Genomic DNA, 72,089 nt, shown 5'->3' on the forward strand with positions numbered 1-72,089 from the left:
CTATTACAGATACCCTTCTGCCATCTTCTTGGTTTTTTTTTTTTTTTTTTTTTTGGTACTAGGGATTGAACCCTGGGGCATTCTACCTCTGACCTACACCTGAACTCCTTTTTATTTTTTGTTTTTGAAACAATTTCTCTAAGTTGCAGAAGGGCTTGCTAAATTGCTGAGGTTAACTTTGAACCTGCGACCCTCCTGTGTCAGCCTCCCAGATACTGGGATTCCAGGCATGCCTCATCACACCCGATTACTTCGGTCACTTTCTAATTAATGAGATGGATGGCTGCATGAGAACCCCAAGTCCCAGAGCACAAGGGCCAGGGGCAGCTGAGCCTGAGATTCTTAACCACTCTAGTCTTGCCCTCAGATTCACAGGCTTACAGCGATGGTGACTCATTTTGCTTGTCTGTGTGCTCCTGCGGGCTCCCGCCTGCCTCTCTCCACTCTGCTGCCCACTAAAAAGAGACTGACCATCCTGTTCTACTCCAGGGGAGCCCTTGACTTGGCTTCCCATTGGGCCAGTCCAGTGCGAGGCCCTAGCCCTTTCTTGCAGTGACAGCCCCAGGATTCTTCCACATCCCTTATTCAATTCCCTCAACACCATCCTCACCATTGACAACAGACCCTTTTACACTCTCCGCACTTACCCTGATCGAGTGCGTCGTCTGGCCCCGCCAGGATCCTGACCAGTCCTTCGTGTTTTGGAAAGTAACCTCGAGTTCTGTTGTGTGAAGGAGAGGCAGACAGGCGCATGGCCGAGGGAGTGGGGTCTGCCTCGACACTTGGTGCATCTCAGAAGGCCCCGCTTTAGGCTCTGGTCTTTCATGTTCCAATTAAGGGGCTCTAGATAGAGCCACGGGGATCATCTGACAGGATTAAACCCCAAATACACTGCAGGAGATTTCATCCTGCCCCGCACTAGTTAATTTGATGTATCATTGTGTGTGTGGTAGCTTCACAAATTGAAGATGGAAGTGACTGGTGGCTGGAACCCTCCTCAGCCCCAGGACCAGGCAGTTTCTGTGGTTTAGGGGTCACGAGGACTTGGCCACAGCACACAAGTGGGAAAGTCGAAGTACTTTGGGCCAGGAAACCTTGTTAGGTGACCCACAAAGGATGCAGGGAGAGGAGAGCCAGAGATTATTCCAAACTTTATAGACCAGGAGACACGTTTCATGGGACAGTCACACCAGAGGGAGGGGTAGAGGAGAATACATTGGGGTCTATTTGGTGCATAGCATTTTCATCCAGAGATGGAAGACTGTCGTAGCTTTGGGCACCTATGGCATCACCATGTTCTTCCCGTGAGTCTCAACGCGGAGCGTAATCTCTCTGCTCTTGTTTGTACCTTGTGTCTGTCTGTCTGTGGGGCGAGCAGAAGCCCTGAGCCACCTGCACGGGCCACTTTGCAGAAAAGTAGCAAGAAAGGGGTGAAATTTGAGTGCCTCGTGCAGGTCAGCATCCCAGCAGAGAGGGGCCGGGGGCGGCGTGGCTGGAGTGGTTGTGGTGAGGACCTGGGCTCTGGTCTTAGTGCTGGGCTGTGTGTCCTTGGACAAGCCACCTACTGTTTCTGGGCCTCTGTGACCTACTCTATATCTGAGTCGTTCTATTTCATACTTGAAAAAGAACAAAAATGTAAAGTTTCTGGTTGTCCAGTGGGTGTCCTTAGCAGGATCTGAGCTTCCGTGTTGTTATCCATAAAATGAGAATAAAAATGCTCTGCAAGGTTGCCATGGAGATTTAAAGATGATGGTCATGGTCGCAGATAAAACCGGCCACTGAATTCCATCATCCAGCAGCTTGTCATCCCCGCTTACAGCTGTAGACAGAGGGACAGAGGCGGAGCTAGTCCACGCCACACACCAGTGGGAGCCCGCTGGCGGCCCTGCTCCCGATCCCGGCTCTCCCAGGACTCCTTGGCTGTGAGGCGAGGGCCGTGGGGAGCCCTGTGGTGTCTGGCGCAAGGCAGGTGCGCAGAAGCCTGAGCTCCTCACGTTCTTTCATTTTTATCTTTGGGTTGCCTTCAGCCTGTGTTGTGCTTCTGCTCAGGTGGTTTTTCCAGTTCTGGAGGTTCTTTCCCCTCCTCTCTGCCTGTCTGAATCACATTTCAAGACTTTTTATTTTTCAACAACTCTTTCTTTTTCTCCGGGAAGCTTCCTTTCCCTGGCTGAGTTTGATTATAGGTTCACCATCATTATATATGTATATATATTTTAAGTTGAGCCTGGCACAGTGGTGCATGCCTCTAATCTCTGTTGCTTGGGAGACTGAGACAGGAGGATCGTAGTGTTGAAAGCCAGCCTCAGCAACTTAGTGCGACCCTGTTTCAAAATAAAAAATTAAACAGGGCTAGGGGAGCTGGGCATGGTGGTGCACTTTGTATTTTACCACTAGAGTGGTAAAATAAAGCTGGGTGTGGTGGCGCACACTTGAAATCCCAGTACTTGGGAGGCTGAGACAGGAGGATTGTGCACATTTGCCGCCAGCACCAGCTACTTAGCGAGGCCCTCCGCAACTTAGTGAGACCCTGTTTTAAAATAAAGGATAAAAAATAGGGCTGGGAATGTAGCTCAGAGGTAGAATGCTCTGGGTTCTGTCCCCAGTACCACAAAAGCAAACAGAAAAAAACCAAAAAACCCCCCAAAACCAGGGCTGGTAGTATAGCTCAGAAGTGGAATGTCCTGAGTTCCAAACCCAGTAACCCCTCCCACCAAAAAATGGAGGTGGAATTTGCATAACACAAAATCATCCATTTGAATTCAGCTGCATTTAGTCCATTCACAGTGCCCCAAAACCCTCATTTTAGTTCCAAATACTTATATTACTCAAGGAAACTCCAAACTTATTAGAAGGAGGAAAGAAGGTTCTTTTCTTCCCCCGCTTCCTAGCCCCTGGCAGCCACCGGTCTGTTTTCTGTTTCTGCAGAGTTCTCTATTCTGGACATTTTATATAAGTTAAATCATCCAACACATGGCCTTCTGCGGTGGCTCTTTCCAGGTAGCGCTCTGTCTTCAGGATTCATCTGCATCATGGCATTCCTTCATTCTTCCTTGTGGTCGACGACGACTGCATTGTAGGGACAGACCGCAGTTTATCCTGTCATCTCTTGATGTGTGTGGGGTTGCTTCTACCTGTGGGCTGTTGTGACCTGCTCTCCTTTGCGGCGGGGATGGCTTCTGGTGCACTGCAGCCCTAGCCGTGGGGTGGGCTCGCCCAGATCCCTCTGGCTCTGGTGTCTGCCAGGTCACGGGAAAAGCCTGGGAGGTCAGAGGGAACAGGGGGCAGACCTTGGGCGAGCCTGTGCGTGCTTGATCTGTTTTAATTTCTACCCGGAGGGAAGTCGAGCATGAAATGGGAACCATTGACTTGCCAGTTTCTTCTCCGTGAAGATTAGGGTTAATGTGAGAGTGACTTGCCTTGCTTTCTTGTGTAAACTGGCACACTTTCTGTTGCAAGTACTTGACAATTCAAACACAAGCGTTTAAACGGCACAGGTAGAGGCCTGGAGGTAGGAGGGTCTGGAGTGGGTGGGCCCAGCCAGCTTGTCCCTCTTTCTCCTCACTCTTCTCAGCAGGTGGGTGATTTCTCCTCAGAGTGGCCACCGCACCCCGGCACCACAGGCAGGCCCGTGAAGTCCACTAAGCATACCTATTAGTGAGGAGAGTCTTCCTCAAAAGCTCCGTTACAGCCTCTTAAGGCCCCGCTGTCCTGTGTCTCAGTCTTTGTGCCGTAAGTCCCTTGGGCTCAGAGGAAAATGCTGACACACCGGGAAGGCAGGCCTAGGGGATGAGGGTGTGGACGTAAAAGGGAGACTGAGGCCGGCCGAGATGTGATGCCTACGTGTGCACCGGCCACTGCTTCATGAGGAGCCCAGAGGAGGCGCAGGTGGCGTGTGCGTGGCGTGGAAGGCCTTTCAAAGGGTTGTGAGGGGAAAAACGACCCACTCCGCCAACGAGCACTCTCCTAGCCTGCTTGTTAGATTTTTTATTTTTTTTATTTTTTTTGAGGGCAGAGAGGATACAGGAGCACCCTGATAACATTGTTTGAAATTAATTTTAAATCACCCTTAAGTCTAGTCAGTTTCTTTCCATGTGGGAGGCAGTGTGGCTAGTGGTTAAGCACTGGCACTCTGGGGTCAGGGCCCTGGGTTTAAATCCTAGTTCTGCGGCTTTTTAGCGCACGAGTGACCTGTTTCCCACCTTCTGGGTTGTTCGGAGGATTGCGTTCAAATTCGAAATAATGTATAGCTCTCAAAGAATATCCTTGAGGGCCCCTCCCGCCATCTGCCAGTACCTAGAGATTGCAGGTCAACACAGAGACCTTTAAGGCCGCTTCAGTTTCAAACATTCATTTTCCCCAAAGCATCTTGCCATGTAATTAAAAATACTACTGTCCCCTACTGATAGAAGATGAATGTTTATATAGTGAAAATCCCAAACCTAGTGGATTTTTTTCCTGCTGTACCTCAGGCCTTACACCTTGCAGTTGTGACCTGGAAGTGGCTCTGGGGGTGCATGCTGGTCCCCATTTCTTGTTATCTGGCTTTGACGGTCTAACTCTCCTTCTCTGTCCTGCCTCGGTACATCGAGCTGGGGCAGGAGGGCGGCGGGCGGCTCCAGTGTTGCCTGTGCGTGTGAAGAACCCGGGGGAGCCAACAGTCTCCAGTTAATCCCTTAGAATTGACCCATGCTTCTCGGAATCCCTGTGTTTAATGCCCCAGGACACCTTCGCCCTGGCCAGCAGGCCTTTGGTTAATGCCCTTCTTAATACCCCAGCCCCATTATTAAATCCTCAACTGCTTTAATTCTGATTGCATTTTCCATGGCTGGACGAGTCTGTTGACTTCCGTTTTCTTTCTCTGTTGCAGATGGTGTGCGCAGGTGAAGGTGAGTACTTCTTGTGTTGTTCCCTACTGCCCCCTAATGGACACAAAGTAACATTAACAGCAGATCTGACAAATTAACAAAAAATAGAAATTTATTAAAACCTACTTACTTTCTGATTTTTCTGTTGAAGTGGGATGACAGTGGCCGGGTTTTCTGGCACACATCTGTAATCCCAGCGCTTGGGAGGCTGAGACATAAGTTCAAGGCCAGCCTTAGCAACTTAGCAAGACTCTGTTTCAAAATAAAAGATAAAAAGGGCTGAGTATATGCTCAGAGATAGAAGGCTCCAGGGTTCAATCTCTGGTACCAAAAAGGGGGGGGGGATGAGGGTGGAAATGGCAGATAAAAGGAAGAAAATATCAAGGAACTGTGCAACTATAAAAGTTGACATCTTCTAAGCCATGTGTTGTGGTTCATGCAAGTATTCCAGCTATTTGGTGTAGCTGAGGCAGGAGGATTACTTGAGCCCTTGAGGCCTATTTGGGCAACATAGTGACCCACCTACCTCTTTAAAAAAGTGTGTGTGTGTGTGTGTGTGTGTGTGTGTGTGTGTGTGTGTATTTGAGGGACAGCCTACATTCATGGATGGACGACTTAAATTGACTGAAATTATATTAAGGTACTGTTATTTTTATGTGCCGTCATCCCTTAAGTATGTTCTGGTGTTGCTATATTACCCTTCTGTTGCTACCTAGCTACATTAAAAAAAAAAAAAAAAAAGATGGCCTGGGATTGTATAATCTTTGGAAAACCAGAAGTAGGTTCCTGTATTGTTTTCTTTCATGCAGAGGGCTGGCGGGGAGGGTCAGCTCATTCTATCTGCAGCCCTCCCCCCTTTTGGTACTGGGGATTGAACTCAGAGGCATCCTATATCCAAGATACACCCTCAGCCTGATTTTATTTCTTATTTGAAAACAGTCTCTCAGAGTTGTTGAGAACCTCACCAAGTTGCTGAGGTTGGCTTTGCACCTATGATCCTCCTGTCTCAGCCTCCCAAGTACAGGGATTTCAAGCCTGTGCCACCATAACTGGCTGCTAGCACTTTGGAAAAAAAAAAAAAACCAAAGCAAAACACAAAAATACCAACACCATTAAGAAGGCTCAGGTGCAACTGTTGACTCTTGCTGGTTTATTCCCTGGTCTCTACTAAAAGGAGAAAATTAAGGATAGAATAGTCAGGTTTTTTTTTTTTTTTTTTGCGGGTCTGGGGATGGAACCCAGAGGCATTTGACCTCCGAGCTATGCCCCCTGCCCTGTTTTTTATTTTTTATTGTGAAATAATAAATCTCGCTAAGATGCAGAGGGCCTCACTAAGTAGCTGAGGCTGTCCATGAACCGTGATCATCCGGTCTCAGCCTCCCGAATGCTGGGATTACCCGGCTAGGGTAGAATAGTAAGTTTTTAATGAAGCTAAATATAGCTTCAACCATTTTTAAGATCATGACCTTACTAATTTTTTGGCCATGAAATATTTATTTAAGAAAGAAAATAGTGGTTTTGAAAAAATGTATCTTTTGGGGAAAAACTGGTAGCTCTTGTTTGTCTCTAAACTTTGGGAACATCCCCCCTTCAGAAAAATCTGAAAATATGTGAGCCACAGAGATAAGAGAATTAGATTGTTCTCACAGTGCCATCCACAGGGGGCAGATCTTGTGGAAACCTTCTAAAAAGCTCTCTGTTAATAACAGTGATTAAGCAGGGCACGTGCAAATAGTGGACAGAGTGCTGTGGTGGGGACTTCCCCAGTAGTCAGTGTGGTAAATAGGCTGGCAGGTACCTACCACAGCCTTGAATCACTGGTGTGGAAAAAGTGGACTTGCACGCGTAGACTCCTACCAGAGACAGTAGACAAGACTCAGGATCAGGAGAGAGAAGCTACGGGCTATTTTAAACCAAAAGGGATCTATTCTGGGAATTGAGGGTTTCCAGAGTCCTTGGAAGGCTCATGTATTTGTTTGCGAGGGCTGCCATAACAAGGATCACAGAAGTTTTTCTCATACACCTGGAGGCAGGAAGTCAGCCATCAAGGGGACAGCGGGCTCGGTGTCTTCTGCAGCCTCTCCTCTTGGCTAGTGTATGGCTGGCTTCTCCTGTGTCTTCACGAGACCATCATCCTTCAGTCTGTGTGCACCTGTGTGCCAATCCCTCTTCTTTTAAGGACACCAGGCTTGTGGGAGAGGGCCACCTCATGACCTCATTTTAACTCCTTCTTCAAAGACTGTTTGCAAATCCAGTGACACGCAGAAGTGCTGGGGGTTAGGGCTATGGATTTATGGGGGACGGACTTTGTTCATTTTGCTAAGAGTAGGGAATCTGGATTTAGTTCAGTCCCCAGCATAGACTCTTAGAACAGGCGTTTAGGAGCTGAGCCACCTGGGGAGTCACTTGCTTTGTCCCATGGACAGTGGCGTGGGGAGACAGGAAGCCCCCGGGCAGCATGCGCTGCGATCCAGGTCAGGAGGCTGCAGGCAGAAGGAGCGCTGTGCCCTCAATGGAGCTTTGCTTCCTGGAAGTCCTGCAGTCCTTCTGCTCATTGTGTTGCACATTGCGCTGTCTGGAGCTCATCATGCCACTCCATTCGGCTGCAGGGCAGGCTGGAATATGTCGTCCCTATTCCCCACAGCCACGCACATAGCTAAAACGCTGGGGATGTATGACAAAGCCACAATGGATGGTGTATCTTGGGGGTTGACAGCAGCCTCGGCTGCACCTTCATAACCAGAGGCCCTGGGGGCTTAGTGACAGGCAGCGTAAAGCAGCCCACAGCGGCGAGTTCTGCTCCGGAGCCCGAGCCCTTGTCCCCGGGCTCCAGCCTCCTCTCATTTCGCGGGAATGACTGTGTGCAACATCAGCACACAGTGCCTGCACTGCGTGGCCAAGCGCCCTCCCCTGGCCAGGACGCTGGTGTCTGAGGAGCTTGTGTCAGAGCTGATGTCCAGAGAGCAAGAGAGAGGAGGTGCATCTAATCCCAGAGTAGCATCTTGACTTTGGAGGTGGCTCACATGCTCCCTTGTGTGTGTGTCTCTTGCTTTCCTAAAAAAGAAAAAAACTTTATGTCTTTATGTCTCGGGACAGGGGCACATACCTCAGGATGCGGGTCACCTCTATCTTCTGGAGGGTTAGGTTCTTCATCTGAGCATTTGCTGTCTTCCCACAGCCCCTGATTCGGTTTCTGACTTTCGAGTGAGCAGCGTCGGCACGAGGGAAATCGGCTTGGCTTGGAACAGCAGTGACGCGGACTCCTTTCGGATTCTTACCAGGCAGGATGGAGCTGGAGAACTTCGCAGTGATACAACCACCAACCAGAGCATCGTCATTGATCACCTGACTCCTGGGACCAAATATCAGTTTGAAATATTTCCACAAGGACCCAATGGCACTGAAGGGTCATCCCGGACAGTAGGTGGAAGAACTGGTAAGTGGATAGCTTGGGCTTTCTGTCTGACAGTGATGCTTTGTAAATGAAACAAGTATAATTTATAAATTTATTGTTTTGAAGTATTTCCTTTTAATCATCTACTTATCTATTTCCCCCTCAAATTATCATAGTGATGGTGATAGATATTTCTAATATAAGACATATCAGCACAAAGAAAATCATATATAAACTATCAACCAGAAATAATCACTGATTCATTTTGATGTGTGTTATTTTACAATCCTGAGATACATACATATATAATTTAAAATTTTTCTTTTACAAACCTTGTCATTTTTTTTTTGGTACTGGGGATGAAATCCAGGGACATTCTACCTCTGAGCTACTCCCTCAGCACTTTTTTTATTTTTTCATTTGAAACAAGGTCTCAATCCATTGTGGAGGGCCTTGGTAAGCATCTGAGGCTGGCTGTGAACCTGTGATCTTCCAGTGTCAGACTTTCATGTATTGGGATTACAAATGTGCACTACCATGCCCAGCTCTCTTGAGCTTATTATTTTCTTTTTGGTGGTACTGGGGATGGAACCCTTCTACCTTCGGGCTACATTCCCATACCTATTTTATATTTTATTTGGAAACAGGGTATCTTAAAGCAATGAAGCTGGCTTCAAACTTGTGTGATCTTCCCGTCTCCACCTCCCAAGCGCGGTGATTACAAGCGTGTGCCACCATGCCTGGCTCTCTTAAGCTTATTTTTAACATTGTTTTTGTAGTCTGCTGCCCCCCAACAAGTTCATTATGCATATTTTTTGTCAATACACATATTTTTATAGCATGAGCTGAACACCTGCCTGGCATTATCTTGTCCAAATTATAGTAGTCAGATAATAATAGTCCATTGTCCCCAAACTTTCCTGTGGTATATTTTTGTAGCTACAGTTTTATTGAAACACAACCATGCCCATTTGCCCATGTGATGTCTGTGGCAGCTTTTGTGCTAGAATTGAGTAGTAACAACAGAGAATTTATGGCTTGTAAAGCTCAAAGTATTTGTTCTCTGACCTTTACAGAGGAAAGCTTCCTGAACTCTGGGATAGAACTGTGGTTCTTACAAGGATCTATGGAGGTGCTCTGGTTTCTTCTTAGCACTTCATGTCTAATAATAAAACTAAAATGTCAGTTGGCTTTGCCACTCTCATTCTGTCCTGACTGTCCAGTGGTTTTCCAGATGCTGTACGACATGGCATGACATCATCACTCTGGTGACCAATGGAATGTATTCTTGTATATTTTTATGTTAAAAAAATTACTTATTTGCTGATGATACAGCAAGAACTGATACATATAACCCATAGAAGCAAAATTTCTCTGATTGTTAATAAGGTCTTGAGTCCAAAAAGTTTAAGAACTGCGAGTCTAGAGGATTTATAAATTTTTAACTTCTCTAATGTTATATACTGTAAGTTATTTACTAATAATATATATTATTAATATATAGTATATATGTGAGTTATATGTGAGTTAACAAGTTATTTACTTCCCTAATATTGAATAGGTAGATTATTTTTGTAACTTTTCATAACATTATGGTGCAACAGTTTTGTTTGTTATTAAAAATATTTTATGAACAGTTTAAATCATTGAATTGTTCTTGGTTAATATGGGAAAATTATTGGAATTCCTAGGGAGATAATGTTTGTCAGTTTTTTTTTTTTTTTTTTTTTTGTGTGTGTGTGTTTCTGGGGATGGAACCCAGGGGCATTCTACCTCTGAGCTACATCCCCAGCCCTATTTTTTATCCTTTATTTTGAAACAGGGTCTCACTAAGTTGTGGAATGCCTCAGTAAGTATCTGCAAACCTGGATCCTCCTGTCTTAGCCTCCCAAGTACTGGGATTACAAACATGTGCCACCGTGCCCAACTTATCAGTGTTTTAAAAATTTGTGGTCCTAGCCAGGTATGGTGGCACACTCTTGTAATCCCAGCATTTGGGAGGCTGAGACAGGAGGATCGCAGTTGGAGACAGCCTCAGCTACTACTTAGTGAGGCCCTTTGCAACTTAGTGAGACCCTGTTTCAAAATAAAGAATGGAAAAATAGGGCTGGGGATGTAGCTCGGAGGTTGAATGCCCCTGGGTTCCATCCCCAGTACCACACACACACACACACACACACAAAAAGGACTTTCACCCAACATTGCATCTTAGAAACTAGAAAAACAAGAACAAAGTGGGACCAGAATTAGTAGAAAGAAGGAAATAATAAAGATCAGAGCATAAATAAGTGAAATAGAAGCTAAAAACTAATACAAAAGATCAACAAAATGGAGAGTTTATTTTTTGAAAAGAAAAAAATGTCAAACTTAGCTAAAGAAAGAAAAAAAATAAATTCTGATTTAAGTAAATAATAATGGAAATGAAAAATGAAGGCATTGCAACCAAAACAGCATCACAAGAGACTATTATGAGAAATTATGTGCCAACAAGTTGGATAACCTCGATAAATATGGCTGAATATGATTAAATTATCCATTACCTAGACGGTATGGATAAGATCCTTCAAGATTGAAATATGAAGGAGTAATCCAAACAGACCAACTATGATTAGATTGAATCAGTAAGAAAATATCTCCTATAAAAGAAAAGCCCAGGGGGACCCATAAATGCTACTCTGAACCTGGGCACTTATCCCTTACTAAAGAGGGACCTCGTGTTTAGAGCTTCTGGGCAAGAAGTCTGTTGAATCATAGGCTATGGGATTATGCCTTGCTTCTATTTTCTCTTCTCTTATTTCCTCTCCTGCCTCTCCTCTTCATATCAGCCAAGCAGCTGTGCTCTCCACGCTCATGCCAAGATGGTGGACCTGCACAGTCTTTACTCTTTCGGGATCAATCCCAAGGCCCTTGAGAACAAGAGCCTTACCACTGGTGTTTTATTATATTTCTTCTTGTCACTCCCTCATCTTGAATTTAATGAGAATGCATCAATTTGGTAGTCTTACTGTTAATAGCCATGACAGCTCCCATCTGCACTTTTCCAGGTGACAAACTGATGTTCATGGACATGAGATGACTGAGTAAAATTATAAGACTAGTAACTATAGCAGGATTGGAGTTTAAACCCAGTGTTTGAAATGTCCAAATATGGTGATCTTGCCTATCATATCACGGCAGCTCGGTAATAATCCTTTACATTTGATTAGGTATGATGGAGCTGTCTACAGGGACCCTGGGAGTGAGTGGTTTTAACCAGTTTCCATTTAATGGGTAGAACAGGTCTTTAAGTGCAATTAGAGATCACAAGCTCTGTCATTTGTCTTTCTGCTGTTCTGCTCCATGCCCAACCTTTACGTCAGGACACTGCTGAGCTCCTTGCTGTTGTCAAGGTTTGGCACAAAAGCTACTGTGATTCTACTTCCTATAGCTTCTCTCTATAGGCAGAGTTTTCCAAGAATTGAACAGTAGTCTCCTTATGCATTTTAGGTCTCCTTTTGTTTTAACTTCCATAGAGATTTAATCCCATTTTCAAGTCACAGCCAACATAGCCAACTTCTATCAGTTTTGTCCTTAAGTCCTTCTGTTTCACCAACACACATGTAATAACATGTCACATGAATTCTCAGATATTTTGTTGCAGGGAGGTCTAAAAGCCAAGTGAAAAGAAATGAATCCCTGTCATTGGAAAAATTCACTTCTGAAAAGTATACATTTCAGAGCAGATGTTGCTCTTACATTTATTTTTTAAATCTAATTTCTTCTTCTTTTCTTATTTTTTAAAAATAAACAGCACCAAGTCCTGTGTTTGATGTTGAAGCTGTTTCCATTAGCTCAACCAGTGTGCTCCTAACCTGGAAGACCAGCGACATGGCTGCTTCTGAATATACATATAGAGTAAAGAACGAGATGGGGGAGGAGCGGATGACTGTTGTGAGAGGTGAAACAAGGTGTAACATCACAGGCCTGAGTCCAGCAACTCCCTATGTATTCTCCATCACTCCAGGAGTAGCCAATGAAACTTGGGGAAGTCCTACCTTCAAAAATGTCACAACAGGTAAGAGTCTGGCCCCCAGGAGTAATCATGTGCCATTTCTTATTACACCTATACCCTGGAACCTTGCCTATTTGAGTTGCCTGTTGGGAAGAGACTGATTCACATACGCTAGAAGAGGTGAATGAATGGTCCTGTGTGGTGTCGCGTCTAGAGTTCAGCGGGCTAGATCCTTCAGTATTAAGCTCTTAGGTGTTTTTGGAAGTTTTAACCATTTCTGTTTTATTTTAAAAATCTCTTGTTATTATTGGTTTGTACCTAATTTTCTGCTAAGATTCAGGAATAGAGACCTCATTAGATATGTTGCTTTGGTAATGTTAATAATTTTCAGCATTTAAGCTGCCTAGGAAATTGATGCTGTGCTTATCTTCCCAGGAACCTCTGTTGGTCGAGAAGTTTGGCATATTTTATAAAGAAGTGTGTGTTTCAAGTAAAATAAGAGCCCAGTGACATTTAGACTTTAAGATTAGACAGCTTACATTTTGGTGTAGCTTAGACATCAATACTCTAAGCCACCTGTTATAGCTGCAAATAAAGATTTCTTTTTAAGTTGAAAATATCCAAGAATTTTAAAAAGTATCCAACAAATGAGCAGCCTTCTTTGAGGTGAGAAGAAAAAAAGAGGTGCTCTGTTGGTTTTCTGAATGGGTGTGTGTGTGTGTGTGTGTGTGTGTGTGTGTGTGTGTGTGTGTGTCTGGTGAAGGTCATAGACTCCTGACCCTGGGAACCCATGGTTTGAAGTGAGCTTGGTCTAGCAAAGCAATGCCAATGGTGTTCAAGTTTTTTTTTTTTTTAAGCCAGAAAAATAATTCTTTAAACACAATCTTGCCCAAAGTCCCAATAAATGAAAACAAAACAAAACAACAAAAAACCACAACACAAACAAAACACCAGAGCAGGGAGGCACTGTAATGAGAATCATAGGTACTTTCACAGAAATCTCCTGGGGCTCCTCAGAGCACAATTTTATAAGACTTTTTATGTTACATTCTGAAAGGGAGAGGACATGGAGAAAGCAGAAAGTCGACAGAAGAGATTAATGAGGATCACAGGTTCGTGCCCAGTCTCAGCTACTTAGTGAGGCCCTCTGCAACTTAGTGAGACCTTGGTTCAGAATAAATAATAAAACAGTAGGTCTGGGGGTATAGATTAGAGGTAAAATGCCTCTGGGTTCAAGCCCAGTACTGGGGGGAAAAAAAAAAAAAAGAAGGGAGTAGATGCCATGTTGGCTGAAATGGTTTGATTTATGATACTGATCACCCACATAGGTAATAAATAGAAGGAAGAGCCAGGATATAGTGTAGATAGAAAGCCTTTTGCAAAAAAATCCCCTCGGGGTTGGAATATAGGGATGTGCTTCTTAGTTGAAATGTCTTGGTACTATAATATTATTTGTATTATCTTGAATTGAGACTTTTGGGTTTAGCAAACAACCAACCACCCTCCTTTCTCTTTCTTTCTCTCTCTCTCTCTCTCTCTCTCTCTCTCTCTCTCTCTCCTTCCCTCCCTCCCTCCCTCCCTCCCTCTTTCCCTCCCTCCTTCCCTCCTTCCCTCTTTCTTTTTCTTTTTCTTATGGCATTCTACCTTTGAGCTACTCTGCCAGCCTTTTTTAAATTTTGAAACAGGGTGTCGCTACTTTACTGCTGCTGACCTTGAACTGCCCTAGCCTCCCAAGTACTCTTATTATAGGCATGTATCACCATGCTGACTGCAAGTGACCATTTTATTTGATGCTTTGCTCTTGATGTTTAAAATATAATTAAACGCTGATATTTAAAGGGACGTTTAAAAAAAAAGTTTTAGATCACCATTGGGGTTAGTCTTGAAAAATAGTACAGATCCTAGACAATTCGGGCTGAAGGTTTGTTCCTTCTCTTTTTTGCATAATGTCTCCCCTTTTCCCAGTGTGACATGATGGGCATGTATTGGGTCTGAAATGAAGTATTTTTAGTGGGTAACATGGAAACATCAGTGATTGCATGAAAGATGACCGTGGTGCTCTTGTTCCACTCATGTTCATTGCATGTTTTTGCAACAGAGCCTCCTCCGGTTTCTGGTCTCCGAGTTGCTTTCATGGGTGTGGCGCAGGTTGCTCTTACCTGGGGCAGTGACAACGGCACCGTGTCTTATCGGATGCTCCTGGAAAGCACTGGAAGCCATGAGGAGTTGCCTGACAACTTAGCAGTCAACATTTCAGACCTGAAGCCAGGCTTTCAACAGGTTATTCTGCCGCTTCCAGCCTCAAATGAGACACAGAGAGACCCCCGGGTTCTAGAAAGTGGCTTGGGTGAGTTACCAAAGTACATTTTCTGCTTTTGCTGTTCAGTCACTTGATAATTTTAAAAAATAGTGTTCTTCTATTTGTGTAGGATTTTTGAATTAATGGCTTCCACATTTTAGTTTGATCCCACATTTTATGCAGAAGGAAGGAAGAATGTGCTTATTTTATAGGTGAATTGGGGTTCAGAATAGCAGTGGGCCTTCAAACTTTTAGAGTCCCTCATTCAGGAAAGCAAGTGGGCCCTTCAGCTTTTTTTAAAAAAAAATCTTTCAGTGGAACAAATAGTAGGTAGGTTAAGCCCGGTAGGGCCATTGTCCCACATTTCTTGAGAAAAGGGTGCTTAGCAGGCAGATACAGCCACTATCTTCTGTGCTGACATCAGGGAAGAAATAGGCAGATTTCATAGCTTTTTCAGTGGGTCCCTCTGATCACCCTGTGATAGTAGGGACAAGTACTTAATCCCCATTTCATACCTAAGGAAACAGAACTACAAAGTGAGGTATTAGGATTCTTGATTGTAAGTAGCAGATAGAAACCAGACCATGAATAATAGCTCAGGCTTACAGAGCCACTGAAGGCACACGTGTATTTCCCTGTCCCGGGCAGCGAGGCCTTAAAGAAAGAGAAGGGAAGCTCTCATCTCCTTTTCCTGCTTTGTCTGTTTGTCAGCTCTGTTCTCTGAGTGGCTCCCTCTGTATAGCTCAAGAGAAACAGCCACCAGGCATTCCCGTTTCCCACCCCGCAGCCCCCTACCTGCTTCCATCTGGGGAAGCAGTCCTTGAGTGGGCTTTGCCTCATTAAGTCTGAATCATGGAGCTATCCCTGGAAAACCAGGTTGGGATGGAGAAGATCATGTCCCCAAAAAGGGAGAATGATCCTAGACAGCAGAGATAAGAGGGGGGGGCACCAAATATCTCTGGCATTACTGGAACAGCAGTACAAGGAAATCTCAGGGCCATTTCAGGAGACCATCTCTCTCTCTCTCTGGGAGAGGAAGGGAATGGCTATTTATGGAGTACCAGCTGTGGGAACTGTCGGATGTGTCATCTTCTGGGATAGGGGCCTGAAAGACGATGGGGGATGCATTTCTCCTGTGGTTAACGTCTTTGCCTCCTGCACTTGAAACAGATGCCAGCAACTCGGAGAGAAGCCCAGTGGCGAGCCCGCCCCAGTCACACGGCAGCGCCCCGGGCCCTGCAAATGAACAACACCTGGGACTCACAGACGCGGCCTCTAGCCAGGGCTCCCAAGACATGGAAGTCCTGCTGGCCGGGTTAAAGCCCAGTACTCAGTACAAGGCCACTGTTTATTCTCAATCAACAGATGGCACGGAAGGACAGCCCCAGGCCGTGGAGTTCACTACAAGTATGTGGCGTTTTGGGAAATGGCTCCAGGCGGAGTTTCCTAGCACAAAGTTTTATCTTCTTCAATTCTGGGTCTGAGTTATTTCTGGCTTAGTAACTCGTTGTTCTGATGTCAGAGGGAGTTTTCTGGGAGAAATTTCAGACAGTGCAGACCTGTTAGATTTCTTTCCATCTCTGTGGTCATGGCAGGTCATTCATGAAGCTCAGCAAATCCGAATGAGCCACAGCGTCTTACTGTGCCTGCATTCTAGCCAAACCGACAAGCTGGTGTGATTTTTTTTCTCTTAAAAGTAGATAATCATAGCTGAGTGTGGTGGCACACACTTGTAATCCAAGTACTTAGGAGGCTGAGACAAGAGGACTAAGGTTCACAGACAGCCTCAGAAACTTAGTGAAGCCCTTTGCAACGTAGTGAGACCCTATCTCAAAATAAAAGAATAAAATAGGGATGGGGGTAGAGTTCAGAGGCAGAATGCCCCTGGGTTCCATCCCCAGTAAACACACACACACACACACACATACACACACACACACACACACACACACACGCACACATGCACAGAGATAATGATTGGTTAAATTTTCTCCCCCAAGAAAAAGACTTTCTCTTTTAGCTTTGCCCTTGGAATTCAGACTGATCTTTTTTTGAGATACTTGTTAATAAGCACATTGCTGTTTTCTGGCTGTATCCAGCAGCCTCCTATTCTGTAAATTGATCAGCATTCAGAGGCTCTTCGGATCAGGGCTAATGAGGGAATAAGGAAATGCATGGCTCCTACTCCCCAGGAGTGCTAAGTACAGATGTGGAGTCGGAGAAGAGTGCAGTTGGGCTTGGAGCTCGGGAGCCAGCGTTGCAGCATCAGGGCCCGCAGGGGTCCGCAGCGGCTTGCTGGCAGCAACACAAACTGTTGCCGTATCTAGAATGCTGTCTGTCTTGAAGGATGGGTATGTGCTTCAGGACTTTCTTGAGTCTCCCCTTGCACCTAGGACGGAAGAGTCCATGTGATTGTTTGATAAGGAGCCTGCCATTTCTCTTAATGGTCAACTTCTGAAAGAGAACTAAGAGTACCTTTGCAGGTGCAGCTGGCCAGGTTCTTCTTCACCCACCGGTGGTGCCGACTTTGGCTGGGACCCACAGACATTTCGGTCATGGTTAGGTAGGGTAGAGGAGGAGCAGATCCTAACGGTGTTTCTCAGGCTTGAGGACACACCCTGATGACAGCTCTCTGTCCTCTCTCCCTGCTCTGGCTTGGCCACTCTGGTTATTTTTCCCTCCCGTGTGTCTTCACAGATTCGAGTCAGGTTTTTGACATCAGAGTCGTGAGCATCAATGCCACCAGCGTGAGCCTGACCTGGGCAGTCAGCCACAGCGGGTCGTCCTCTCCTTACACCTACCAGATACACGTGGCCGGGGAGACTGGCGCCCTCAATCTCACCGTCAACGAGACTCAGGCCATCATTTCTGGACTCAGCTCAAGCACCTTGTACCACGTGACAGTGCGCCCTTTCCTGAGGGACGTCGAGGGCACCCCGGGCTTCTTCCAAGTGTACACCCGTGAGTCTACTCTTGTTTTTTGAATTCTTTCATGTGCCAGGGCCACATACAAGACGAAGAAGCTGTGCCCTGAGGGAGGGCGCCGCGCCGCATGTGGTCCAAAGGGGACTCTATCCCCTTCCCAATGTGTGATAATAATAAAGGTGATCGGTGTCTGACCCTAACACACGCTGAACTTCTCGTGAACTGCTTGCCTTTCACGGTCTCACTGCATGCTCTCAGCAGCGCTGTGGTGTGCTTGACAGTAGTCTTATTTTATGAATGGGGACGCCAAGGCTGAGAGAGGTGAAGTAGGCAGGTGTCACACCTGGTAAGTGACAGAGGTTAAACCGCTGGTCCGTCTTGATTCCAACCTGTGCTTGTGAAGACTGTTCTACTGTGGTATAGACCTAGAGTAGATTGATATAGGGAGATGAAAAGAACCTAGAGCCCGGCATGGTGGTGCATGCCTATAGTCCTAGGAATTGGGAGGCAGAGACAAGAGGATCATAGGTTCAAGGCTAGCCCCAGCAACTTTGAAAGCTCCTGTTTTCAAAATTAAATGTAAAAAAGGGCTTGGAATATAGCTTGGAGGTAGAATTTCCCCTGGGTTCAATCCCCTGTATCAAAGAGAAAAAAAAGAAGGCCCCTGGATATTCATGTCCCATTGTCTCTCTGATTCTGACAGTGCAAGAAGGCACTGGTGTGGCCATGTCTTGGTCTTTCTTTGCTTAAATATCCCTTAAAAGATAGATAGGAGGCAGCAAATAAACATTTCCTGTTCTAAAAATGGTCCAGTGATGTAAAATGAAACAACAATGGTGTGCTGTTAGCATTGCATATAGTAGCATGGATATTGCAGTACATCTCATTATGCCTGGAGCCTTACATATATATTAGTGATCTTCGTGGTAGGTGCCAGGCTGCCCTTTTACAGATGAGGAAAATGCATCTAGCATAGTAGTTCACCCGAGATCACTGAGTGAGCAAACGGCAGAGCAGGTCCTCGGACCCACAAGGCCTGGCTCCTGGCTGTGTGCTTCCCAGGAGGCACAGCAAAGCCTTCACACAAATGGCTATGGATGGGCCTTTGGGGGAAAATGAAATCTGCTTTCATTTCTTCACTTTTACTTTATTTTTAATCATTTAATCTCTCTTCTAGTTAAGGTTAGGCTCAACTGTGAATGAACTCTTCCTTTCCCAATTAGCAATCACTAAAATGAGACAAACATTTCTCTTTCACTTAAAAGAGCCTAAGTGCTGGACTGGATGAGCATGGAGGAGCATTAGTTAGGACTCAGTTGCAGGAAAGAGAAGCCATGGGCTGTTTTAAACCAAAAGGGATTTATCCTGGGAATCAAGGGTTTCCAAGAATCCTTGGAAGAATCCTGTATTTGTTTGCGAGGGCTGCCATAACAAGGAGACAGAAGTTTATTTTCTCATACACCTGGAGGCAGGAAGTCAGCCATCAAGGGGACAGCGGGCTCGGTGTCTTCTGCAGCCTCTCCTCTTGGCTAGTGTATGGCTGGCTTCTCCTGTGTCTTCACGAGACCATCATCCTTCAGTCTGTGTGCACCTGTGTGCCAATCCCTCTTCTTTTAAGGACACCAGGCTTGTGGGAGAGGGCCACCTCATGACCTCATGTTAACTCCTTCTTCAAAGACTGTTTGCAAATCCAGTGACACGCAGAGGTGCTGGGGGTTAGGGCTATGGATTTATGGGGGACGGACTTTGTTCATTTTGCTAAGAGTAGGGAATCTGGATTTAGTTCAGTCCCCAGCATAGACTCTTAGAACAGGCGTTTAGGAGCTGAGCCACCTGGGGAGTCACTTGCTTTGTCCCATGGACAGTGGCGTGGGGAGACAGGAAGCCCCCGGGCAGCGCTGGCTCCAGGAGTGTGTGCTGTGTGCTGCGATCCAGGTCAGGAGGCTGCAGGCAGAAGGAGCGCTGTGCCCTCGATGGAGCTTTGCTTCCTGGAAGTCCTGCAGTCCTTCTGCTCATTGTGTTGCACATTGCGCTGTCTGGAGCTCATCATGCCACTCCGTTCGGCTGCAGGGCAGGCTGGAATATGTCGTCCCTATTCCCCACAGCCACGCACATAGCTAAAACGCTGGGGATGTATGACAAAGCCACAATGGATGGTGTATCTTGGGGGTTGACAGCAGCCTCGGCTGCACCTTCATAACCAGAGGCCCTGGGGGCTTAGTGACAGGCAGCGTAAAGCAGCCCACAGCGGCGAGTTCTGCTCCGGAGCCCGAGCCCTTGTCCCCGGGCTCCAGCCTCCTCTCATTTCGCGGGAATGACTGTGTGCAACATCAGCACACAGTGCCTGCACTGCGTGGCCAAGCGCCCTCCCCTGGCCAGGACGCTGGTGTCTGAGGAGCTTGTGTCAGAGCTGATGTCCAGAGAGCAAGAGAGAGGAGGTGCATCTAATCCCAGAGTAGCATCTTGACTTTGGAGGTGGCTCACATGCTCCCTTGTGTGTGTGTCTCTTGCTTTCCTAAAAAAGAAAAAAACTTTATGTCTTTATGTCTCGGGACAGGGGCACATACCTCAGGATGCGGGTCACCTCTATCTTCTGGAGGGTTAGGTTCTTCATCTGAGCATTTGCTGTCTTCCCACAGCCCCTGATTCGGTTTCTGACTTTCGAGTGAGCAGCGTCGGCACGAGGGAAATCGGCTTGGCTTGGAACAGCAGTGACGCGGACTCCTTTCGGATTCTTACCAGGCAGGATGGAGCTGGAGAACTTCGCAGTGATACAACCACCAACCAGAGCATCGTCATTGATCACCTGACTCCTGGGACCAAATATCAGTTTGAAATATTTCCACAAGGACCCAATGGCACTGAAGGGTCATCCCGGACAGTAGGTGGAAGAACTGGTAAGTGGATAGCTTGGGCTTTCTGTCTGACAGTGATGCTTTGTAAATGAAACAAGTATAATTTATAAATTTATTGTTTTCAAGTATTTCCTTTTAATCATCTACTTATCTATTCCCCCCTCAAATTATCATAATGATGGTGATAGATATTTCTAATATAAGACATATCAGCACAAAGAAAATCATATTGAAGCTATTAACCAGAAATAATAATTGATAAATTTTGGTGTGTGTGTATTTTACAATTCTAAGATATATACATATATAAATTTTTTCTTTTACAGACTTTGAGGTAATTTTTTACATGTGGTTTTGCAATCTGCTGCTCCCTTGAACCAGTTCATTTTGAATATTCTTTGTCAGTACATATATTTTTACAGCACCATTTTAGAACCTGGCTGGCATTCTTTGTACAAATTGTAGTAGGCAGATAATAATAGCCCATTGTCCCCAAACTTGTCCATGGTATATTTTTGTAGCTACAGTTTTATTGAAACACAACCATGCACATTTGCTTATGTGATGTCTGTGGCAGCTTTCATGCTAGAATTGAGTAGGAACAACAGAGAATTTTTATGGCTTGTGAAGCCCAAAGTATTTGTTCTGTGACTCTTAGAAAGCTTCCTGACCTCTGGGGCAGATCTGTGATTCTTAAAGTATGGTGCAAGGGTCTGTGGAGGAGCCCTGGTTTCTTTTTAGTGCTCTGTATTTTATAATAAAATTAAAATGTCATTTGGCCTTGCCACACTCTCATTCTGTCCCGAGTGTCCAGTGGTTTTCCAGATGCTGTACGACATGGCATGACATCATCACTCTGGTGACCAATGGAATGTGTTCTTGTATACTTCTATGAAAGTAAACAGATCTTGGGTTTAAAAAGTTTAAGAACTGCTGGGCTAGAGATTTTTATACATTTTTTTTACTTCCCTAATGTTATATATACAAGTTATTAACTTATAACCTATATATGACCTAAAGATAACTTCTTGTTCCCTGCCACCTAATTCCTGTCCCTAGCGGTGACCTTGAATAAAGAGAATGTTTGAAAGGAGGGCCTGCCTGCCATGGTGATCTCTGGGCCTGCATGTATGCATGTGTATGACAAATGGTTAGGTGTGGGGTGTGAGCCTGAGTTCAGGCTCCCATGTCTGGCTTTGAATGATGGCTATTCTAGTAGGAGTTAGGTGAAATCTCAGGGTAGTTTTGATTTGCATCTCTCTGATTGCTGTTGATATTGAGCATTTTTTTACACACTTATTAGCTGTTTGAATTCTTCTTTCGTTAAGTGTTTATTTAGTCACTTGCCCATGTTTTGATTGGTTGTTTTCTTAGCTCTGAGTTTGCTTGTATTTTTTATTTTTTTATTTTTTTTGTGTGTGTGGTGCTAGGGATGTAACCCGGGGGCATTCTACCTCTGAGCTATACTCCCAACCCCGATTTTAATCTTTATTTTGAAATAGGGTCTCACTGAGTTGCAAAGGGCCTAAGTAGCTGAGGCTGTCCACAAACCTGAATCCACCTGTCTCAACTTCCCAAATGCTGGGATCACAAGCATGCGCCACCACGCCTGGCTTTTGTTTGTATTCTTGATGATTGCCATTTTAACTGGAGTTCGATAGAATCTCAGTGTAGTTTTGATTTGGATTTTTTTCCGATTGCTAATTATGTTGGAAAAATTTTAATATATTAACAAACAAATTCTTTATTGAGATGTAACATATGTGCCAGAATTCTAGCCCACACATCCACGTTTACCAGTTGAGGTTAAGAAATGAAATGTGGTTTCCTTTCTGGAAGATGTCTTGAAAGGCTCACAATTAGGACAGAAGCAAAGACCAGAGAACTGGTAAGATGAACTGGCAAATTCATCCGTGTCATGGAAGGGCCATAATTCTTGAAAAATAAAAACCGAGTGTGTTTATTTCCAGTTTTAGAGTTTGCCCTCTTTGAACTCTTTGATGAGTGTGATGAGGAAAGAGCCAGTTCTTTTGTCAGACACTTTGAAATGAAGCTGGATGTCACAATGGTCATGGGTGGGTTTTCTTGTTTCTTCTTTCTTCTGACCAGACCGCAGTGCCATTGTTGACATCCGCGTGGTCCATGTCACCAGCACTGAAATGCAGCTGGAGTGGCAGAACACGGATGCCGCTTCGGCGTACTTGGAGTACGTCTACCTCTTGTCTGTACGGTTTGACAATAGCTCCAAGGAAGTGAACAGTTCCAAGACGTCGGTCACACTGCAGGACCTCACCCCAGGCACCCTGTACAACATCACAATCCGTCCAGAAGTGGACCACGTCTTAGGGGACTCCAACTCCACTGCCCAGTACACACGTAAGTCTCTCAGGAGGCGAGAGTCTTCCTGCCTTTCACATGGAGGAAGCACTGGGTAAAGGATGGGGTCAGGGCCGGTTGTGGTTCTGGGGTTGAGGGTGACCTGGAAGCTGCTTGAGTTGAAAACTCAGTATGGCAGGGGTTCTGCTGTTCTTAAGGGGCACTGGGTGTTGAAGCCATGTGAACCTAGAGTTGTCCTGAGAGGCAGGATGTGGTTCATCCCATGAAAATGGAGAACAGAGATGTTGTATTTGTTCCTCGGGTACATGGACAAGAAGAGTGTCATCTTGTCACCTTGGTGTTGGATGATCGTGCTTAATAAAGGTCTTTGCCTGCAGCAGTGAGAGAGATGTTCTTCTCATGTTCAAACCAAATAGATGGTAGAGTGTTCTTAGAATATGATTTTAGTGTATTTCCTCTTTCATCAGATTTAAAAAGCAGATTGAAAATTATATCTCAAAAGTATGTCAGATAAACTCAAAGTATTGCCAGGCATAGTGGCACATACTTGTAATCCCAGTACTCAGGAAGCTGAGACAGGAGGATAGAGGTTTGTAGCCAGCCTCAGCTACTTAGTGAGGCCCTCCGCAACTTAGTAAGACCTTGTTTCAAATAAAAAATAAAATATGGGTGGGAGTGTAGCTGGAAGGTAGAATGCCTTTGGGTTCAAAACCCAGTACTGCAAACAAACAAACAAACAAACAAAAAAAAAAAAGGGGAAGAAGGAATGGCCAGGAACACCCTTGGGTTCAATTCCTAGTACCACCACAAAAATAAACTCAAAGAATTGAGAGAAGACTGAGCCAGGCGTGGTTGTTGGTTGTGCATGCCTATGATCCCAGGTCTTGGGAGGCTGAGACAGGAGGATTGCAGGTTCAGGTTGGCTGCCAGCCTCAGCAACTTAGCGAGACCCTCTGAAACTCAGAATGCCACTGGGTTAGTCCCCAGTACCACAAAAATAAACAAATGAATAAAATAAAATAAAAAAGAAGCATGAAAAACTTTAATTTCCTTCCTTCCTGTCTGTCTTTCTTTCTCTCTTTCTGTCTTTCTTTCGCAGTACTGGGATTTTGCAGTACCAGGGGCATTTTACCTCCTTCACACCCAACTTACTTTTTTTTCCAGATTTAATCTGTACAACTATTTTGTGGTGCCGAGGATTGAACCCAGGGGCATGCTACCTCTGAGCTCTACCCCAGCCCTATTTCATTTCTATTTGGGGGTAGAGTCTTTCTAAATTGCTGAGACTGGCTTTGAAACTGTGATCCTCCTGTCTTGGCTTCCCAAGAACTAGGATTACAGGCATGTATCACTGTGTCTGGCTGTATAATTTTTTTCTGAATGTCATTTTGGGAAGTGTTTCTTCTTTTGAGTTAGCAAATAATAGCTTTGTCTATTCTTTAAAAGAAGGCTATTTTTGGATGTATTAGATAAAATAGTTGATCAGGTATGGTGATGCATGCCTGTAATACCAGCATTATTTTGGGAGGCTGAGACAGGAGGATCACAGTTCTGAGGTCCGTTTTAGCAAATTTTTGAGACACTCAGCAACTTAGTGAGATGCTGTTTCAAAATGAAAAACAGAAAGGGCTGGGAGTGTAGCTCAGAAGTTGAATGCCCCTGATATCAGTCCTCCCCAGTCTCCCCCCCCAACAAAAGTCCTGAAATTAAAACTACTTCCTGCTTTTCCATAATTTTTTTCTTTTTTAAATCAAGGGCCAAGCAACGTGTCCAACATTAAAATAAGTACCAACACCACAGCAGCAGCCTTAAGTTGGGAGAATTTGGATAAGGCATCTCCCAAATACTCCTACCGCCTTCTTATCGAGAAGGCTGGAAACGCCAGCAACTCAACCCAGATAGTCACGGGCATTGGAGTCACTCATGCGGCAGTCACGGAGTTAGAACCCGGCTCCTCTTACAGCGTGGAGATCTTTGCACATGTGGGGGATGCCATCGAGTCGCTGTCCCAGGGCGGGGAGTCATTCTGTACAGGTGAGCGGCCCAGGTGCCTCCCGCACTCCTTCCTGGGGTGCTGGTCTTGCAGGCCACCCTTCTTGGTCTGCACTTTCCTTATGGAACTTTTATTCTGGAGGGGAAAATATATACTAAAGATGAGTAAGTAAATTGTTAGGTGATGGTTACTGCAAGTGAGATGTTTATCTAGGGTGCCCAGGAAAGGCTCAAAGAAAGGGTGACCTTGGGCAAAGCTCCAAAGGAAAGGTTGGGCCCAGCCATAAGGCTGTTGGGGTGCCAGAGGAATTGCTGGAGGTGGGTGGCTGCAGTGGCTGCGCAGGGGCGAGAGGTGGACAGCCAGGAGCAAGGCCCGAGAGATGACGGGCCAGGCATGGGTGAAGTCCAGTCTTGTAGCTCCTGGCTTGCCTTTTATTGATGCTGAAGAAGATGGGCAGGATATTGCTCATCCTTTTCTCCTTTCTTGATCTTTCCCTGTCTCACAATTCAGAAAGTGCGGTAGAGACTCTGGTTCTGACGGAGGCGCCTCCATCGCTTTGGCATCCTGTGTCAATGACCAGCTCAGTGTCCTCCTGCTTGCTCCCTTTCCATGGTCCGCACCTTTCATGTGGGCTGATTCAGAAGCAGGGTAAAGGGAAGTCTCCTTGTGTCAGCCTCCTTGGAGGTGTGAGAGCCAGACCCTTGGCCTCTGACCTTTCCCACAGGTGGCTGCAGAACCCCTGCAGCTTTGAGTCACCCCTGCTAACCCAGCTTTACCACTCGGGTCTGCACTCTGATGGTTGGTGTTTGGGTGTCTTCCATAGCTGATACCTGTCTTAGCTGTAGTTTTTGCAGCCTATGGGAAGAGAAAAACTTTTATTAGAGTATGTATGGCAGGCATGAGTACACAGAGCAGGCTTCAGGTGAGAAGGTTTTGGGAGCTGTACCAGGGAACTTGTTAGCGTGCTTCCAGCTTTAGGACTCTGTGTAACATTCTCCCCTGGTGTTTCATCAGCATTCTCACTGCTGTGACCCCAAATTCCTGATGACAGTAACTTAGAGCAAGAAGAATTTATTTGCTCACCATTCTGGAGTTTTCAGGAGTTCAGTCCATGTTAGGCTGGGTGAAGTCTCTGGAATGGCAGTGTGAAGCAGAGAGGAAGGGAGGGAGGGAGAGTGAGTGATCACATGGCCACATGCAGGGGCTCCTCTCTCACATCACCGAGGCAGGAAGGGGGACTCATGGCCATACACTGTCCCCAGGGCCACATGCCCAGGGGCCTCCTCCAGACACACTCCTCCCTGCCCAGGTTACCTCCCAACAAATCCATTACAGTGGATTCATCCACTGATGAGTACCCAGCCCTCATGATTCAGTTGATCTCCTCTGAATATCAGTAAAGGAGCTCTTCAGGGGACATTCCATATCCAGACCATGACACGGGCTATATTAACGCAGTATCCCATTGACACCAGAGATGTTGGCCTTCAGTAGAAATTGGCCCTCAGAGAGAGAGAGTGACAAAGAACATCCATTTTCAAGATAGAAACACCGATACAGGTCCCTGTGGATTGTTCTGTAGGTTGTGTGTGTGTGTAGAAAGTGCTCTGAGCTCGGAGTTAGAAAACCTGGGATGCAGTTACAGCTCTGCCACTCACCAGCTGGGCTGCCTTCTGCAAATTATCTATAGCCTCAGCTGATTTACCTGCAAAATGGGACAGTACAGACCTCACTGGCTCCACAAGGATTGTCAAGAGGGTCCCAGGTGGGGGACGCCGGTGAAGAAGCTGCTGCCGCTCATAGCATGGTCCTCCTCCTGGTGCCCACTCCTCTGACAGGCGTCCTGCTCGGTGACTGATACCCAGTGCTTCATTTTCTCCTCAGCCCTGCAGCCAAGGCTTGGAGTGGTTGGGTGACTGACCCCAGGTCACAGAGTCTGGTGTTGCCCGACTCAGTCAGCCTCTGGTTTTTCCCATAACACAGCCTGTCCCCTCATCAGGCCGGCCATTGTCATTCTGCCCTCGGTCTTGGTGTTGGCAAACACAGGAGTCCTAGAGTCTCACAACGAGCCATGCTTGCTTTGCAGATCCTGCACCTGTGGCCTCCTTCGCCTGTGAGGTGGTCCCCAAAAAACCGTCCTTGATTCTGAAATGGGCCTGTCCGCCTGGCACCAATGCGGGCTTCGAGCTGGGGGTCAGCAGTGGGGCCTGGGACAACATGACACTCCTGGAGAGCTGCTCCTCAGACAACAGCACCGAGTGCAGGACGGAAGTCATGTATTTGAATTTTTCTACCTCGTACAACATCAGCATCACCACCTTGTCCTGTGAAAAGATGGCACCTCCCACCCAGAACACCTGTACCACCGGCATCACAGGTGGGCTCCAGGACAGGAGGGGGTCGCCTGGAGAGGAAGATCCGGGGCAGTGTGGCCTGGAAGGCCATGTCTGTAGAAATCCATTCTGTAGAAGTCCAGCTTTAACAAAATAGAGTAAAAGGGCTCATTCTTTAGATTCTAAAAGGTTCTGTTGCTTTAAAGAATAACTTATTTGCTTTTTTTTATACATTTTTTTAAATTGGTGCACTGTATTCATACATCATAGTGGGATACAAACTTTTGTAGACATACATGCACACATCGCCCAGTCAGCCCCCACCCGATCCCCACCCCATTCTCTCCCCATCCCTCCCTCCCATGCTTGGCTTAGTGGTTGACATCTAGTATTATAGCAATTTATCCAAAATTAAAAATGATAATCTCACATAACAGTTTCATTTGTCTGATACCAAGCTTTTGATGACTTAAAGATAACATTTCAATATTTCTTTTTACTTTCTTTCTTACCAGAGAATATTTTTTTTCTATTTTTTTTTTAGGTGAAACTATCCTATATTTACATATTTATTTTTCAGAAAAAAACTCTATCCTAATATGGAATATGGACTCTAGATACCCAAAACGATCTTGAAAAAGAACAAAGCTAGAAGATATATATTTTCTGATTTCAAACCATATAAAGCTACAATAATTGAAACAGTGTAGTACTATTCTAAAGGCAGATATATAAACCACTGGAGTTAAATAAAAGCCTAGAGCTAAATTCTTCCCTATATTGTCAAGTTGTTTTTGACAAGGTTTCCACGAACATTTGGTGGTGGAAATAATAATCTTTTAACTAAATATTGTTGAAACATAATAATTACATGGAAAAGAATAAAGTTGGACCCTTACCTAATCCCATATACAAATATTAACTAAAAATAGATAATAGACCTAAATATAAATCTTAAGACTATAAACTTTTAGGAGAAAATCTGGGTCATAACACCTCACAACACTGAAATTGGCAGTGATTTCTTGGATATGATTTCAATGGCACAGGCAACAGAAGAGTATACAAACTCCCTAAAAAATAAAAAAAAAATATTGTATATCCAAAGACAATGTAAACAGAGTTAACAGTTACTAATAGAATGGGATAAAATATTTCCAAATGCTATATCTGAAGGTATATTAATATTCCAGCTAGAAATCCTAAAAATTAACAACAATAAAGGCAAACAATACCATTTAGAGATAGGTAAAAGACTAACATAAATAATGAATCTCCACAGATAACCAATCTTAGTTGACTGTTGGATGGAAACTCTTGTTTCTCTGGTTCTGGTGTGTGTTACCTATTTCTTCTTTGTAGTTAATCTCTTTGAGTATTTTCTCTAGCGCTGGTTTTGAAGACATAAATTCCTTCAGTTTCTGTTTGTCATGGAAGCTTCTTATTTCTCCATCTAATTTGATAGAAAGTTTTGCTGGGTAGGAAACTTTTGGCTGGAAGTTGTTTTCTTTCAGAGTTTGGAATATGTTACTCCAAGCCCTTCTGGCTCTCATGACTTGGTTTGGGAAGTCTGGAGTGATTCTAATTGGTTTGCCTCTGAATGTCACTTGGCCCTTTGTTTTTGTTGCCTTTAAGATTCTCTGCTTGGCTTCCACATTGGTCATTTTGACAATATGTGGCGTGGGGATCCTCTTCTCCGATCCTGTCTAAAGGGAGTTCTATAAGTTTCCTGGACCTGTGTATCATCCTCTTGCTCTATGTTTGGAAAATTTTCTGCTATTACTTCCTTGAAGAGATTGTTGATCCCTTTGGTTTCACTTTCTTTTCCCTCCTCTATTCCAATTATTCTTAGGTTAGCTCTCTTAAAATGGGCCCATATTTCTTCAAGATCAGATTCCTGCTGTCGGATATTTTTTCCTAGATTAGAAACTATGCGTTCATTTTTGGAATGATCATCTTCTAAGAGCGAGATTCTGTTCTCCATGTGGTCTAATCGGTTGTTTGTGCTTTGAATTGAGGGCTTTACTTCATTAATTGCATCCTTTATCTCTTTTTGGCTCTGAGTTCTTTTCGAAGCACCTCTATTATTTCTACAGTTATTTTCCTGACTTGATCTTCTAGAAATCTCTGATTTTCTGTTTTACCGGGTTCTGATGTTGTGGGGTTGTGGGCATTCATTGCTCCAGTATTATTCCTCTTTCCCATGATTTCGGAAGTTTGTGCCTTCTCTGGGTTCTTCCCTTGGGTCACTATGACTTCACTTAAGGTGTTCTGGATCTCGAGTCAGTAGTATCTCAGACCCCACTACTCCTTTACTGGGTTGTATCACAGAGTCTCCGACCCAGAGAGTCGATAGAGGCTGCTTTAGACTGTGGGGGGGGGGTGCCAGGTTGCACGTTCTCCTATGGTGTGATATCTCTGCCACCGCCCCTCCCCCACTGGGTCAAGTCCCAGGGAGTACAGTACTGGGATTTCTCTTCTGTGGCCCGCAATTTGACTCACTGTTCTTGAGTACGCAGATGTAGCTGTACTGGACTCAGTGAATTCGCTGCTGCTGCCGCCGGTGGCAATATGGTGCCGCTGCTATGCCCTTGGCCATGAGGCTGGCGTATTTCTTCTTGGTTTTGATTTTCACCTTGAATCCCTGCGGCGTGTGCTGAGCTCAGCCACTGGGAGCTTTAGATTTTACCTGTGGTGAGAAATCCCGCCTGGCTGTTCTGCAGCGGCTCACCTCGGCTTGCTGTAGCTGTCCAGTGAATTTGCCGCTGCCGCCGGCAGTATGGCGCTGCTGTTGCGTCCTCGGGCGTGAGGCTGGTGTATCTCCTCTGTGGCTCTGAACTCTGTTCTCCGTCCACTTTCTCTCTGGAACCTGGTGATTTTTTTGTTTCTCTGGTGATGGTGTTTTCTGGCTGTGAAAGGCGCTGATTTTGTGGTAATGGAGATTGGTTGTTAGCGGGGCTCTTAAGCCCCGCTTTTCTCGGTCGCCATCTTCCCGGAAGTCCTTATTTGCTTTAAAGAATATCTTATCGCCGTGCTTTCTTTTAAGTAGGGAATTATCTTCTTGCATTAAGAAAACACGTTTCTTCTTTTTTTTTTTGTTTGATGGCACTGGGGATGGAACTCTCAGAGGCCCTCTACCTCTGGGCTACACTCTCAGACCTATTATATATTTTATTTGGAGACAGGGTCTTTTAAGCCAGCTGAGGCTGGTTTCGAACCTGCACAATCCTCCTGTCTCCGCCTTCCAAGCGCGGGGATTACAAGCGTGCGCCACCACGCCTGGTGTCTTTGTGCTTTTTGACTCCTGAAGATATATTCTTTAGGGCAAATGAATATTTCTGACATTCTAAAAAATTTTTTACATAGTATAAGCATTGTAATAACATTAATTCTTCCAATCCATGAACTTGGGATATCTTTCCATTTATTTATGTCTTCTTTAATTTCTTTTATTAACATTGTATCATATTTAGTTGTCAAGTCTTTCACCTCCAGGTTTTCCCAGGATATATGGTCTCTGCATTTCACCAATTTCCTTCCCTGCTTCTTATTTCTGGATTTGCTTTCTTTGAGCACAGCACACAGCTTCCAGAGCAGAGATAGATCTTGAGGAGGGCAGTCAAGTACATTTTACACCTATTTTTTTTTTCCTTCTTTGGTTTTAAGTATTGAGTGATCAAATTCTGTTTTGATTTGTTTTCTTTTAGATCCTCCTCCTCCAGATGGATCCCCTAATATTACATCTGTCAGTCACAATTCAGTAAAGGTCAAGTTCAGTGGATTTGAAGCCAGCCATGGACCCATCAAAGCCTATGCTGTCATTCTTACCACCGGGGAAGGTAAGGAGGGGCAGGGCCACCACAGGTTAAGGGGGGCATATTAGTGACACAAATACATGCCTCTCCTTACACTGTAGCCCCTGCTTTTGGCACTCAGACAGAGAGGAAGGGTCTACTATTTTCTTGATGATCTAGATCAGGGTTTATTGAATTTTATGGGACAAGCTGGAGAGCAAATATCTCAAGCTTTGCAGGCACCATGGTCTCTGTCACAACTGTTCAGCTCTGCCATCGTAATATGAAAACTTGAAAGAATTGGTATGGCTGTTCCCATTAAGCTTTTTTTTTTTTTTTTCCAAAACAGGTGTTGGCTGGATTTGGCCCATGGACTATAACTTAACAACTTTTGATATCTCTCTCCCTCTCTCTCTCTCTGTGTCTCTCTCTCTCTCTCTCTCTCTCTCTCTCTCTCTCTCTCTCTCTCTCTCTCGTTTCTTTTGGGTCTGTTTCAAGCTCTTTGTCATTTTTGCTATGATAGTTTTCAACAAATCCCAAGCTCAGACTTTTGCTGAAGGAGGGAGGTGACGTGCATGGTGACCAGGCTGAGTGAGCCCACAGGCCCTGGACTAATGGTCTGGGTTGGGAATCCAGCTCCGCCGTGGGCAGTGTGACATGGGGCCAGGTCCTGTTAGTGTTTTGTGCCTTTACTTTCTGTCCTGTAGAATGGGGATAATAAGCTTTTGTGATGAGGTTTGTGTGGATGAAATGAATTTGTGCAAGGAAAGCACTGAGAGTTTCCTATAAGCAAAGCCTGGCACTGAGAGGTGCTTGAGCGATGTGGCTGGAGTGATCATCACCTAGTCTTCGCGTCACTGTTTAGGCACATGGAGATTCGAGTCACTCTCTGCCATCACTTAAGATGTGTTCTCTTGGTTCCTTTCTTAGCTGGGCAACCTACTGCAGATGTTCTGAAATATACATATGAAGATTTCAAAAAGGGGGCCTCAGACACTTATGTGACATACTTCATAAGAACAGAAGAAAAGGAACGTGCTCAGGGCTTGTCTGAAGTCTTGAAATATGAAATTGACGTTGGGAACGAGTCAACCACCCTCGGCTACTACAATGGGAAGCTGGAACCCCTGGGCTCCTATCGGTAAGGCCTCCGGTTCTGGCAGTTTGGGGCTGGGCCTCATGTATTCAAAGCTCTTCAAACCTGCCGTAGTAGATGCATCTCAGCAGCCTGGTTTTGCCCTTTGTCACCCACAGGGCTTGTGTAGCTGGCTTCACCAATATTACCTTTAACCCTCAAAATGATGGACTCATCAATGGGGCAGAGAGCTATGTGTCCTTCAGTCGCTATTCCGAGGCTGTTTTCCTGCCCCAGGATCCAGGTAGGAGAAACTCCTTCAGCCCTGGTACAAGTTCAGGAGTCCACAGAGCCCGCTGTCTGTGTGCTTCCTCCAGGCCCCCAGCCGGTAGAGCTGTGGGCTCTCCCCCTCCGAAGTTGACATGTCTCTTGGCCATCAGGCTCAGCTCAGCTTCCCCTCTGAGGTTCCCAACATCCCTAGTCCCCGTACTCCCTTCTCCAAAAACCAGCTGCATTTCTGCTTCTGCAAAGAATATTTACTCTTTTGGTCTCAGTGTAGACATTTGTGAGCCCATGTGACAGGCATACAATGTGACTTTTAGTGCCTAGAATGATTGAAAATTCATATTAGAAATGAGTCATAGAAATTTTGTCTAACCTACCATTTAAAAACAAGGCTGTTAACTTCCTGTGAGGGGAAATAGCTTGACACGGGTTACCCAGTGGCTTAGAGGCAGCCTGAAATTCTAGTGCTGGTCCCCTTGTCAAGGACCTCTATCTGTCATTGCCGAGCTAGGTGATAAGGGAGCTTTGGGCACCCACGGTGGCACACCTTCCACCTCTAGGCCAGACAAATTGACTGGCTTCTTAGTTATCTGGTTTTTTCCTCCTTGGTAGTTATTGGGTATAAAAGAATTCCCCAGAGGCAAAATTCAGGATTCCCCACTCCTTTTCCAGTAAGCAAAGGGGTTTCATGTCACCTAGCATGGTGCTATAGGATTTTTTGCTCATTACCTGATTATGCGAAAGGTCACCAGTGGTGGGGAAATCACTGACCTAGCCCAGGTCCCTAAGCTTTTAGCAGAGGCGCTGAGACTGGACAGGCACAGTGACTATTTTGAGACCATCCAGTTGGTGGTGGGGACAAAGAACCTAGCTCCCAAATGCCTGGGCTTGTTTAGGGTCCAAAGGTTTGTGGTATGTGACTGTCCTGTGTGTGTGTGTGTGTGTGTGTGTGTGTGTGTGTGTGTGTGAGTGTGTGTGTGTGTGTACGTACGTACGTACGTATGTACATGCCTGTACATGCATGCTGTGCTCTCTGGTGCCAGGGCCCCTGGCCAGTTGTTCACACGGCGTGGGGTCCTGTGTGAACACTTCTGGAAGTGCCCCCCATTTGGACTTTTCCAGGTGTCATCTGTGGAGCTGTGTTCGGATGTATCTTTGGTGCCCTGGTCATTGTGGCTGTGGGCGGCTTCATCTTCTGGAGAAAGAAAAGGTACCATGGCTTATGTTGATCATAATACTCTGCTCTAGTCTGATAGCAGAGCTCATGTTCCAGCTTTTTGCATTAGACTCTTTTTGTGTGTGTGTGTGTGTGGGTGGTACTGGGGATTGAACCGAGGAACATTCTTCCTCTCAGCTACAGCCTCAGCCTTATTTTTTTATTTTGGAAACAGAGTCTCATTAAGTTGCAGAGGCTGGCTGCAAACCTGCAATCCTCCAATCTCAGCCTCCCAACTACTGGGATTACAAGTGTGCGCCACCATGCCCGGCTTCATTTTTTAATTTTTATTTTTTTAATGAGAAGGAGATGTCAGTGGCTGAGTGGGACAGCTTTCTTGTTTCTTGTTAAAAATAAAAGTAATAGCTGGGCGTGGTGGCACATGTTTTATAATTCCAGCGCTTGGGAGGCTGAGACAGGAGGATCGCACAGGTTATAAACCAGCCTCAGCTACTTAGTGAGGCTCTCAGCAACTCAGTGAGACCCTGTTTCCAAATAAAGTATAAAAAATAGATCTGGGAGTATAGCACGAAGGTAGAAAATCCCCTGGGTTCCACCCCTAGTACCCCCCCCCCCACTAAAAGTAATAAATGCAAAAAATACAGAAAAGAGCAAAAATAAAATAGGTAACTGTAACTTCAGTGCACACGCCCGCTACTGTGCACATTTTTCTTCTTAACATTTTTATGTGATTACAAAGCACACACACAGATGGATCGTTTTATCATGTTAGAGTCTAGCTTGCTGTGTGTTACGTATGACACCTTGGACGGCTTCATTCATCATCGTCTTCAATGTAATTAGCTGTATGGAAGCGCCGTCACTTATTTAACTGGTTTTCAGGTTTTTTTTTGCCACAGTTACATATCCTGAGCCTAATCTTTGGGCACATCCATGGTTTTTTTCCTTAGGCTAAATTCAGAGCAGGACAGTCACTAGGCCAGTGGGTGTGCATGTTTTCAGTTTTGATTTCATGCTGCCAAATTGCCTTCCAGAAAGTGTTTCTAAACAATGACAGGGATTAGAGCCGACCGTGTGGAAGAGTGCACATGCCACACCAGCGTGCAGCACGGAATCTGATGTGCTTTGTGACTTACTGCACTAACTTACCAGAAAGGCTTTCTCACAAATGCATTAGGAAACAATGGTCTTGCTTCACAGCTAGGTGATTCTGCTAATATATTTGCAAGGAAGTTCCTAAAAGTTGCTTAAGATTTTTTTCATTCTTTTTGATAGTTTAAAAGAAAATAACTTTACAGATTTGTCATTGGCATTTGCTGCTTGGGTCATTGAGTTTGCTTTTAGAGAGTAGGATTTACTATCCGATATGAACCAACTCCCAAGAAACAGTCAGTCAGTAGATGTGCAAAAGGGGGAAACATAGAATGAACCATTTTTATCTAATGGGTCTCCTTTATTCTTAAACAGGAAAGACGCAAAGAACAATGAAGTATCCTTTTCTCAAATTAAGTAAGTCTCTAGAGTTATGAGCTTTACTTTAAGGAACTTAGTCATCTAGAGAATTTTTGATAGAATCTGCTATCATTTTTCCTGATTGACACATTTGGCTGTGATCATCTGGAATTTCTTGCTAACTGTTTAATACAAGGAGTCTATGTTTCATTGGTTTCCTAAAACTGCTAGTTTCCTTGCTGTGTTCTATTCTTTGACCAATACATATATTTTGTTTTTTTTTTTGCAAAATAGGAGTGGGTTATTGAGATCTAAGGAGAGAGAAGAACTTACGTAAAACCAAAGTATGATCGGTTAAAGATCAGAGTCAGATTTTCTGACTCACATTTCAGTGTTTAATAAGCAGTATTACTCTAATCTCTGTGTCTTGCATAGTGCCCCACACCTGTGTAAATTATGTTTTGGATTTTGTTCTTTTGAGATGATGTTTACTTCTGAAAAGAACACCTCTTTCTAATTGTTTATTGTCTTCTTTCCCTTTCTCTGATGAAGACCTAAAAAGTGAGTAACAGTTTTATTTTTTATAACTTACATATTTTATTTTGATTTTGAATTTCCCTGAATATAAAAAAACACCCTAAAATTGTTGTGTTGCCACAGATCCAAGTTAATCAGGGTGGAGAATTTCGAGGCCTACTTTAAGAAACAGCAAGCCGACTCCAACTGTGGCTTCGCAGAGGAATATGAGGTGCGTGGCTGTGACTTTACTTTGCCTTTCCCTGAGTGCTGGGAAGCCACCTGTTCTTGTGTTCTGATGTAGCTTTGGTTAAGAGGCGATGGTCTTAGAGGGAGAAACTTGTGCCGGTTGCCCAGGGACCTCACGGCTGGCGTTGAGCGCTCACATGAACCTTTTACTTCTACTGGATTGTATGTTTAATCTGGTCGATACCTGAAGATTATTCAGAGATACAGAAACTAGGAGTTTAAATTAGGGGATCATTAAGTAGAACAACTATACAAGCTGGAAGAAAACCAGATGGTGCATTTAGCAGCCTGGGCTTGACACCTTCGAATGGAGGCTGACTCGGAGGATTCTGTGAATCCCTATGGGGGGGGCCCTTTGGCCAGTGACTGCTTTCCACTGCCCCCTACACTCCACCTGCACAGAATGTCCCTGCACACCCATCCTCATGTGCTGCCCCTGTGGCAGGCTCTCTGCCTTTACATCCCTGAAATCCTGCTCGCCATGCCACGCCCAGCCTGGGTACCACCTCTGCCATCCTATGTCCTTTGAAAGGTCTGTCTGCGGACTGCCTTGTTCCGCTGTGACAGACATGTTGCTTGTTCTCTGCAGTCAGCATTTAAATCTGCCTTGCTGTCCTCTTGGTGATTTCATCCACCCCTCTCCCCTAGTCTGTAAGCCCTGGAAGGCAAGAATTGGCCTTTTCCTTTGATTTTATCCTCTGTATTGTTTCCTCGTACCGCCATAACAAGGACCATAAGCTAGGTGGCTCAAAATGGGAGAAATGTATTGTCTTGCAGTTATAGAGACCAGAAGTGCAAGATCAAGGTGCCAGCAGCCCGCGCCCTCCTCTTCCTCTGGGGAGGATCCTTCCTGGCCTCCCCACCTCTCTTGGCCCCATTGGCTTGCTGGTTTTGTGGAAGCATCACTCCAGTTTCTGCCTCTGTCTTCACACGGTGTCTTCTCTTGTGTACCTGGTCTCTTTGTCTCTTTTTCTTTTACAAGGACAGTGCCATATTAGGTTAAGAGCCCACCCCACTCCATTCTGACCTCAATTTAACTTGATTACATCGGCAAAGACTGAATTTCCCAGTAAGATCCCACTCCTAGGTACTGGGGCGGGGGTTAGAAATTCAATATACTTTTTAGGGGACATGGGTTAACCTATGTCACCTCTCCATTTCTCCTCTATCCCATCATACTCTGCTCAATACAAATACGATTTGAAGGCTAAATAATGAAACAGCTCATTTGTTTTCAGGATCTGAAACTCGTTGGGATTAGTCTACCTAAATACGCAGCGGAACTGGCTGATAACAGAGGGAAGAACCGCTACAATAATGTTCTGCCCTGTAAGTGATTTTATCCACATCATCATCTTCCGTTTTCTTTTTTTTTCTGTCACTGGCTGTCACATCTCTAATGGGGTTGGGGGGAGAGGGGAATCAGTGGCACTATTATCTATGCATCCAGGACCATTCAGTAGCCACCTACTAGGTGCTGTGTGCTATTCATGTTGTGTGGGTTTTCTAGGGTCACACAGGTAGCAATGGCCTAACCAGGCTTTGGACCAGGTTTGAGCAGCTTCAGGGAGAGGCCATAGTCCGTGCTCTTTACCCCTCCATCTGTCTATGTATCTCAGCTTCTTTATTTCAATTTATAGTGTTTAGGATGAAAGGAGACTAGAGAACAGACCAGCGTCAAACTTTTTTCTTTGTGCCGCTGGGGATTAAACTCAGGGGTGCTCTACCACTGAGTTATATCACCAGCCCTTTTTATTTCTTATTTTGAGACATGATCTCATAAAGTTGCCCAGGCTGGCCTCAAGCTTGATTCTTCTTCCTCAACCTCCTGGGATTTGGGGCTATACTTTCTGCCTGTACAGATGCATCTCTGATTGGCTGAGCACATCTCACAGCTAAATATGAATTCTATTTGGATTTTTTCCTGTGTTTGAGAATTACTACTTTCTGCTGCACAACCAGCAGGAATAATGGCAAATTGAGTTTAAAAGGAGAATTGTTAGCTGGGCGTGGTGGCACACACTTGTAATCCCAGCGCCTGGGAAGCTGAGACAGGAGGATCACACAGGTTCAAAGCCAGCCTCAGCTTCTTAGTGAGGCTCTCAGCAACTTAGTGAGACCTTGTTTCCAAATAAAGTATAAAATAGGTCTGGGAGTATAGTACAGAGGTAGAAAAGCCCCTGGGTTCCACCCCCAGTACCCCCCCCCCAACCACACACACCCAAAAAATAAATAAATAAATAAAAGGAGAATCGTTTCTTACGCTGACCATTAGATGAAGTGTAAATATTCTTCTGTGGAAAGTTCATCGTGATCTCTTTGTGGTGGGAATTAAAGTACAGAGAGAAGTGTAAGGGCATCGAATCCATGTTCTGATTTTCCTCATCTTGATAGGCTTTGCGGTTAATTTTTACACTAAGGACTTAGAGACATTGTCTTTTTAATTTGAAGCAATTTTTCCCCCTAGACTAACACATTAATTTCTGTTTAGACCCAGCGTTTTCTGGCTCTTCTTTTTCTTCACTTCCCCTTTACACTTGACAGGAGGCATTAGCCCCTGTTCTAGGAGAAATCTTTAAAACTAGGCCAGGGGAGCGAGTGGCCTTAGCGCTGCCCTTCTGAGGTTACCTTGGGTTATCAGCCTGTGCTTGAATGCTACAGAGAGTTTTAGATTCAGAGTGAGGGTAGGGAATTTGGGGTCTGGGTACTGTGGGTATTGCTTTTACCGGACAGTTTTTGGCAGAGCCTCACGTTGGTAACTGGGCTTAGCATCGCTGTGCTATCTTGGCCGGGGAGGATGAGGGGGCGTGGGCAGAGACAGGGGGGCCCAGGTGGTACCACCGATAGCCTGTCCTGACACTCGGAAATCTGAGATTATTTCACTTCAGGAATCAGGCAAGCTTATGTATCTGCTTTTGAAGTGACAATAATTTTTAGAAAACACAAGATGTTTGTATCTTAGACCTTGCCACTCAGGGTAGTATTATATATTTAGATTTTTCTTGAATTAGCACTTTTTATGGAAGAGAGTGGAAAGGCTAAACCGAGCCTCTACCTCACCTGGTGGAACAGGCACTAGATTTGCCTTCCGTCCCCAGACTCGGAGAGCTCACTTCATCTCCACGATCTCAGCTTCCGCATCTGTAAAGCAGAATAAAAGCTTGTGGGCAGTTTTGCGCTGTAGGTAAAATTGTTCAGCACCTTCCCTGCCCCTGAGACCCCTGAGGCTGCTGTGTTGTCTGAGCAGGTGGGCTGGGCAGTGAGGGCCTGTGCCTTGTCGTCGGGTAGCGCGGGTAATCGGGAAACTTCTCTGGGCCACATTCACAGAGTGACTCCGAGGATTAAATGAGGTCTTATGTGAAGACGCATCCCGAGCTCTGCACCTTCGAGGGACAAGCCCCAGGGGGTTGCCACTTCTTTTTTCTTTCATGTGTGCAACTTTCCTAAAATGTTCTCTTCTAACGAGGACTTTTTTTCTTTTCATGTCACAGATGACATTTCTCGTGTCAAACTCTCAGTCCAGACCCATTCCACTGATGACTACGTCAACGCCAACTACTTGCCTGTAAGTGCGCAGGCGGGTGGATGGGCGGGCGGGCGGCCTCAGCACCGCAATGTTACCGTGAAGCCAGCAGCGTGCCGTTTTCTGTATCTTTAACACTATGTGTTTTCCATCTTCAGGGCTACCATTCCAAGAGAGACTTTATTGCTACACAGGGACCCTTACCCAATACTTTGAAAGACTTTTGGCGTATGGTTTGGGAGAAAAATGTGTATGCCATTGTCATGTTGACCAAATGTGTTGAACAGGGAAGGGTAAGTATCCTTTAAAAATATTTTAAACTAAACTAAATTAATTGATTGCCTTTTAGTGTGGGGATCTGAATAGAATTTTGTCGTTACGTTCCTCTGTGTATAAATATCAGCACCCTCAATTCAGTAAGGTCAGTGCCGCTGGACTTAGTAAGCAGTAGGATCTGGGTTGGTGCAGTGGGAAATCTCCAGGCCTGAGCGAGATGCTGCTGACTGTGAAACCCCGTTCATCCTCAGCTCTGTGCCAGTGAGCAAGCCCATTCTGTCTCTAGGCAGCTGGTTCTTCATCTCTGAGCTGAAGGATTCCACCAGCTCAGTAGTTTTCAAAGTTAGTTTTTAGCACTGCAGTACTTTCTTTAAGCAAAGTCTCAGGCTTATCCCCCAATAAGTCTCAGCAGCCCCCTTGCCCCTGTGTGGCCTGGAATCCACCTGTCTTTTACATCAAACATAATATTTCTTTTAATAATAAAATTCTGCATTTTCATAAATGGATGTCAGGTGAATAGATAAACATATGCTCAATTCAGAACTTCTGTGCCTAGTGTGACTCCATGAATTTTTGTTGTTGTTGAGGATCGAACCCAAGGCCTTGTACATGTTAAGCACAGCTGTACCACCTAGCTGCACTTCTCCCATGGATTTTTTTTAAAAGTAGATTAATTTGAGGAATAGGAGTTGATTGCATAAGCCAGTGGTTCTCACACTTTTATGTCCTTGAGACTCACTGGCAGGGTGAGTCTACTCCTGGAGTTTCTCATTGAGAACTGCATCTTCGACCGAGGCCAGGTGACACAGATGCTTTTCCATGGTGCACAGTCCAAGTTGATTCTGTCCTAGGTGATAATGGGAATCTGTCAGGCATCATTTAAAAAATGTTCTTTAGGAGAGTGTGCATGGAGGCAGGTTGGCGGCTATGGGAGAGACTGGCGCAGAAGGGGGGTACTGATACACAGAGAAGAAAAGTAATCATTAGTGAGTGGAAGAGCCAGGATTCAGACCCAAGGCAGGCTGACTGCAGCGTCCACTTCAGGAACTGCCTGAGCTCTGTGCTGTCAGTGTAAAGTCTTTCTCCAGTTGAAGAGCCAGGAGGAGGTTGACGTGATGGGAATAGAATTTGTCAAAGCCGTGATGCTGGTATCACTCTAACATCTCAAGAACACTAAGAGTTCTCAGAAAATAATTGTGGAGATTGAAATCATGCTCATCAGGATTTAGTGACTTTGACAGATGTGGCCATTGACTTTTCCCAAGAGGAGGGAGAATGGCGGAACCCTGTCATTGTACAGGAAGCTGATGTTGGAGAACTACAGGAGCCTGGTTTCAGTGGGTCTTTGCATTTCTAAACCAGATGTGATCTCATGGGAGAAAGAGAAGGAGCTATGGATGATGAAAGGGGAAATGTCAAGAGGCCTGGGCCCAGACCTGGAGTGTGTGTGTGTGTGTGTGTGTGTGTGTGTGTGTGTGCGCGCGCGCCCAAGAAATTATCTCTAAACCTAGATATCTATGAAGAAAAGTTATTCCAGGCAACAATAATGGAAAGACTTATAAGCCATGACTTTGAATGTTCCACATTAGGGGGAAGACTTGAAATGTGAAGAGTTGTTTGAGAGAGATGGTAGGTCAGAAGACACATTTTAGTCAAGACACAGTCATGCATATATATAAGAAAAGAGACCACTCTACTGAGTCTGGGACAAATTTCCACCTGAATTCATTATCTTTTATAAAATTGATTTTTTTACTAATGCAGAGAGGATATATAATTTCACTGTGAATAAGAAAACCTATTCAGAATGGGGTGGGAATTGGGTAGGGGTTAAATCAGTGATGTGTACATGTATGTACACACAAGCTTTTTACCCCAATATGATGTATGAATATAATGCACCAATAAAAAATAAAAAAAGAAAACCTATTCAGTTATTTAAAAATGCAAGCAAGTCTATCAAGAAAAGAAACTTTTAGCGCTGGGTGTGGTAGCGCAGGTTTGTAATCCCAGGACTTGAGAGGCTGAGACAGGAGTCCTGATCCCGGGTTCACAGCCAGCCTCAGCTACTTAGTGAGGCCCTCTGCAACTTAGTGAGACTCTATTTCAAAATAGGCTGGGGATGTAGCTTAGAGGCAGAATGCCCCCCGGTTCAATCCCCATTACTAAAAAAAAAAAAAAAAAAAAAAAGAAAGAAAGAAAGAAAGAAAGAAAGAAAGAAAAGAAACTTTTAAAATATAATGACTTGAGAAAATGTTCAGCAAAATTTCAACCCTTCTTTTCATCAAAAATTTATGCTGGAGAGAAACCCTCTGAGTATAATGAATGTGGGAAGGCCTTTAGCCAGAGTGCCTGCCTTGCTTAACATCAGAGAATACACACAGGAGAATTTGAATGTGCTGAATGTGGAATGCTCATCGTATTCAACATCAGAGCGTTCACACTGGAGAGAAGGCTTTTCAATGTAAGCAGTGTAGTAAAGCCTTCAGCCAGCTTGCACACCTTGCTCAATGTCAGAGGGTTCATTCTGGAGAGAAACCCTATGAATGTATTGAATGTGGGAAGACTTTTAGTGATTGTTCATCCCTTGCTCATCATTGTAGGAGTCATCCTGGGAAAAGACCCTATGAACATATTGATTGTGGCAAAGCTTTCAGGCCAAATGCTTCTCTTATATCATCGGCAGTATTATCATACTAGAGGGAGACCCTTTGATTGTATTGATTGTGGGAATGCTTTCCCTGATCACATAGGACTTATTCAGCATAAGAGAATTCATTCTAGAGAGAGACCTTACAAATGTAATATGTATGGGAAGGCTTTTAGCCATAGCTCCTCCTTGCTTGTCCATCAGAGAATTCATACAGGAAAGAATCCTTATGAATGTAATATCTGTGAGAAGGCCTTCAGCCATCATGGCTCACTTACCCTTCATCAAAAGTTTATAGTAGAGAGAAACTGCATGGATGTAAGGTAAGCCTTACATGAATGAGGGGACGCCTTTAGACAGAGGACTCACCTCGCCCATTATCAGAGAATTCATGCCAGAGAGAAGACTTATAAATGTAAGGAATATAGCAAAACCTTCAGCCAGAATGCATACCTTGTGCAATCAGGAAATAAACACTGGATAGAAGCCCTATCGGTACAATTGTGGTCAGATTGCATACCTTGTTCTGCACCAGAGAGTTCATACTAGTGAGAAGTCTTATGATTATATCCAGTGTGGGTGGGCCTTTAGTGATGGCTCATATCTGGTTCAACATCAGAGATTCCATGCTGGAAAAAGGCCATGTGAATGTCTTAAATGTGGGAAGGCATTCAGACAGAGGGCATTCCCATCTTGTCATCAGAGATGCCATACTGGTGAGAAGCCTTATGAATGGAATGTTTGTGGGAAAGTCTTTAGCTATTGTAAATTTCTTACTCTGCATCAGAGAGTCCATACAGGAGAGGAATCTTATAAGTGTAAGGATTGTAGCAGAGCATTCAGCCAGATTGCCCCATCTTACAGTACATAAGAGAATTCATACAGAGAAAGACCCTATGGGTGTAAAGAATGTGGAGGGGCCTTCAGGCAGAGTGTACATCTTGCTCACCATCAGCCAGTTCACACTGCAGAGTCATCCTCAACAATTCCCTCCTCACTACCGTACCACCAGGTCCTCTAGATTCAGGCTTCTAAATTCCTCTAGAACCTACATTTCCCATCCTTTTCCATTTGTCACAGTTCATGACGCAACCATTTCATGAATTTCTGAAATATAAAACTACTGCCCCTCTCACTCCTCTCAAGTGCATTTTAACACTGTAGCCAGCTTAATATTTTAAGAATAATAAGGAACGTTTCCTATAAAAATGTTTTTTATTTCACTTCAAGTTGCTGGATGTTTCCCAGCTCCAAGTGTGGGTGGTAGGGTCCTGTGCTGGGGGCCGGGATGGAGGAAGGAAAACACACAGGGGTGGTAAGTGGTGGGGCTCTGTCCTGTGCTGCGTGTGATATGAGGGTTAGGGTCTGCCCCATCAGGAGAACAGGCTGTTATGGAAATGAAAGATTGCTTTCTGAATGCACATAAACTATAGTGCTCAGCCAGGGGCATTGCATGTGGAACTTTTTTTGTTTTTGTTTTTGGTGGTACTGGGGTTCCTGGAAGCCCTTCTACCTCCGGGCTACACTCCCAGACCTATTTTTACATTTTTATTTGGGAACAGGGTCTCCTAAGCCAGCGCGTGTGGCTGGCTTCGAACCTGCGCGATCCTCCTGTCTCTGCCTCCCAAGCGCGGGGATTACAAGCGTGCGCCACCACGCCCGGCCGCATGTGGAACATTTTCACAGTGATCTAGACAAACGAAAATGACAGAGTTAAGTGTATGAGGCACATGAAAATTTAATTGGGCCCTTGTTCATCTTAGGTTAGAAGTGGTCATCACTGACAGGGTGAAAGGGGATGGGAGCCAGTATATTTTCTGCACTAGACGCTCCATATTTGTTATTCCCCTCCTATGTCAATGTCGGAAGGTATTATCATGACTTTACAGAGGGGGAAACTGGGACTCAGAGCCTGAGGACTTGCTCACAGAGTAGCAACAGAAAGCCAGCCTTTAAGAGGCTGTGCTGGGAATCAAAGTTACGCCAAAGTGTGTCCAAGTCCTCGCTTCTTTCTCTGAGTACTTCAGACACCAAGATCTTTAGAAAAATAGGGATTTCCTAACCAGAGTCAGAATCTCAGGGTGTGTGTGTGTGTGTGTGTGTGTGTGTGTGTGTGTGTGTGTCATTTGCCAGATGAAGATTCAGGTGTTTCTAGAGTGCAGGTGGTTCCTGGTTTTGACTTCTGTTCCCATCAGCTCACCCAGGTTTATCAAAATCAAAGACCCCAGTCTGATTTTATTGGTGTGTGTATTTGTACCGCAAGTACTACTACCTAAACTACTGGGCAACGTTTTCATTTCTTTGGCTTACTTGGGGCTGAGGGGCCGCTCTCATTTGAGTTCAGGGAGTAGCTGCGGAGGGCTACTCAAGGGCCAAAGTGAGCTGGATGGGGACTGTCCCAAAGTCAAGGGACAGCACCTTCTCAGCCCTTAATCAGTTTTCCTGCAGAGATCATGGCCCAGTGTTGGCAGATTTTCTGATTTTTAAAGAGATTTTTGAATTTTTTGAGGAAACTCCTAAAAGAATTGCAAATTGGGCCAGACAGAACCCAGCTAAGGCAGTTTCAGTCCCCCACGTCAGTTTTCGCTGCCTGCTCTTTCTTGTGACTCTTCAGTGGTGGCAGATGGTATGACCTGAGTCTTTTCATAAAAGTTCACTTTAATTCTAGACCAAATGTGAGGAGTATTGGCCTTCCAAGCAGGCTCAGGACTACGGGGACATCACTGTGGCAATGACCTCAGAAGTTGTTCTTCCGGAATGGACCATCAGAGACTTCACAGTGAAAAATGTAAGTAAGAGGTGAAGGCAGATAGATCACAGAATTGTCAGATATAAATTTGGGGCTGTACTTTTAGGTTGATATTAACTGACGGGCTATTTTTTTTGCATCAGAAAAATATTTTTGCTTTCTTTTTTATGGAATAAAATAGTCTAGATCTACATCTACTGCAAGGCAACCTCTTTGCTTTCTTTTCTTGAGGGAAATTTCTCAAGTTATTCCTGAATAAAATGAATCATGAGAGCATGGCTCTGTGTCAGTTAACTCTTTCCTCCCACTCACAGGTGACTTGCTCATAGAGTTTTCATTGCAAACCAAGGAGGCCTTTTATATTATTTGGTTGGGAATATGGTTTCTGAAGTCCATTTGCTGTTAGCAGCAGTTTCTAACAATTACGTTAATAAAATACCAGGGAAGCCAGGTATGGTGGTGCACACTTGTAATTCCAGCATTTGGGAGGCTGAGACAGGAGGATTGTGGTTTGTGGCCAGCCTAAGCTACTTAGTGAGGTTCTTTGCAACTCAATGAAATCCTATTTCAAAATAAAGAATAAAAGATAGGGCTGGAGGTATAGCTTGGTGGTAGAATGCCCCTGGGGTTCATCCCCAGTACCACAAAAAAAGAAAAAAAAAATAAATAAAAAATAATGAATAAAAAATAGGGCTGGGGGTGTGGCTCAGAGGTAGAATGCCCCCGGGTTCCAGCCCCAGTACCACACACACACGCACACACACAAAGTAAGGAGCTGCCTGCGAGGACCGGTGGGAAGGACAGCAGGAAGGCATGTGCAGTGGAGGAGGAGGGGAAGAAACACTACAGCATCATTAAAAAAAATGCTGTTGCTGATATTATTATTTTTTATTAATTAAACCACAGAATATTCAGATTTTATGTTCATTTATTCTAGGATCCAATTCAGGATGTCACATCACATTGAGTAATTTTTTTTAATAATTGATACAAAATATATGAATACATTTAAACAATTTTTTTGGCGCATTGTAGGTCATACATCTTAATGGGATTCAGGATGATGGAGACATACATGCACACATCACCCAATTTACACTTTCTTTTTAATAAATGAAAGCATCACAGATTGAGCTAACATTTTTCCTTTGACTGCCACCCCTACCTAACCTAGCCCTTTGCCCCTTTGTAGAAGAGATACTGATACATCTTTCATAGTTTCTTCCTTTCTCCTTTCTTCTCCCGCTTCTCACAGCTAGTTTTTTCCCTTGGAGGAGAACTTTGGGAGATATTTGTGGTTTTTAAGTTTATATGTGATGAGGCTTCCAAGGATCCTCTCCCTTCATTCTGTCTTTTTATTCCCTACTGTTTTCCAAATTTTGAATCATGTAATTTCATGGCTTTTATAATGAATATACATTTAATAATTAGCCTCAAAGGGTAGCTACTAATAGATGGCAGTGCGGGCTGTCTGGTTGTCGGCACACTTGGCAAGGCCAGTTCTCAGATGTGGGCAGGTGAACTCATTTGAATGGATAGGAACAGCCCCAGGCAGGGCAGTTCTGGTAATTAAAGGTGCGTGTTTGGTCCAAGGTAGGAAATCGGTAGGTACAATAACTAGTTTTAGCAGGGCCTGGTTTCTACTGTCAGTTAGATATTGCGATGTTTCTTGGTGGGGGTCCTTTCTTGAACCCCTGCATTTAAAAATTTTTGTCCAATGCTTGTTAAAATTGCCTGTCACTTCAGGTTTTCTGGACAATTATGAATTATGAGGTGGTTCTTGCCCAGCAGGTGCTGCGTCTCATGGTAGTATTGGGTAAAGTGTATTTGGATTTATGGTTAGTGAATTCCCAGGGAGGCTCAGGGATGGGGTTCCTGAAGCTGTTAGAGGTTCAGGTGTAAGGATGTGAGTCCATTATTGGTTGGCAGCTGGTAGAGAAAGAGTTCTGAACTCAGAGTCGGGGGAGGAGGCATCTTTCTGCATCTGAGGTGAATGTTGGCAAGTCACTTTTCTTTGAGCCTTTCTTCCATCACCCATAAAGGGACAAAATGAACCCTATTTCTTGGGCATATCGTGAGGATTTGATGAGCAAGATAAAGTATGTGCAAGCACCTTAGTTGCTGTTGTATAGACATAAAGCCCTAATTTCTATCCATAACCACGGGCAAGGCACCTGTCATCCATCCTGGGCTGGTCCGTCCGCTCTGGGCTCGTTAGATTCCACTCACCTTTCGGATATTTCTAGGCCTCCCTTCTCCCTGGACTTAACCCCTCTGTTGTCTTGCAGATCCAGACAAGCGAGAGCCACCCTCTGCGCCAGTTCCACTTCACCTCCTGGCCAGACCATGGCGTTCCCGACACCACCGACCTGCTCATCAACTTTCGGTACCTTGTTCGAGACTACATGAAGCAGAGCCCTCCCGAGTCGCCGATTCTGGTGCACTGCAGGTACGAAGCTGGCACTTCGTGTGTGGCAGGTTTTAAATGTAACGATGTTTATGAGCACTTTACATAAGCCAGGCATTAGAAGGAGACAATAGACATTTCCACATTTAAGGTTTGGATAAAGGATCATGGACTTATTCCTTAAGTCTTGAGACTTCAATAGAAGTTGGCCATCTATGGCCCATGGGCTAAGTCTGATCAGCTGCCTGGATTTTGTAAATAAAATTTCATTGGAACACAGCCATTGCTCACTCATTCACATGTTGTTTGTGGCTGTTTCATGTTACAGTGGCATGGTCTGTAAAGCTGAAGATATTTACCATCTGGACCTTTGCAGAAAAAGATATGCCCACTCGTATCCTAGCACAGTAAGAAACTAGCTTTAAAGCCAGAAGAATTAATTTAGGACCAAAGACAGGAGGGGCTTGGTTGCCCTCTGGGGAATAAATAGATGAAACTTGGCCATCTTAGGTTTCAGTGGCAGCTTGAATAGGACTGAGTATAAGAAATTCCAGCAAGGTATTTTTTTGTGACATTTAACTCAAAAGTAAGTTTAAGACTTAGGCCCAGGCTAGTGCAGCCTGACTTGCTGGGGTTTCAGTTGAGCAAGTTGGCCAATCCTGCACATAAACTGTGAGCAAGTTACGTGCACAAGACGGGAAATTCAAGAGGTTACAGGAGAGGCAACCGAGGTGATGTACTTCTTCCCCTTTCTTTCAGTGCTGGGGTTGGAAGGACAGGCACTTTCATCGCGATCGACCGTCTTATCTATCAGATAGAGAATGAGAACACCGTGGACGTGTACGGGATTGTGTACGACCTTCGAATGCACAGGCCCCTCATGGTGCAGACAGAGGTGAGGCCAAGGCTCGTGTCTGACCCCCCCTCCCCCACACTTCCCACCGGCGCCCGAGACTGCATTGGGTCACATGCTTCTGTTAAAACACTTGAACCTCCTACAGCTTTCTGCTCTTGCCTGTGAAGTAACCCTGGATTTCTCTGCAGATTCTAAACTGAATTGGAATTCGTGGTACAAGTGGCATCGCAGTAATGATACCAGTCAGAACTACACCCCCAGGTGGTGTCAGGATTCCTTACTTACTAAATAATCTTTGCCTTTCTCTGAACCTTGTGTTTCTAGATTTTAAACATGTGAAACCAGTGTTTTCATGTTTTATTTTCTAAGAAGGTCTGACCATCTTTAATGAAACAGGTTTCTGAAACATTCAGAATAGCAGATAGCATCATGCCACATCAGTGTATTGCTGCAGTCTGCACCCAGCCTGCAGCTATTAAAGAATATCAGTTAGGCCTCAGAGCAACAGAGGCGGCTTACCAACAGGAAAGCGGGTGCTCGGAATCTGCCAAGGGTAACACTGTTGGGTTTGTTTTCCATGTAACGTTTCTGATAAATAGTGTCTTCAACACATGTTCTCATCAGAATACAGTGGGCAGTAGCCTTCCTCAAAGGGGCGAGCCTACCTTGACCAGGATGAGAGCAGAATATTAATTTTGTAGCAGGCTGTCGCCCTATACCAGTTTAGCGCTCCATGAATATGTGCTGTGTTTTTGAGACTAGTAGGGAACGTTCCAGAGGCCTGAGTACATTGTGCGCTTTGGGGTGAGCTGTGTAGTTGTGGTGAATAGAGGGAAATTTACCTCCTGGGTCAGTCAGAAGAGAGATTTGCCTTTTCCTGCTAAAGTTATATAGAACACTGTCTCTCACTCTTTTATGCTTTGTTTTAGCTTATATTTTGCTGTATTTATATTATACTCTACATGTGCAGGAGTGTATGTGCATGTCACATACTTGTGTATATGTATAGACACATCATATATTCAGATGATACATGTGTGTGTGCATACACACACAGACACATACACACATGTACATACACTTTGAACAACTGAGAGTCATTCGAAGACTCTTTGCCACTGTACCGGGAAGTACTTGAGTGTATGTGCACATGCACGTGCGTGTGCACACACAGGATGCCCCCCTCATGTGTTTGAATTCATGGACTATTATTTTTTTTAGTAATTATAACCACTAAAATAATTATTTATTTTGAAGCTCAAATTATCCCAAGTTTGGCCAGTAGCAGCCTTTTTTTTTTTTTTTTTTTTTGTACTGGGGTTCCTAGAAACCCTTCTACTTCTGGGCTACACTCCCAGATGTATTTTTTATACTTTTTTGATTTGGAAGCAGGGTCTCTTAAGCCAGAGAGGCTGGCTTCGAACCTGCACGATCCTCCTGTCTCTGCCTCCCAAGTGCGGGGATTACAAGCGTGCGCCACCATGCCTGGCCCAGTAGCAGCCTTTTAAAAATACTTTATTGGTACATTATAGTTATACATCATACTGAGATTCAGTGATGCTTTGTGTGTATGTGTGGTATTGAGGACTGAACTCACAGGCTCTCTACCTCTGAGTTATACCCTACCCCTTTTCATTTTTTATTTTGAAACAGGGTCTCACTAGGTTGATAAGAGTATCACTTCTTGATGATGCTGTCCTCGAACCTCCGATCCTGTTGTCTCAGCCTCCGCTGGAACTATAGGTGTGCGCCACCATGCTTGGCACAAAGTGATACTCTTTGGAGAAAAATAGAAATCTTATGCCCATAGACTCTTTTCTCATCTCTTTATTTTTTTTTATTTTTTTATTTTTCTTTCTTTTTTTTATTACTTTTTTTTATTGGTGCACTGTATTCATACATCATAGTGGGATACATACTTTTGTAGACATACATGCACACTTTTCCCAGTCAGCCCCCACCCAATCCCCACCCCATTCTCTCCCTATCCCTCCCTCCCATGCTTGGCTTAGTAGTTGACATCTAGTATTATGGCAATTTATCTAAAATTAAAAATGGTAATCTCACATAACAGTTTCATTTGTCTGATACCAAGCTTTTGATGACTTAAAGATGACATTTCAATATTTCTTTTTGCTTTCTTTCTTACCAGAGAATATTTTTTTCCTATTTTTTAGGTGAAACTATCATATATTTATATATTTATTTTTCAGAAAAAAAATCTATCCTAATATGGAATATGGACTCTAGGTACCCAAAACGATCTTGAAAAAGAACAAAGCTAGAAGATATATATTTTCTGATTTCAAACCATATAAAGCTACAATAATTGAAACAGTGTAGTACTATTCTAAAGGCAGATATATAAACCATTGGAGCTAAATAAAAGCCTAGAGCTAAATTCTTCCCTATATTGTCAAGTTATTTTTGACAAGGTTTCCACGAACATTTGGTGGTGGGAATATTAATCTTTTAACTAAATATTGTTAAAAATAATAATTACATGGAAAAGAATAAAATTGGACCCTTACCTAATCCCATATACAAATATTAACTCAAAATAGATAAAAGACCTAAATATAAATCTTAAGACTATAAACTTTTAGGAGAAAATCTGGGTCATTAAACCTCACAACATTGAAATTGGCAGTGATTTCTTGGTTATGATTTCAATGGCACAGGCAACAGAAGCGTATACAAACTCCCTAAAAAATAAAAAAAATATTGTATATCCAAAGACAATGTAAACAGAGTTAACAGTTACTAATAGAATGGGATAAAATATTTCCAATTGCTATATCTGAAGGTATATTAATATTTCAACTAGAAATCCTAAAAATTAACAACAATAAAGGCAAACAATACCCTTTAGAGATAGGTAACAGACTAACATAAATAATGAATCTCCACAGATAACCAATCTTAGTTGTCTGTTGGATGGAAACTCTTGTTTCTCTGGTTCTGATGTGTGTTACCTATTTCTTCTTTGTAGTTAATCTCTTTGAGTATTTTCTCTAGTGCTGGTTTTGAAGACATAAATTCCTTCAGTTTCTGTTTGTCATGGAAGCTTCTTATTTCTCCATCTAATTTGATAGAAAGTTTTGCTGGGTAGGAAATTTTTGGCTGGAAGTTGTTTTCTTTCAGAGTTAGGAATATGTTACTCCAAGCCCTTCTGGCTCTCATAACTTGGTTTGGGAAGTCTGGAGTGATTCTAATTGGTTTGCCTCTGAATGTCACTTGGCCCTTTGCTTTTGTTGCCTTTAAGATTCTCTGCTTGGCTTCCACATTGGTCATTTTGACAATTATGTGGCGTGGGGATCCTCTTCTCCGATCCTGTCTAAAGGGAGTTCTGTAAGTTTCCTGGACCTGTGTATCGACCTCTTGCTCTATGTCTGGAAAATTTTCTGCTATTACTTCCTTGAAGAGATTGTTGATCCCTTTGGTTTCACTTTCTTTTTCTCCTCTATTCCAATTATTCTTAGGTTAGCTCTCTTAAAATGGGCCCATATTTCTTCAAGATCAGATTCCTGCTGTCGGATATTTTTTCCTAGATTAGAAACTATGCGTTCATTTTTGGATTGCTCATCTTCTAAGAGCGAGATTCTGTTCTCCATGTGTTCCAATCGGTTGTTTGTGCTTTGAATTGAGGCCTTTACTTCATTAATTGCATCCTTTATCTCTTTTTGGCTCTCTCTGAGTTCTTTTCGAAGCACCTCTATTATTTCTACAGTTATTTTCCTGATTTGATCTTCTAGAAATCTCTGATTTTCAGTTTTATCGGGTTCTGATGTTGTGGGCATTCATTGCTCCAGTATTATTCCTCTTTCCCATGATTTCGGATGTTTGTGCTTTCTCTGGGTTCTTCCCTTGGGTCACTATGACTTCACTTAAGGTGTTCTGGATCTCGAGTCAGTAGTATCTCAGACCCCACTACTCCTTTACTGGGTTGTATCACAGAGTCTCCGACCCAGAGAGTCGATAGAGGCTGCTTTAGACTGTGGGGGGGGGGGGGTGCCAGGTTGCACGTTCTCCTATGGTGTGATATCTCTGCCACCGCCACTCCCCCACTGGGTCAAGTCCCAGGGAGTACAGTACTGTGATTTCTCCTCTGTGGCCCACAATTTGACTCACTGTTCTTGAGTGCGCAGATGTAGCTGTACTGGCCTCGCTGAATTCGCTGCTGCTGCCGCCGGTGGCAATATGGCGCCGCTGCTACGCCCTCGGCTATGGGGCTGGCGTTTTTCTTCTTGGTTTTGATTTTGACTCTGAATCCCTGCAGCGTGTGCTGAGCTCAGCCACTGGGAGCTTTAGACACTCTCTGCGTGGAGAAATCCCGCCTGGCTGTTCCGCAGTGGCTCACCTCGGCTTGCTGTAGCCGTCCCGTGAATTCGCCGGTGCCGCCGGCAGTATGGCGCTGCTGCCGCGTCTGCCACGTCCTCGGGCGCGAGGCCAGTGTATTTCCTCTGTGGCTCTGTTCTCAGTCCGCTTTCTCTCTGGAGCCTGGTGATTTTTTGTTTCACTGTTGATGGTGTTTTCTGGCTATGAAAGGCGCTGATTTTGTGGTAATGGAGATTTGTTGTTAGCGGGGCTCTTAAGCCCCGCTTTTCTCGGTCGCCATCTTCCCGGAAGTCTCTTTTCATCTCTTTATTTTGAAGATAATGCTTCGTCATATTAAAATTTTATGCTGGACGTGATGGTGCATGCCTGTAATCCTAGTACTTGGGAGGCTGAGATGGGAGAATTGCAGGTTCAAAGCCAGCATTAGCAACTTAGCAAGGGTCTCAGCAACTTAGCAAGACCCTGTTTCCAAATAAAAAAATAAAATAGGAAAATAAAAAAATTAACACATAGGCCTCTATAGGATACATTTTTTATCTTGCTAAGATGCCAAGAGCCTTGCTGAACTTGGCTTCAAACTTGCAGTCCTCCTGTCTCAACCTTCTCAGTACCAGGATTACAGCACCACCACACCCAGCTTTAATATACTTTTAATGGTGCATTCTTTTTTTTTCTCTAGTTCATATGCATTTATTCTATTCACATTGTACAATTGTTCAACAAGCTACAAAAAGACAAAGCCTTTTGTATTTTTATTGGTGCATTCTAATTGTACATGGTATTGGGATTCAGAGTGGTAGAGACCCACATGCACACAGTTTCCCACTGGATCTTCCTCCCCCTCCCCATACATGTCACTGAAATTGATACTGATAGTTTCATATATGTACATAAACATTATTGAACTGTTGCCTTCATCACGTCTCCTTAACCCTCTCTTCTAAGCCCCCTCCATCACTCCGCTGGAGTCTCCCCTCCTTTATCTGAAGCCTCTCTGTCTCTCTGTCTCTCTCTGTCTCTCTCTCTCTCCTTCATTTCTCTCTAGATTCCACATGATGTGAGAGAAAACATAAACTGTTCACTTTCTGGGACTGGCTGATCTCGCTTAGCATAATATTGTCTAGGTCCATCCATTTTCCTGCACATGACATGATTCTGTTCTTCATAGCTGAGTGTATATGCCACTGTTTTGTAATCCACTCCTCTGTTGACGGACACCTAGGCTGGTTTCCTAGTTAGGCACCGTGAATTGTGCTGCTGTAAACAAGGACTTTCCCAGGTGTGGCATAGCTGGGTCGTATGGTTCCCTCCCTGGTTTTCTGAGGAATCTCTACATTGATCTTCATAGCGGCTGTACTCATTTGCAGTCTCATCAACAGTATATAAGGACTCCTATTTCTTCACATCTTTGTCAGCGTTTATTATTGTTTGTATTCTTTTTTATGATTTAAAAAAAATTTTTTTATTGAGCCAGGCATGGTGGCGCACGCTTGTAATCCCCACGCTTGGGAGGCGGAGACAGGAGGATCGCACAGGTTCGAAGCCAGATGCTCTGGCTTAAGAGACTCTGTTTCCAAATTAAAAAAAAAAAAGGTGTCTGGGAGTGTAGCCCGGAGGTAGAAGGGTTTCCAGGAAGCCCAGTACCCCCCCCCCCCATTATTGGTGCATTGTAATCATACATCTTAATGGGATAAAAGACTTGTGGAGACATACATACACACATCACCCATCCCCACCCCCTTCCCTTCCCATGCTTGGCTTAGTGATTGATTTGATGTGTTTAAGTATATCGTGTGCTTTAGAGACTTTCCCTCTCCCCCTCCCATCCCCTCAGTGAGGTCACCTTATTTGCTCCTTCATAGGATTTCCTTCATCTAGATTATTTTTATTCTTGATTATTTCCATTCTAACTGGAGTTAGCTAGACTCTCAGCATAGTTTTTTAATGGCTGCCTGCTGATTCTGATATGCTTGTCTCAAGGGCGGTCCCCTCTCCAGTTCACCTCTTCTCCCTTTGAGCCTGCTGCCTCTGTTGAGAATTACAGTTTCCTCCTTACTCCTCTCAGCTTCCCTTGCTAGAAACTCTTGCTGGACCTTTTATTGTTTGAATGAGGGTGAGCATAATCTCTTCTGTACCTTTTCCTTGTCCTTCCCCAAGAGTCAGCTATGTCTCCTTGGGGAGGGGTGGGGAGCGTGTGCTCCTATGGCTAAGAAGTCTTGTTATCTGAGGGAGGTTGCAGATTTTACCAGGAAGTTGTTAACCTCTTCAAACATGTTAACCATTTCCTGTTGCGTGGCTAGGGTTTGTTTGGGGGTGATCTGTTTGAAAATACTTCTGAGTGCTAATCCCTGGAACCCGTGCTCACTGGCGCTTTCTCTTTGCTTTTTCTATCAGGACCAGTATGTTTTCCTCAACCAGTGTGTTTTGGATATTGTCAGAGCCCAGAAAGACTCAAAAGTGGACCTCATCTACCAGAACACAACGGCCATGACAATCTATGAAAACCTCCAGCCAGTGAGCGTGTTTGGAAAGACAAATGGTTACATCGCCTAATTCCAAAGCAAAACCTTGCTGAAGTTAACCAGACCATCACACCCACAGCAAAGGAAAATGCCCCGATGTTGACATGTTTTCATACGTCTCATATCTTAATTCTGTGTTCTGTTCTCTTAGAACCACTTGCAGGGTGTGAGGCTGCACGTGTGAAACGTGACCGAGGAGCCGTTGGGGCCGGCAGGGCTGTGGGCGGTGGTGAGCGGGTTAGCTGCATTCCTGATTACCAATGGATTGAGTTCACTTTTTTTTTTTTTCCCTTGAGAATTGTGGAAAACCAGGAAAAGTGAGCTATGATTTTTTTTTTCTTTTTCAAAACAGGTTCTTCTTCTTCTTCTTCTTTTTTTTTTTTTTAAAGACTATTTTATATGATTCACATGCTAAAGCCAGGATTGTGTTGGGTTGAATATATTTTAAGTATCAGAGGTCTATTTTTACCTACTGTATCTTGGAATCTAGCCGATGGAAAAATACATAATTGTGGGTGATTACGTGTAGGGAAGGGGATGTGGCGCCTCTTCTGCATGGGTTTTCTATTTGAACATGTGCCTTTTCTGAATTATGCTTCCACAGGCAAAACTCAGTAGATGTCTCTATTTTTGTATTGAATCTCATAATTGGAGTCTATGGAATATTTAAGCAGTAGCTTCGCACCAGAGGTGCGCCTTCTCAGTAACATTCCTGTTCTCATAGATTCGAGGAGGCCTCTCTCTTTGCCCCCCCTCTACACCCCACATATATTTGTGCTCCATTTTTTTCTTCCTTTTCCCTGCTCAGTTTTCTCCAAAGACTTCTGTTGGCAACACTTTCAGCCCATAGACTGGATGAGAATGAAGAACTGAAAATACCACATTGAGAATTCCTGTGGGCGGGGGTGGGAGGAGCAGGGGAGTCCCACAGTAACATACATTCTTTTCTTGTCCCTGTCTCATCCTTTTTCTAATTTCTGTCTTTGGTAAGAAGGATTATTTAAAGGTGCAATATGTGACTTAGTGATTCATGATGCTCTGGGTTCTTAGTAACGTTTTACTCAGGTTGGCATTTTATGTGTATCTGTGTGTCCGTGTGTGTGTGTGTGTGTGTGTGTGTGTGTGTGTCCGTGTGTGTCCGTGTGTGTTTAAAAGTGTGGCAATCTGTGAACACTTCAGTGTGAATTCAGTGTCAGATTAATCCCTCCTCCCCCAAAGTCCACTGGCTTTAGTCTCTATCTGCAGTGACACATATTGGTATCTACTGTATATATAAATACTAAACTCTTACAACAGTCATTCCTATGAATTGAGGTGTACAAAGTTTGATTTGTATCAAAGATGTAATTATTATTTTTAAAACCTCTTTTCACTATACTGCTGCTGTAATTACTTTGATTTTTTTTAAAAAAATGTAGATTAAATTTTTTTTTTTTTTTGCTTCAGGAGTGTATTCACCAAGAGTTTCAGAATTTATGTGGATTTATGTATTTTATTGGGTACATAATCTGTAAACTTCTCAAGGCATTAACATGAAAGGGTTTGTTTCTTTTATTTTCTATTGTGGCTCAGGTTATATTTTGAAGAAGTTTTGGGTTGGTTCTCCAGTAGGCAATGAGGTATACAAGGTCTTATGAAGGAATCACCAGGTCTCTGGAGTCCTGTGGCTGTTTTCCACAGTAACACATCCTGCTGTACTAAGATGACCAATGAGGTCCTGTTGAAGATGGAGGGGTCTTCTCTGTGAGCCCGGCCACCGTGGGCCCGAGGGCGCCTGCCTGCGGTTGCTGTCCTGCTCCTCACCTCACTGGCACTTTGTGAACTGACTGGACACGTTCATGGGTATTTTGGGCTTGTAAAGGGTAAACTACAATGTACCCAAAGCCCTTGATGTGGATCAGAAGTCTTGTGCTATATGTCTTCTGTCCCCTGTCCCTTTGAGGTACTAAAAGGGTTAAAAGGAGAGGTCATGGTGATGTCATGCTTTGGGGAGAGTTTTACTTCTCAAATGGAAATTGCACTTTTTGCTGGATCCTTTGCATTTTTTAGTAGTAGGCAGTGCTTTCAGTATCAGGCCTGGGTTGACCAGGACAGGCTGGGACTTCCCGATTCCTCAGAGGGCCCTGGCTGCATAGGTGTGAACCAGGGAAGCTGGCCATCCCTGGGTGTGGGAGCAAGCTCTGGGTTTGGGCAGGTCACTCCTGGACCTTCACGCTGGTCAGCCTCTTTCAGTCGGAGCTCGCCCTTCCAGCAGCAGGTCTGTGGGCCCCACTCCACCCTCCCCTCCTCCCATTGGTCAGATCATCGTGGGGGGGGGCTAGATGTCAGATCCCACCTGCTTCCTAAGCTCAGAGGAAAGGAGTTGCTTCTACAAAAGTACTTTAAAAGGTTAGAGCCCCTTAAAAGAGTAAAACAACACAAACACCTACAGATTGCATATAAATGCAAAACACAGAAATCCTCCTCCTGCCTGCCTGATGTGGGCTTGGGCAGTATTTGGGCGGCAGCCCCAGCAAGCCAGGCTTGGCTGTTCTTCCCGATCCCTGGAGGAAAGTTTGTGTTGGAGAGGTCTGGAATTCCATGTGGACGGGTCACACGAAGGTCACGATGCTCCTCTGCATCCTAAAGAGGACCGGGGATGGGCCCTGGCGGTGGTTTGGGTATTTATAGCACAGTCATTAGAAAGGGAAGATTAATGTGTAAATAGAAAGGACACACAGACTTGGCGTTGGCCAGAGGCTGGGGAAAGCGCGGCGCTCCCCCAAGCCCTCCCAGGAGCACTGTGAAGAGCCCAGCGGACTGCCGGGGACTCGCGAGCTGCCTGCTCAGTGCTGGACAGTTCCAGAGAGAGGCAGAGCCAGCGTGGGGCTTGCTGCCAGGGAAGGGGCTGGAGCCGGCTCTGGGATTTGAGCCTTTGGTATCCCTCCCAAGAACAAAGACTTTCTGCCTTCCAAGTTGAAGGTGGTGACGCGTGGCACCAGTGGGAAATGATCTTTGGTGTCCGTTCCCTGTGGCCACGTGGTAACCTGCAGCCAGGCGTGGCTCGGAGGACGGCCCTGGATCTGTGCTTTGTGAAGTCAGAGGCTCGGGGCGGGGCGGGGGGTCAACTATGCAGCTGATTCCTACTCATTTTTCATCTGGGATGGAAAAGCCTGATTTTCTTTCAGAATGCTTGATTGCGCTTGAGTTAAACCAGTCTTGGCAACTCATGTTGATTTGCCTCAAAAGTCCCAGTCTCTGAGTTTTCAGACTACTGTGTAGCAGTTGTGTGTTTAACATACTGTAGCTTTTTCTCCCTTGGGGGCACATATGAATAGACGTGTTGACGTGGACTCTAAACTGTAATTTTCTTGTAACTATTTTGGAATGATGCATATTTCTAATGTTTGTTATACTTGTACAGAGTATTGCTGTTGGTTGCTTTTTTTTTTAAAGGAAAAAAAATTGGCCTGAAAAAAATTTTTTAAAGACTTACAAATACCAAATATTAAAAAAAAAATGTCAACACATTACGCCTTCGTTGCTTTCTTACTCCCTTCCCCACCCCTTTATATCGACACCACTTACCGGGCAGCTTATTGGCTATTAATCAGCTGGAGTGTCTTTAACAAAACATGTCTCCCTTTGGGATTTTATATGAAGCGCTAGTTTTCGAGGGCTGCCATTACAGATGTCACAGACTGGGTGGTTTAAACAAGAATATATTTTCTCACAATTGTGGAGGCTAGAGGTCAGAGGTCAAGGTGTCAGCAGACTTCTTTATTTGTCTGTTTTCTTCCTCTGTCCTGAGGTGGTCTTTCTGTGCACGTCTATGTCCTCCCCCCACCCCCCCACTCTCTCAGACATTCTACCTCTGAGCTACATCCCTAACCCTATTTATTTTCAAACAGAGTTTTGCTAAGTAAGTTGCAGAGGCTGGCCTCAAACCTGCCATCCTCTTTTCTCAGCCTCCAATGTACTGCGATTACAGTCCTGTGCCATCTTCAACACTCATCTCTTAAAAGAACTCCAGTCACACTGGGCCAGGGCATAAATCTTGTTAAGTGACCTCATTTTACTTTATTTAAACACCCCTTCCCGCCGTTCATCTCCAAATACAATCATATTCAGAGGTACTGTCGATTCAGACTTCAATATATGCATTTTGGGGGACACGGGTCAGCCCATAGCACACACCCAGGGTGATCTGGTGAAGAGGAGCCTTGGTATACAAGGCTGCGTGTGTGAGCAGAGGGTTGGGTAGACGATCCCAGATGGACAGACACTCACAGGCCTGCCTGGGGCAAGGCCCTAGGATTTTCAGTTGGGTTTTGCTGATGGGTCTCGGAATCTCAAATGCTAGGAGACTAAGATGCCTTTGCTATGACACTGCTCCGGTTCCTCTTGCCTGAGACAGATTGATTTGGCAATGATTTATTGAGTGCCTACTACCTACCAGGCACTATGATACTTCAGTGGTTTCGGATTCAGTGGAAACAGAAGAAAATCTCTGCCTTCACCGTGTTTACATTTTGATAAGGGGGGAACAGATAAGTAACAGGCCAGAAACCAAATGTTTAGTGTGTTGGAGGGTGGTGATGTGGAGAAAGACAGTGTTTCTGGGGCCCACGTGTCAGCTGGCCGGTCTCACTCAGCTGCCACCGCAGGTGGTCGGTGCACAGGGCCTGCTTGTGGGAGAAGAACAAGAGATCTGGTCTGAAGGCAGCTCGCGTTCCCAGGCCTGTAGAGCCTCGGAAGCCGTTAGGTCCTTAGGAAGCAGACAGCCCCGGGGGGCACGCGCGTGTGCCTGCGGAATCATGATGCGGCTGAGCCCCTGTCCTCATACCAGGGGAGGTTTAGAGGAAAAAGTGCCCATTATCCAGAGGAGTTAGGACTACAGTGGTTTCTGAGCAGAGGAAGAATCCCAGAGGGAGGTAAAAGAGGGAATGCTGCATGGCATGGGGGCGCAGGCTTTGCTTGGGGAGCCAGCAGGAAGGGGTCGGGGGTAGTTAGATCTGAGGTTCTAAAGCCAGGGGAGTGGTGCTGTGAGGCGGCGGCGTGTGACGGCGATAGGTAAGTGATTTGGGACAGCACATGTGGTTGGCCACAACTTTCACCTTTAAAACTGCACAGTGTGTGTGTGTGTGTGTGTGTGTGTGTGCGCGCGCGCGCGCGCAGATAGTTTTTCTTTCACTATTTCCTCGAGATGGGAAGTAGCTGGTGGTCCACATGGGTGACCATAACATGGAAAAAAAGACACGATCAGACCCAGGCTGGAGATACAAGTCCTGTGTGATGACGTCGGAATACAATCTGCTTCACGGAGCAGGGCCTCTGTAGCGCTTTTGGTGGGGTACCCTCTTCCCTGGCCTTTGGTCCCACCAGATTCTCAGCAGCCCTCCGTCTGGGCAGGTAAGGCGGGGCCCCATCAGGGCTTTAAGGAGCTGGACTTGCCCCTCACGCTCTCTTTCCCTCCCCATCCCTTTCTTTTTCCTCTCTCCTTTTCCTCCTCCCCCCTAACATTTCTGGAGATGATGACTGAATGTTAGCCTACTGCCAAATGCAAAATAGCCAGACTCCCGGGTCATCTATGTGAAGTAGTGGGTGAAATAAGGTCCGTTTTCCATGCATAGTATCACTTAATGTGTCCAGCTCAGCCTAAGGACTATTTCTTTAACCACTTTTCTGATTAGGCAGAGAGCACAAATCAGAGGCCTAATTATTCCAAACATGCTGGTTGAGGGTAGAAAGTGTTTGCTTTGAAAAAGATCCTTCTGGATGTACGGTGGTATATGGAGTGGGGCCAGTCCAAGGCTGGCACTCCTGGGCCTTGCCTCCATCTGAACTCTCCCTCTGCCTGAACTGATGGAGTGAGGTGCACGGAGCTTCTCGGCTTGTGACCAGCATCCTGTGCAAGAGAGCGGAGGGGCGGAGTAGAGCAGAAAGAGGGGCAGAGTGTGCCAAGACCCCGAGGCAGAGTGAGGTGGGTACTTCTGAGGGACCCTCAAAAAATAGTCTGAGGTCTCTGCAGCGCAGCTGGTCATTAGGAAGCTGGGGAGGGAGCAGGGGCGTGGCTGTGTGGGGCTCATGTTCTGCGCCATGGTAAGGGGATGGGATGTTGGCCTCTAAGCACCAGGTCTGAACATTTGTGTTCCCCCATTCAGATATTGCAATCCTCACTCCTACAGGGGTGGTATAGGGAGGCGGGGCCTTCTGGGAGGTGATTAGGTTAGGAGGGTGGAGTTCTTCTAACCCAGGCTCTAGCGAGCTCCACCTCCTTCCTCCCCTGCGAGATACAGCAAGATGGTGCCACCTAAGAGCTGGGAAGCAGCCTTCATGGGACACTGGATCTGCTGGGCTTGTGAGCGCTAACTCCCTGTGGTTTATAAGCCCCCTAGGTTTGGGTGTTTTACTAGAGCCGCCTGGACTATGACAGCGATGGTGCGGCAGGGAGGCTGGGGAGCAGGGGTGGCGGGGAGGTGTGCACTGATGGGCGGGGCGTCTTCCTCCTCCTCCTGACGCCAGGCAAGGCCAGGCGTGTAATTTTCATTAGCAGTTGAATGTGTGAGAACACGACAGAAATAGTTTCAAATAGACTATTAGAAAACTGACTGTATTCATGTTAAATTTCATGTCAATCACTGTTATAAAGACTGTCCCCTGGGCAGCTGTTGCCCTTGAGTCTGGGCCCCAGAATGAATCTGCGTGGGGTAGAGCTGCCTCAGCCAGGACCAGCCAAGCTCCACCTGGGAGCAGAGGTACCTGGCCTAATTTATGTAGCACACACGTGTGCATGCATGCATGCATATGTGTGTGTGTGTGTGTGTGTGTGTGTGTGTGTGTGTGTGCTGTGTAGCAAACTAAAGCACTTAGCTTCAGTTAGTAATTGGCGGTCCTGGTATTTGAATCAACTGCACAGCTTGGTTCTTAGCCATCCATGTCTTTAGAGTTTAAGATAGTTTCTTTCTTATCAATACCAATCTCCATACTACGTATGGGGAGGGGAAGGAGCAGAGTGAGATCCAGAGGGAAACACTCCAAGTTCTGTGTGCGGGTAGGTTTCTATCACTTTGAACCTCATGATGATGAAGAATTACAAGGTGCCAATTAAAGTATCTTAAAAAACAGTTGTTTCTTAACATAGGAACTATGAACAGAACCTGGAAATGTCTATCACAAGAGGTAAAACAGTGAGACATTTTCTGCACCTCTTTCCCCGAGGCCTGCACTAAGGATTCTGTTCCAGTTAGCCATCCTGGGCTCGCGGCACTGACACTTGGCTGGCGGTGGGGACGGTGTCTGCATCTTCTGGTTGTGTCGGGATCAGGCAGTGTCCCAGAACGTTCTGCATGTGCCGTGGGCGCGGGGAGGCAGGGGAGGCAGGAGACCTTCGCTCTCTATCTGCGGCCTTCTGTCTGTACACTTTGTAAAAGTGGAGTGGAACTGGACAACCTAAGGCAGAGATCAGCCAGACTCACAATATCAAGGGTCCTGTGCTTTCTTTCTGTCATATGTGGAAGATAGAAAGATAAAGATGGAGAGAAAGAGAAAGGAACCTCATGAAAATTAGGAGAGACCAGTAGAGTAGTAGAAGGGAATCCGGAGATGGAAGGTGAGGGTAAGAATAGGTATGGGGAAGGAGACGGACTACTGTTATGTGCAGGTGTGAGTGTACTGCTACAACCTCACTATCATGTAAGATTAAGGCGTACCAACGAAAACTATAAAATTAAAAACAGGGTTACACGGCAAAATGGACAGTCTTCAAGTGTATTCTGAAGACCTCCACTTAGTTTAATAAAGATCCAACCACAGTCTAGAAACTGCGTGATCAAGTGAAATAACCAAGTCATTACCTGTCAGGCTTAAGTGAGGAAAGCAACTTACTACAAGTAGAAAATAATCCCATTAAATCAAATACATGCAGAGGAGGAAAGAAAGCTTTCAAGTGATGCATCAATGGCATTGTGAGTGGTTTTTAAAAATTATTTTTACTTACCTTTATTTTCTTCGCCCAGCAAGTATGGAGTGCTTATTAAGAATAACTAGTTAAAAACCTAGTATTTTTCTTCCTTGGCTCAAAAAAAAAAAAAAAGCTCCAACACATTTAAAAATATGTCAGTTGCTGTGCGTGGTGGCCCACACTTGTAATTCCAGCATTCTGGAGGCTGACAAGAGGATTGTGGTTCATGGCCAGCCTCAGCTACTTGGTGAGGTCCTTTGCAACGCAGTGAGACCCTATTCAGGGTAATGAAGAATAGGGCTGGAGGTATAGCTTGGAGGTAAACTGCCCCTGGGTTCCATCCCCAGTACTGCAAAAAAAATATATATATATATATATTTTTTTTTCTTTATTTATTTATTTTATTGGTGCACTGTATTCATACATCATAGTGGGATACAAACTTTTGTAGACATACATGCACACATCGCCCAGTCAGCCCCCACCTGATCCCCACCCCATTCTCTCCCCATCCCCCCCTCCCATGCTTGGCTTAGTGGTTGACATCTAGTATTATAGCAATTTATCCAAAATTAAAAATGATAATCTCACATAACAGTTTCATTTGTCTGATATCAAGCTTTTGATGACTTAAAGATAACATTTCAATATTTCTTTTTACTTTCTTTCTTACCAGAGAATATTTTTTTCTATTTTTTTTAGGTGAAACTATCATATATTTATATATTTATTTTTCAGAAAAAAACTCTATCCTAATATGGAACATGGACTCTAGATACCCAAAACGATCTTGAAAAAGAACAACACTAGAAGATATATATTTTCTGATTTCAAACCATATAAAGCTACAATAATTGAAACAGTGTAGTACTATTCTAAAGGATATATATCTAAAAGATATATAAACCATTGGAGTTAAATAAAAGCCTAGAGCTAAATTCTTCCCTATATTGTCAAGTTATTTTTGACAAGGTTTCCACGAACATTTGGTGGTAGAAATAATAATATTTTAACTAAATATTGTTGAAACATAATAATTACATGGAAAAGAATAAAGTTGGACCCTTACCTAATCCCATATACAAATATTAACTAAAAATAGATAAAAGACCTAAATATAAATCTTAAGACTATAAACTTTTAGGAGAAAATCTGGGTCATAAAACCTCACAACACTGAAATTGGCAGTGATTTCTTGGATATGATTTCAATGGCACAGGCAACAGAAGAGTATACAAACTCCCTAAAAAATAAAAAAATATTGTATATCCAAAGACAATGTAAACAGAGTTAACAGTTACTAATAGAATGGGATAAAATATTTCCAAATGCTATATCTGAAGGTATATTAATATTCCAACTAGAAATCCTAAAAATTAACAACAATAAAGGCAAACAATACCATTTAGAGATAGGTAAAAGACTAACATAAGTAATGAATCTCCACAGATAACCAATCTTAGTTGACTGTTGGATGGAAACTCTTGTTTCTCTGGTTCTGGTGTGTGTTACCTATTTCTTCTTTGTAGTTAATCTCTTTGAGTATTTTCTCTAGTGCTGGTTTTGAAGACAAAAATTCCTTCAGTTTCTGTTTGTCATGGAAGCTTCTTATTTCTCCATCTAATTTGATAGAAAGTTTTGCTGGGTAGGAAATTTTTGGCTGGAAGTTGTTTTCTTTCAGAGTTTGGAATATGTTACTCCAAGCCCTTCTGGCTCTCATGACTTGGTTTGGGAAGTCTGGAGTGATTCTAATTGGTTTGCCTCTGAATGTCACTTGGCCCTTTGTTTTTGTTGCCTTTAAGATTCTCTGCTTGGCTTCCACATTGGTCATTTTGACAATTATATGGCGTGGGGATCCTCTTCTCCGATCCTGTCTAAAGGGAGTTCTATAAGTTTCCTGGACCTGTGTATCAACCTCTTGCTCTATGTTTGGAAAATTTTCTGCTATTACTTCCTTGAAGAGATTGTTGATCCCTTTGGTTTCACTTTCTTTTCCCTCCTCTATTCCAATTATTCTTAGGTTAGCTCTCTTAAAATGGGCCCATATTTCTTCAAGATCAGATTCCTGCTGTCGGATATTTTTTCCTAGATTAGAAACTATGCGTTCATTTTTGGAATGATCATCTTCTAAGAGCGAGATTCTGTTCTCTATGTGGTCTAATCGGTTGTTTGTGCTTCGAATTGAGGCCTTTACTTCATTAATTGCATCCTTTATCTCTTTTTGGCTCTCTCTGAGTTCTTTTCGAAGCACCTCTATTATTTCTACAGTTATTTTCCTGACTTGATCTTCTAGAAATCTCTGATTTTCTGTTTTATCGGGTTCTGATGTTGTGGGGTTGTGGGCATTCATTGCTCCAGTATTATTCCTCTTTCCCATGATTTCGGAAGTTAGTGCCTTCTGTGGGTTCTTCCCTTGGGTCACTATGACTTCACTTAAGGTGTTCTGGATCTCGAGTCAGTAGTATCTCAGACCCCACTACTCCTTTACTGGGTTGTATCACAGAGTCTCTGACCCAGAGAGTCGATAGAGGCTGCTTTAGACTGTGGGGGGGGGGTGCCAGGTTGCACGTTCTCCTATGGTGTGATATCTCTGCCACCGCCCCTCCCCCACTGGGTCAAGTCCCAGGGAGTACAGTACTGTGATTTCTCCTCTGTGGCCCGCAATTTGACTCACTGTTCTTGATGTAGCTGTACTGGATTCGGTGAATTCTCTGCTGCTGCTGCCGCCGGTGGCAATATGGCGCCACTGCCATGCCCTCAGCCGTGAGGCTGGCGTATTTCTTCTTGGTTTTGATTTCCACTCTGAATCCCTGCGGCGTGTGCTGAGCTCAGCCACTGGGAGCTTTAGATTTTACCTGTGGTGAGAAATCCCGCCTGGCTGTTCCGCAGCGGCTCACCTCGGCTTGCTGTAGCCGTCCGGTGAATTTGCCGCTGCCGCCAGCAGTATGGCACTGCTGCTGCGTCCTCGGGCGTGAAGCCAGTTATCTCCTCTGTGGCTCTGAGCTCTGTTCTCAGTCAGTCCGCTTTCTCTCTGGAGCCTGGTGATTTTTTTGTTTCTCTGGTGATGGTGTTTTCTGGCTATGAAAGGCGCTGATTTTGTGGTAATGGAGATTGGTTGTTAGCGGGACTCTTAAGCCCCGCTTTTCTCGGTCGCCATCTTCCCGGAAGTCTCTCCTTTTTTTTTCAGTCAAGACAGGCATTTTTTTTTTCAGTCAAGATAGGCATGGTGGTGCACACTTGTAATCTCAGTACTTGGTAGGCTGAGACAGAAGGATCGCAGGTTCCTGGCCAGCCTCAGCTACTTAGGTCCTCCAAAACTTAGTGAGACCCTATTTCAAAATAAAGAGTAAAGAATAAAAAATAGGGCTGGGGGTGTAACTCAGAGGTAGAATGATCTTGGCTTCAATCTCCAGTACCATTCACACACACACACACACACACAAAAGAAATAGGAAAAATATATCATGAGCCTGAACTGTCTTACCACTCTGTTTTGAATACCACGTCTTTCTAGAAGTTTGTTAAAAATGAGTTTTTTTTTTTTTTTTTTTGTGTGTGTGTGGTACTGAGGGTGGAACCCAGGGCCTTTTCTACCTGTGGGCTATACTCCCAGACCTGTTTTATACTTTGTTTGGAAACAAGGTCTCACTAAGTTGCTGAGGCTGGCTTCGAACCTGTGTGATCCTCCTGTCTCCACTATGGCATGCACCACTGTGCCCCGCTAAAAACGAGATTTTGATGCTAGATTGAGCTGCAGTTGTAAGAAACAAGGGACTGCCTTTGGCTTCTGGCTGAGTGTGGGCCTCCTAGGCATCTGGGGAGCAGAAGGAAGGAGGAAGGAGAATAGAGGGGGTTTAGGTTCCTGTCCTCCAGTCCTGGCAGCCCTCGGTCCTTTCTGGAAGTTCATAGGTCCCTTTGGGGCGGACTGCGGAAGATCTCTGTGGGATCTCCGGGCTTCACTTTGTCCCATCAATGTAGATGAGATCTCCCCACCCGAAAGTTGAGCAGTGGTCAGCGATTTTCACTCCTTACCACGAGATGGCGCCAGAGGACCGGGCTGAAGAAACAATTCTTGGTCAGACTGAGAAAAGCCAGAAAACAGGGTTGGAAAAGGATCCAGGAAGTCGCTAAGGGAGCTCAAACTTCACCAATGGGGCTTGCGTAGTGCCTGCAGTTGGCAACATTTTCCTTATGATTTATGAAATATGTTTATGGTAAAAGAATTAGGTAATTCAGAATTGGAGGGGGGAATCCCATGGGGTCACCAGCCAACAGAGACCAGCCATCTCATGTTCACCTGTGTGCCCCTCTCCTTCTGGCCCGTGTTACCAGAAGAATGCAGCAGCAAGGATGATCTCTCACCTCTGGGATCGGGTGGTCCCCCACCCCATCGGTGTGTGTGTGTGTGTGTGTGTGTGTGTGTGTGTGTGTGTGTGTTTAGGGGGTGGGATACTGGAAATCGAACCATAGACATTCCACCTCTAAGCTACATCCCCAGCCCTATTTTATTTCTTTATTTTCTAACAGGGTCTCACTAAGTTGCTGAGGGTCTTGTAAGTTGCTGAGGCTGGCTGTGAACCTGAGATCCTCTTGTCTCAGCCTCCCAAGTGCTGGAATTACAGGTGTACACCACCACGCCCGGCTCTGCCTTCTTTTGCTGTTGAGGACCCCCAGCTGAGATGTCCTGAGCAGACCTAGGAGAGGCCTGAACTTTCTGCCTACAGCCACACCAGTGGGCTTAGAAGCAGCTCGGCGCCGGGAGTGGTGGCGAAGGCTTGTGATCCCTGCGCTTGGGAGGCTGAGACAGGAGCATTGCACAGGTTCGAAGCCAGCCTCAGCTACTTAGTGAGGCTCCCAGCAACTTAGTGAGACACTGTTTCCAAATAAAAAAATATAAAATAGGTCTGGGAGTATAGTCTGGAGGTAGAAAGCCTCTGGGTTCCACCCCCCAGTACCACCACCAAAAACAAAAACAAAAACAAAAACAAAACAACAAAACCAAAAAGCGAACAAAAAAAAGAAGCAGCTCAGCAACCCGTGAAGCCTTTGGAGGACTGTGGCCTTCAGCAGCCCAGCTCAGCCTCCTGGAGGCCTGGAGTCCAAGCCGCCATCTAAGCCATTCCCAGGCGCTGGCCCTGGACTCTGTCCAGCTGATAGATCTGTGCTTCCTCAAGCTGCTTCCTTTGGAGTCATCTGTTACCCAGGAAGAAATAACTGTTAGGGGCTAATATATCCTACCGGATGGCAACACTACTGTTAACATTTGCTTTAAATGATTCCAAAAGCTTTCAATGCTTATATTCTGTCATCTATCAATCATTTCATGCGCTCTCTCTAAACATTCACACAGAGACACAAGCACACAGCATATGCACACACAAACACAGTTATGTATTTATTTTTTTGCAAGACTGGATTCAAACATATTTTTAATCTTTTCAAGATTAACATGTCTTTGAGTAGTTTCTTTTGAAGCAGGGTATACAGACAGAAAAATGTATCAATTCTAAGTTGGGGGTTTGAAGAGTTTTCAGTACATGAGCACACTCTGCAATCAGCACCCAAATCAAGGGATAGATATGACCAAGCCTCCAGAAGTCCCTTTGAGGCCCCCTGCAGGCACACACCAGCAAAGCTACTTAAGATCCTAGCCGTTGACCTAAGTTGGTTTTGTGCCCAATTTTTAAAAATTTACTTCTCACACTCCATTGTCAAGAACTTTTCTTCTGTGTTATTATGTGTTAATCTTATGCATTTAATGACTGCGTGGTATTCCACAGTTCAGATGAATGCCACTCTCTATTTTGTTGGTTGACATTAGATAATTTCTGAGTTTACGCTCTGTGAATAAGGCTATGACATCTATTAGAGTAGCCAGATCTTGAAGACATTATCATTAATGTCATAGTAAATTTTTATGTACATAAAATTAATGAGTAAAGCCTATAAAAAGTTAAAGGTTAGCTGGGTGTGGTGGCACGTGTTTGTAATCCTCGTACTTGGGGGGTGGAGACAGGAGGATCGCAAGTTTGAGGACAGCCTCAGCAGGTAATGGACTTTCATTAACCTAGCAAGACCATGTTTCAAAATGAAAATGAAAAATAGGGCTGAGGCTGTACATCAGAGATAGAATGCCCCTGAGTTCAATCCCCAGTATCCCTCCCCCTAAAAAAAGTTAAAGGTTTACCCAGTGGAGTGATGGGAGGGGTATAGGGGAGGGAGACTTGATGGAGGAAACACTTGCATTGATGTCATGTGAAATATGAAATACGAAATAATTGGCACCAAGCCCAGTGTCATTTGCAGGGAAGAGAGGGAGTAGGGGGTGGGCGAAGCGAGCCAAGTCCTATGTGCAGGTGTATGTCCCTATCACTCTGACCCTCATTATGATGTAGGTGATAATGCTCCAATAAAAGTATTTTAAGAAAAGTTAAAGGTTTAGATGAAATTCTGTCGAATATAATATTCCCCTTATTTATTTATTTATTTATTTATTTATTTTTTTGCTACATTTTTGGTGCTAAGGATTGAACCCAGGGCCTTGTACCTGCTAAATAGCTGTTTTGTGACTTTGATAGGCAAAATAAGAACCTGTGGGAGCCATTACATGGAGTCAGGAGTCCCAAGTCTCCCAGTGAGCCAGCATCACACACCCAGGGGCTAAGGACTAATGTTCTGTGCTCCCACAGTGGTAGCCCTGGGCGTGGGACCAGGTGCCATGCATGCATCTTGGACAGCCCCATCCCACCTGTAACCTGACCCAGCAGCCCGGGCAGCGAGGTCCATCAGAGGCTCTTCTTGCTCTCCGACCCTGGTTGTAGATTCCCAATATGGGAAGGAGCTCAAAGGTCCTTTGAATCAATCCTTTATCAACACATTGGTCCTATCCATGCCTCCTGGCCTGGCCAGAACCTTTGGGAGCAGGAAGAGGCAGCCATTTCTGGGGATGTTTGGAAGGCCACCATAGGGGAGGGAACAGCGTGTCTCATGAGACCCCGCGGGCTGATGAAGGGCCCTGTGAGTGGCAGTGCCGGGAGATGGGCCTGCTAACACCAGGCAGAGTCCCTTTCCAGGCAACTTCCTCGAGAGCTCAGCCGTCTGGGTCCTGGCTGCCTGGGAGGTCCTTTCCCTTGAGGGTCACCTCGAATCTGTGCTCCTTGCCGGCCACTTCCTGGTGCCACGTCCTCAGCTTGCAGGGATCTGGGAGGGAAGAAAGCAACAAGAAGGGGCTGGCCCTCAGAGTTGACCTCTGGCAGGAGGGGCTCATCTCAGTCAGGCCCCTGGGGTCAACTTGGGGACAGACCTGGGCGCTGCTTCAGTTTAGTAGCTGAGGTTCCAGGATGACGCCCGATTACCAGCCTGTCCCCATGCAGTCTGCTCAGACCCCCCCCCCCCCACCTGTTTATAACCAATCATGTACACACAGCTCTCCGTAGATGCTCTCCTCTTCCTTTGGCTCAAATGCTTGTGTCTTCTTTGCTTGGCTGAACTGACATAAAATTCAGCTTTTAGGCATTTCCTACTCCAGAAAGCCTTCTCTTATTCTCTCTCTCTTCCTTCCTTTCTTTCTTTCTTTCTTTCTTTCTTTCTTTCTTTCTTTCTTTCTTTCTTTCTTTCTTTCTTTGATTTGCATTCCCAAAGGTTTTTTGTTTTTGTTTTTAGTATTGAGGATTGAATCCAGGGCATTTTGCCTCTGAGCTACATCTCCACTTATTATTATTATTAGTATTAGTATTAGTATTATTATTGGTGGTACTGGGGTTCCTGGAAACCCTTCTACCTCCGGGCTACACTCCCAGACCTATTTTATACTTTTTATTTGGAAACAGGGTCTCTTAAGCCAGCGCGGCTGGCTTCGAACCTGCGCCACCCTCCTGTCTCCGCCTCCCAAGCGCAGGGATTACAAACGTGCACTACCACGCCTGGCCACCCCTTTTTATTTTGAAGTAGGATCTTGCTAAGTCCGTAAAGGCCTTGCTAAGTTGCTGAGGTTGGGCCCCAAACTGGAAATAGTGGAGCACGCCTATAACCCCAGTCCTTTGGAGACTGAGCTAGGAGGATCACAGGTTGGAGGCAGCCTCAGCAACTTGTGAGGCCTTCAGTCTCTTTTGTTTTCTATTTTCTCTCGAGCTTCCACATATGAGAGAAAATATATGACCCTTGGCTTTCTCAGACTGGCTGATCTCACTTAGCAAAATATTCTCCAGTTCCATCCATTTTCCTGAAAATGACATAATTTTGCTCTTCTTTATGAATGAGTAAAATTTTATTGTGTGTAATGTGTGATATTAGCATAAAAACAGACACATAGGCCAGTGGAATAGAATAGAGGATACAGAGATAAATCTTCACACTTATAGTCAGTTGATTTTTTTTTCTTGCTACTGTGAATTGAACTCAGAGAAACTCTACCTCCAAGCTATATACCCAGCACCCCCTTTTTTTTTGGTTGTACTGGGGATGGAACCCTTCTACCTCCAGGCTATACTCCCAGACCTATTATATACATACATATATAATATATATGTATATATATTTATTATTATTATTTATTTCTTTATTTTGGTGGTACTGGGGTTCCTGGAAGCCCTTCTACCTACGGGCTACACTCTCAGACCTATTTTTACATTTTCATTTGGAAACGGTCTCCTAAGCTAGCGCGTGCAGCTGGCTTTGAACCTGCACGATCCTCCTGTCTCTGCCTCCCAAGCGCGGGGATTACAAGTGTGCGCCACCACGCCCAGCTATTATTATTATTTTATTTGGAAACAGGGTCTCTTAAGCCTGCGGGGCTGGCTTCGAACTTGCGCTCTCCTCCTGTCTCCGCCTCCCAATCGATCGTGGGGATTACAAGCGTGCCACCACGCCCGGCTTATACCCAGCCCCTTTTATTTATTTTTTTTTTGTTTTGAAGCAGGGTCTCACTAAGTTGCTGAGGTTGGTCTTGGTCCTCTTGCTCCTACTGTCTCCGCCTCCCAACTACCGGGATTGCAGATGTGTGTCACCATGTCTGCTGCCAGTTGATATTTTGACAAAGGAACCAAAAATATATGCTGGAGAAAAGGCAGCCTTTTCGACAAAAGATGTTGGGGAAACTGGTTCATCTATATGTAGAAGAATTAAATGAGACCTACACCTCTCACCTGCCACAAATGTCAGCTCAAGGTGGATCAAAGATGTAGAAGCCAGACTAGAAACTTTGCAATGACTAAAAGAAAACACAGGATTAGAACATACAGGCACTGGCAAAGACTTTCTCAATAAGGCCCCCAAAGGTCAGGAAATA

General features: G+C 44.7%; 1 protein-coding gene across 1 annotated transcript; it reads left to right on the forward strand.

Moving 5' to 3' along the window:
• Nucleotides 1–12,126: 12,126 nt before the first annotated feature.
• On the forward strand, nt 12,127–54,892 carry PTPRJ (protein tyrosine phosphatase receptor type J; the record flags this gene model as incomplete). Its single annotated transcript, XM_080690782.1, has 21 exons — nt 12,127–12,313; nt 14,349–14,597; nt 15,720–15,956; nt 17,247–17,510; nt 20,114–20,371; nt 22,439–22,705; nt 24,422–24,700; nt 26,746–27,036; nt 30,700–30,831; nt 31,717–31,927; nt 32,041–32,165; nt 33,269–33,356; nt 34,791–34,832; nt 35,436–35,523; nt 36,779–36,869; nt 39,032–39,105; nt 39,222–39,356; nt 44,658–44,777; nt 47,027–47,187; nt 47,905–48,040; nt 54,734–54,892. The coding sequence occupies 21 exons, from the start codon at nt 12,127–12,129 to the stop codon at nt 54,890–54,892; spliced, it is 3,594 nt and encodes a 1,197-aa protein (XP_080546908.1).
• Nucleotides 54,893–72,089: the final 17,197 nt, after the last annotated feature.

Source organism: Muscardinus avellanarius, assembly GCF_963383645.1.
Source record: "Muscardinus avellanarius genome assembly, chromosome: 1".
Classification (NCBI taxonomy): Eukaryota; Metazoa; Chordata; class Mammalia; order Rodentia; family Gliridae; genus Muscardinus; species Muscardinus avellanarius.